The 72,089-nt window shown below is 42.2% G+C and overlaps 3 protein-coding genes and 1 long non-coding RNA gene across 4 annotated transcripts; 3 read left to right on the top strand and 1 right to left on the bottom strand.

The window, feature by feature from the left end:
- Positions 1-17,127: 17,127 nt before the first annotated feature.
- Positions 17,128-18,240, top strand: LOC125540998 (uncharacterized). Its single transcript, XR_007297419.2, has 3 exons — positions 17,128-17,395; positions 17,481-17,617; positions 17,704-18,240. It is a non-coding gene; the product is annotated as an uncharacterized LOC125540998 (long non-coding RNA).
- Positions 18,241-20,785: 2,545 nt separating this feature from the next.
- Positions 20,786-23,384, bottom strand: LOC147983836 (uncharacterized). Its single transcript, XM_087539606.1, has 5 exons — positions 23,126-23,384; positions 21,666-21,792; positions 21,380-21,572; positions 21,002-21,266; positions 20,786-20,898 (listed from the first exon to the last, which is right to left on the bottom strand). Exons 1-5 carry the CDS (start codon positions 23,382-23,384, stop codon positions 20,786-20,788), a joined length of 957 nt encoding a protein of 318 aa, XP_087395732.1.
- A 5,776-nt stretch (positions 23,385-29,160) lies between these two features.
- Positions 29,161-30,185, top strand: LOC147983835 (uncharacterized). The gene has a single exon (XM_087539605.1). The coding sequence runs from the start codon at positions 29,224-29,226 to the stop codon at positions 30,034-30,036; it is 813 nt and encodes a 270-aa protein (XP_087395731.1). The 5' UTR covers positions 29,161-29,223; the 3' UTR covers positions 30,037-30,185.
- An 8,344-nt stretch (positions 30,186-38,529) lies between these two features.
- LOC125540997 (ABC transporter G family member 1-like) lies at positions 38,530-45,874 on the top strand. The gene is made up of 8 exons (XM_048704504.2): positions 38,530-38,916; positions 41,029-41,108; positions 41,220-41,684; positions 44,375-44,458; positions 44,546-44,671; positions 44,776-44,964; positions 45,085-45,171; positions 45,251-45,874. Exons 1-8 carry the CDS (start codon positions 38,535-38,537, stop codon positions 45,872-45,874), a joined length of 2,037 nt encoding a protein of 678 aa, XP_048560461.1. The 5' UTR covers positions 38,530-38,534.
- Positions 45,875-72,089: the final 26,215 nt, after the last annotated feature.

Here is a 72,089-nt window from a genome sequence, read left to right as displayed (position 1 = left end):
ACCATACCCGACCCGCGATCTCTTCTATCCATGCCCCCATTCAACCAGAATGGTAATAATCAATTTCAAACATAAACATTAATATAAATTAACTAAACTGTACTCGATATTGACCTAAAATAAGAAGCCGAAAGATCAAACTTCCTTTTGAACAAGAGCTGTTGTACAAAAGGTTTACCTAGCTAACCATGATTTATAAGAGAGTATGAAATCAGTCAGACAAAAATCCTCAAGAAGCGTCTCCACCCTATCCTTCTCCCTCTTTCTAGCCATATCCTCTTTCACCCCTCTTCTCTCTTCTCGCATCCATCCTCTTCCTTTTCACATCCATCCGCACTCTACAACCTTCTTCCTTGCCTAAAGAAAAATAGATAATAAGATGTTAAGGTAAAAACGCATCAACATGGAGTCCCAAAGCTGAAAAAACGTTATGTAATAAAAATAGATGCATGTAACATTAAAAAATGCAGACACCAATACAGAAAGCCTCTGAGTAACTAATAGGTTGTTGTATCAACTACTTGCATGTATACATGAATTCAACTTATATTTCTAAGAAAGGAATGCAGGTTGTGGGACTTACCGTTATTGCCCTATCAGCAGAACCAAGACAAAACCATATGTTCCCTGGATCAAATGCTACATATCACACCCATCCCAAGTGACCACTAATGACCTGTATTACGGAAATAGAAACTGTATTTTATCGCTTAGTGAAAACTAAGGTGCTCTCATAGACCAATATAATTCCAAGAAAATATGCAAAAGAATCTAGAAGATTTAACTATTTTAACCAGTATATAAAAGCTCGGAGTAGGGTTATTGCAATTGCATGCATGATCAAACTAAATCTTATTTTTCTAATCCAAATATGACATTGGTATTTCAAGAACTTATCTGAGGTGCCAAACCTATCAGTTACAACATAAATTGGAAGGTCGCACTTGAAAATTGTACAACAAACAAAATACTCCGATGACTCATGCCATGGAGGTTTAGGCTATTAGTGCAGATGTCAAGAATTTGAAATACATATGAAGACATGGGCAATTTAAAATACAACCAAAAGTGCGCATTACGTCCTAAAAGTACAATGTCCCAAAGTACAATGATCAGACAACCATAAATAGCCCCACGCCTGCTTGTCCTCTCACATGCCACCGCATCCCTACAAAGAGCAGTGATATACATAAGACATTATGTCGTCTGATACCAGTGACACAAGCATCCATGCCCATGGGCCATGGTTGTCCCAGGAGATGAAAGATCAAGTAAAGAATCAAGTGAATCTGCTAGCCATGTTGAGTTGTACAACCATCAGGGTAAAAGTATAGTACACAAGGCATTACCGAGCATCGAATTGCAAAGGCTATCCAAGAGCTCGCCTAGTCTGAAATCAACTGAGGTGACCTTGTGGTAGCCTGGTAGGCCTAGTCTGAAAGGACAAGCAAGGGTTGGTAGTATATATACTCATCTAAAGCTTGAAAATACATGAACAGATTCATAAACATCATTTTATGTGACAAAAAATTGTCCAGTGACAAAAGAATGCCAATGTAAATACTAAAAAGAATGTGTTAATCATAGTTGTATGTGTTACATTTTCCTATAAAGAGAAATAAATATGCGGCACTTGGTCGTCAGTGGCAGCATTAAGGACCAACAGAATATGCAAGAACATAAATGACAATGCAGCATCTCGCAAAAAAATATATGCTAATGCGGCAATAAAGTCCATAGTAGAATAAAACAGATACCTTGGACGTTCAGAGTCAGTTAAATAAAAAAGTCAACCATCCACTTTTGAAATAAAAATGAATTTTGACCTTTTTTCTAATTCTTCAGATTACATGAGTTGTATCTTCAATCTCTTGCATCAATCAAGGGTTCAAATTGACAAGTTTTAGTTGTGAGTGTAGATCGAGAATTTAAGTCCAGTGACACCCAGACACAAAAGATGGTCTAGATCTCGAAGAAGAGAATACCCGTGGTTGGCTTGACTGCCAACACCTACGGCCGAGAGAAAGAGGCCCCAAAAGATGGGAACAACCACACGGAAGAAACATGTCTAGACTCTATACCCGGGAAAGACACCCCATCAGCGGGAACAAGTTAAGAAGCGGGGGAGGAATAAATCAAAATGCAAAAAGGCGAGGTAAACCTGAAGAACCCAACACAGGACGTTTTCCTTCATCAATCTCACGACGGCGCCACTACAATTCAGCAAAATTCTGTTGTCCTCCTAAAAGAATCACAAACAATTATTCCAAAGAGGAAACAACAATTAAAAATGGCTTGCAAGAACGGAAAGTCAAGGAAAATTACTCACGAACAATAGTAAAATCCAGCACCAAATTATCCACAATGGGGACATTTACGTGAGAAGGATGCATACCGTCGTACGTGCTGCAGATCATCAGACCAATCCGAAGCACGGAGATTCAGACAGCTAGCTGACAACGAACCCTAACGCCCCTCTCGTGCGCACATTAGAACTGGAAGAAATTGTCCTTTGCAAAATAGATGGGCAGCCAGCATCTCCGTACATATGAATATCCACCAAGCAAGAAGAACCCAAAGACGAAATATCTAGCACAGCAGCCAATGGACCAGCAAAGAGAGGGGCCGCAGGAACTGTCGGCGAGACACCAGAATTAGGAAGACCGGCAATGGCCATGTGAAACAGAAGCACCACGCCAGGAAGATACAAGACAAAGGCCCGCGGCAGAGCACCAGCTGAAACACCACTCAGACCAGGAGGCGGCGTGCCCAAAAATAGACCATCCGCAGAAGCCGGGGGAACATACTTCTTCTCTGGAATCTCTCGAAAAGGGTGCTTCCCCTCACAAATATCCCGACGACAGCGGCGCGCCTCAGCAAGATTAATAACTTCATCTGCAAAAACACAATCTTAAACACAAGAAGAACACAACATGGCAACATGATCCATACTCTATGCCAATCATGCATCCTGATTACAGAACATTATTTTGAGATGTGAATAATAAAACATAGATGTACAAAATATTTGAGCATCTATTCAAGAAAATATTTGTATAAATTTGAATGCCTTAAGTCAAGAGCTTTGAGAACTATTATTTGATCCAGGGTGATAAGAAAAGCACATGAATAGCTAGGTTCCGAAAAAGAATAGAAGGCAACATGCCTTGTGTATCCGGGCCTCGATCTGGTAGGTCACATGATTATAGTACCAAAGCATCAGCATACTGATTTATGAAGCGTAAAGCTGAAAATAAATAATTCAAACAAATCAAAGCCATGAATCAAGATCTCTCTTCTTGTAACACTAAATCATCTTTCATTTTCAGCCCGGCAAGTTTTTATAAACTGTACACCACATACTTTTCGACCAGATTTTCCCTTTACTATTGTATATGACAAATGAAAAACAATACCACATGCTGCATTGATTAATAAAATATATGAGCTCCAATAATTATATAATCACATAGAATTATCACTCATAAGAAAATTAAGTGCATCATGCTATTACAATATAATAGGAGATGCACTTGTATAGTGCCAAGAACAAAACTTGGATTGTTCTAATATATTTTTTCAGAAGAAATACCATCCTACCATTTATTAAAAAACTTGGGCTAATTAAAAGGGATCACATGTACTTATGTTTATGATAGAAAGAAGTCTAAAAATATTGCAATAAACTGAAACTAATGCAGAAAATAGAAAGTACGATGGTGTATTATGTCATTTGCGGAAACATCTCAATAATGGCTTGCCCAAACAGTGCCCCCATTTCTTGAATTGATAATGCACAAATTCCACCTCCAGACAAATCAGTAAAACTCAAAATATGTGTTAAAATTGATGGTGTTGTTTTGTTCTCATGAACAACACTGTTAGCATATAAAAATGTAGGATCATCTCTAGAAAAAAAGGATCTATTAATGTATCTTCTGGAAGAACAGAGCAGGAAATTTGGAGGTTCAGAGTACTAACGTGTATGTTATCAATCGGGAGGCTTCAGCTACTGAATATCTGCACACATTTGCCTCAGATCATAGTTCGATCACTACTTCAAATTCAGTAAGCCACATGGAAGATCGAGGACTAACCTGCGGAGCCGATTCCTATAAGAAAGAAGGCGTGTAGATGGAGCAGCACACAACATCAGATCCTTGTATCGCCCAACAGAAGGAGGAGGCTGCGGATCCCGCCGTCGATGTAGGGAACGAGCAACACTGGACCTGATGAAGCCCGTATACAATTTACCAGACTTAAATTCTTGATCTACGTGCCCGGGTATGCTTCATCTAGAAATAGGGTCACCTCCATCATTTCCTCATGAATATATGGGCGGCTCATCCTCTTAAAATGCATAGGAAATCTAGAGAACAAAGTAGGTATATGTACCTGAAGGTGTGTATGAATCTTAGAAACTTATCAAGTTCGTGTCCTTGGAGATGGTTGTTGGTATGGTAGACTGTCAGGCCATCCAAGTATATCAGCTTCAGAACTCCCATTTGATTCACAACTGCAAGTGTTGGATGCCATGATAAAAGCAGTGACATTCGATGGTTCATGCCAGCGAAAAATCATGTCGGACGGTGCTCGTTGAAGATGGCAATGAGGCAGCCGAGCTGCCGACCGTCGATCATCTTCTTGCAGAGTCGCGGACAACCATGACTGCCCATGATGAATAATTGTTTTCTGATGTGAGGTCAACCATGAAAAGTTGGGAGTGCAGGAACCATGCTGAATCTATTTTCAAGTGTCTTACTTCTATAATATACATGCACCAATTTATCTGCAAAGTTTGTAAATAGACATTTACAACAAACATGGTAATATTATTATTAATATATCAAGCTGAAATCAAAACTTCACACGAAACAGACAGTTTCCAGAAAATAGTGATGCATTGACTATTTCGTGAACGTGCATTAAATCATAATGTATATTAAAGTGACGATAACATCAGGACATAAGATTTACTGAAAGCTCAAGGAAAGTGGCACACCTTTAAAAATAAAAATACTAATACCATGCGATTTTAGATGCAGATAGTTTTATGCATCAGTACAAACACTCAAGAACAAAACTCCACACAATCTCTTTTAGAAACAAAACTCGAAAACACCCCATGTAGTAAAATAAGTTGGCTAAGTAAAAAAGAGAGCAAATATTCGACATGCCTGACATTGACAATACTACGAAATATCACGGCACTGTCAACATTGTCAATTCTCTTGCTGGAAACATTACCTTCACTCAGGGATAGTATTAATTTAGTCTACGGACATGGTTACAGGCTTCTAGGTTAGTGCACAGCAGGAGGAAAACAAACATAGACCTGAATGACACAGCAGGAGGAAAACAAACATAGACCTGAATGACACAGCAGGAGGAAAACATAGTTATGAACAAGCAACTGGAGTCTACAGATGTAAATGAACCTGATATTTGTTCCTTGCTCCAGCAGGAATATAGCTACAATTACTAAATTGACATGGGAATCAACACACTTGCAGGGGCATGTAGTCAGCACACATATATGTTTGGTTCATGCAAGTGAAACAAATGAAATCCCATTACAGGTGACATGGTATTTCCCTCTATTGAACTATGATTTAAAGACCTTATTAAAAAAATGAACCTATTCTATTTCAGATCTCTAGCTATTGGTTGATTCGGTCGATCCAAATCCAGATCAGCAAAGAGACGCACAACAAAGAGACGTCGGGGCATCAAACCTAAGAGAGATGAGAGGGTGGAGAGGGAAACGAAACATACTTGACATTGGGGCCGAGACGCCGCACGACCGCCGGCCGCACCGGCCGCTATACATGCATGTGCCCACGAATCCATCAAAACTGGTCGTGTAGGAGGAGCTCACCCATGGCGGCGGCTGCAGCTACAGGCGGCAACGAGGGAGACTTTGAGCCGCCCCCTCCTTCCTCGGTGGAACATGGCGGAGGAAGAGATTCTGGACAAGGTGGGGGATTGGTCTTCTGCGGCGACGGCGGCCACCTCGTGTCCCTTCCGCCACAGCCGCGCAAGCGCAGATCCAGGAGCAGCTTCCTTGACAAGCACGCACGGGTCACGGATGTGGAGCTCCGCTGCCTAATCTTGACGATCTGCAACCGGATCCGGCAATGGGGAGAAGGGTGGGGGTGGTGGACGTGGCTGAGCGGGAGGTAGGGGAAGGCGGGGGGCGGTGGCGGCGGAGCGAGAGATGGGGGCGGCGCCGCATCGCGAGGAGAGGAAAGAGAGCGGTCGCATAGGAGGGGGATCGAGAGGAGAGGTCGCTCGTATGCGCGGGCGATAGGTTTAGCTTTTTTTGTCCTTGGTTAACCTTCGTACGTCTTTTTTCGTTGGTTAACCTTCGTAGGTCTTTTTTTTTATACGTGGATGGGTGCGGATTGGGGTCTGAGGAGGAGGTTTTTTCGGTTTCTGGTGGTAAGTCAGAGGTGGGAGGAGGTACCAAAATAAACCAGAGGAGGTGGGACGAAAATTTACCAGCGGAGACTACCAACTGCTCCATTAGGAGTAGAGATACGTCCCACTCTTTCCTTATCCTTTATGATTTCTTCCTTCCATATTTGATTTTTTCTCCCCTCCATTCAATTGTCTCATGTTTATTAACTTACCAAAACAAACACATATTTTGTTGGAAAATCATTAAATTCTTACCAAATAAGTACTTAACAATAAAATGGCAGATAAATCATGGCAATTGCATATAAATATTTGGTAAGATTTTAGCGTATCAATATAATAATATACGTGGATTCTCCAAAATAATAATACAATAATAGATGTGTAGTCAGGGGCTAATTTATTAGAATATTTATACCCCCGTTGCAACGCATGCAATTGCCTAGTTAATTCAAAGACCAACACCTAAACGATAAGCGGTCTCATGTATTTTGAATTCTTTTGGGCTTATCTTTTTTTTCTTCCATCGGCTTACGTGAATTGAAAGCGGCCTTCTGCGCCCAGGAGCCAACTGGCGTTCACGCACGAATGAGTGGGCCGCGGCCCATCAACGCGCTTCGCTCGAGCTGCACGCCCGCAATGTGTTCGCTCGCTCGACTATGGGCTACTTTTTCGTTATTTTGTGTTGTTGGCCTGGTAGAAAAAAAGACGGGTTTTAATACTTGTTAAAAATTCAAAAAATGTTTAAGAAATTTATAAAAGAAGTTCATCCATTCGGAGAAAAAAGTATCATTGGTTTTGTAGAATTGTTCATCAAATTTGAAAAAGTTCAACAATTAGGAAAAGTTCACTGATTTTGAAAAAAGTTCATCAATATAGATAAAAAATTCCATCAATTTTGTAAAAATCATAAAATTGGAAAAAAGTTCACAAATTTCAGAAAAGTTCATCGTTATTGAAAAATGTTCACAAATTTGAAATAGTTCTTCGGTTTTTGAAAAAAATTCATCCATTTAGAAAAAATTGCCATTGATTTTTTTAAAAAGTTCATCAACTCTAAAAAAGGTTCTCAAAAAAGAAAAATGTTCATATATTTTGAAAAAAGTTCATCTATTTGAAACAAGTTCATAGGTTTTGAAAACAATTCACGAATTTAAGAAAAAAGTAAGCAAAGAGAAAAGAAAAAAAGAAAAAGGAAAAGAAAACTTAGTAATAACAACATGTGTTGTGTCTGCGGTAAGTTACTGCAACTAATCTAAAACTAAGAGGTCGCGACTCCTATTCCCTTAGCTGCCGTCACTATCATGTTTTTTGAATTTTAATAGAAGAAATAAAATGCTAAACGGGCAGGCCCAGTACGAAGGGTGTGTGTGCGTTTGTTTGCAAAATGCACTGTAATGGATGCCTGAACCGCCAAATAGAAAGCTCCAAACCCCACGCAAAACGGGCAAATCAAAGTAAGGTTAAACAGGGCCAGCGGGCGTCCTTTGTAACGTGCAGCTCTTGCACGTGAAAGCGTTCTTCGCGTATCACTGTGCTTGCGACACGGTTGTTTTTTCTTTTGTACACACTTTATCAGGGTTTTTGACTTTTTCTGGGTTTTTTCGGCTTTTGCCTTGCTTTCCGGAGGTTTTGGTGGGATTTTTTTTGTTTTTCCTTTTTGCAGAGCACTAAGTATGCTTCTGAGAAATAGAGAAAATCATAGATTTGCTTTTGCGAGAAGCATAATTTATGTTTCCGCCGGAAGTGTAACCTGTGCTATCACAAGAATCATCGTTATGTTTCTCAAAAAGGGTAAAGCATAGTTATGCTTCCATAAAAAATGAAAAAAAAAAACAGCCTATGCTTCGGCGAGAAGCATAACCTATGCTTCCCCCCCCCCCAAAAGGAAAAGTACATGTTGTGCTTCTACGAGAAGAATGGTTATGGTGGGTAAAGTACATGATGTGCTTTGGCGAGAAGCACAACCTATGCCCCCCGCCCCCCCCCCCCCCCCAAAGGAAGCACAACATCATTTCTGTGAATGGGAAAAGCATAGCATGTGCTTTTGTTTTTTTTTTTGAAAATCGCAACTGTGCTTGTCTTCGGGTTTTTCTTTCTATCTTTTTCGGTATTCATTGTTTTGGTTGCTTTTCATTTTTCTTTGTTTTCTTTGTTTCGGTTTATGTTTTTTCATAAAAGAAAGTTCCTCAAAACCTATCAACATGAGATGTTATTTTGAATAAATCTTTAAATCCAACAGGGAAAATGGACCGGTATTTGACGTACGGTTCAAGAGATAAAACGTCTTGAATAAATAAATCTGCAAAAAAAAAACTCTCATGTTACGACAAGTGACGCATGCAGGGCGCCACTTATCAGATTTTTTTTCAAAACTATGACGCATTTTATAGCAAATTCGGAAACTATAGCAAAGAATGGAGAAAAATCAAAACTAGCCCCCCGTCGGCCACGCGTGGGCCGAAATGGGTGTTTTTGGCCTTCCTTTGGCCGAAATGGACTTTTCGGCCTTGCCTTGGCCGAAAAGGTGCGTACTTGGGCCGAAAAGACCTTTTTGGTCAGGAGTAGGCCGAAAAGTTCCTTGGGCCCACCTTTTCACGTTAATGGTTGACCGAAGTAGCATGGCTCCACTCTTCGGCTTACATTAGGCCGAAGCGATTTTTTTTTAAAAAAATTGGTATATAAATACTATGGAGAAAAGTATATTTTTCGTCCCTCAATTTTTGGCGGAGTCTAGATTTGGTCCCTCAACTTCAAAACCGGACAGCTTGCACCCTTAACTTCTCAAACCGGACAAGATTCATCCCTGGTCATGGTTTTGACCGGTTTTGGTGTTGTCCCACCCCGGTTTTGACCATTCCGACTCAAATTTGCCTACCTTTTCCAAGTCCACGTACTGTTTTCAAATTTGGTTAATTTTTTTAAATACGTGAACCTTTTTAAAATTTGTGTACTGTTTTTAAATCTACGTACTTTTTTCCAAGTTCATGTACTTTTTCAAATATGTGTATTTTTTAAGCTCATTTAGTTCTGTTAAGTTAATTTAATTTTTTAAAATTGATGTACCTTTCATATTCAAGTACATTTTCCTGAAAGAGTTCATGAATTTGAAAATTTTATGCGAACTTGAAAAAAGTACGCGATATGGACCTCTTTTGCGCAAAAATATGTGGATTTCAAAAATTATTTCAACTTGAAACAAGTACGTGAATTTCATACAAAGTTCATGGATTATAAAAGGAACATGGATTTGAAAAAAAAATGTGGACTTTAAAAAGTATGTGGATTTGAAATAAGTATGCGAATTTCAGAAACAGTTCATGGTTTTGAAAGATACTTGGATTTGATAAAATTACACAAACTAGGGAAAAATACGGGGATTTGGAAAAGGTACGTAAATGTTAAAAAGTCATGGATTTGAAAAAAGTACGTGAATTTCAGAATAGTTCGCTGATTTAAAAAAAGTATGTTTATTTTTAAAAAATACGCGACCTTGTAAAAACTACGCGGAGTTGAAAAGTGTATGTGAATTTTAAAAAGTTCACGGATATATATATATATATATATATATATATATATATATATATATATATATATTACAGGAATATGAGTGAGCACCGGTCAAAACCGGGGTGAGTCAACACCAAAAACCGGTCAAAACTGAGTCCAGGGACGAAACTTGTCCGGTTTCGGTAGTTGGAGGTGTAAGTTGTCCGGCTTTGAAGTTAAGGGACCAAATCTAGACTCCACCAAGAGTTGAGGGACGAAAAGTATACTTTTATCAATACTATGCAACCATTGCCCATCTTAGACATTGAAAAAATATATTTTCGCGCAACCCTTTTCCCTCAATATTTTTCCGCCACCCGTTTCCCACCAACCCCTTCCCGTCATATGTTCCTGCCACCCGTTTCCCGCCAACCCCTTCCCGCCATATGTTCCCGCCAACCCCTTCCCGCCATATGTTTCCGCCAACCCCTTCCCGCCATATGTTCCTGCCAACCCTTTCCCGCCATACCACGGTATACCATTAAATAAATTCTTCATATTTTAAAAAAATCATGTTTCTCAAAATCTTTTCCCTTTTTTTAAATGTATATAAAAAATTAATTTATTTTATATAAATACATTAGCCAGATGCTATCCTATTTGGCTGGTAACACATATACCCAGCGTGAGGTCAGATTTTTTACTCCATCGCTTGCGCTTTTATCCCATTTTTTTAAATATGAAGAATTTATTTAATGGTATACTGTGGTATGGCGGGAAAGGGTTGGCGAGAAACGGATGGCAGGAACATATGGTGGGAAGGAGTTTGCGGGAAACGGATGGCGGGAAAGAGTTGACGGGGAAATATTGAGGGGAAAGGGTTGCGCGAAAATATATTTTTTCAGTGTCTAAAATGGACAATGGTTGCACAGTATTTATATACCAAAATTAAAAAAAATCGCTTCGGCCTAACATAAGCCGAAGAGTGGAGCCATGCAACTTCGGTCAACCATTAACGTGAAAAAGTGGGCCCAAGGGACTTTTCAGCCTACTCCTGACCAAAAAGGACTTTTCGGCCTACTCCTGACAAAAAGGTCTTTTCGGCCCAGCTACGCACCTTTTCGGCCAAGGCAAGGCTGAAAAGTCCATTTCGGCCAAAGGGAGGCCGAAAACACCCTTTTCGGCCCACGCGTGGCTGACGGGGTGCTAGTTTTGATTTTTCTCCACTCTTTGCTATAGTTTCCGAATTTGCTATAAAATACGTTATAGTTTTGAAAAAACACTTATCATCACCTGTGAAGCTGTGGAGTGACATTTGCAAGGGATAACCCTTACCTAGTGATTTCGGACCGCTGGGTAGCGAACAAACACACACCCTATTGTCTCTACGACACATACTCGGACGACACATTTAGGTTTTCAGGAAACTCTGTATTTTGGTTTTGGTAAGGTTCTAGAACCTCTCTATACATGTTTTTCTATGTTTTCTTTTTTGTCTTTTTTATTTTTCATGCTACTTTTTTCCATTTGCTGATCATTGTGTGAATTCTCAGACCATTATTATATTCAAGAATATTTTCTAAAATGGCGAACATTTTTGGAATTCGCAAACATTATCTGAAATGATGAACTTTTTGAATATAGTGAACCCTTTTCTAATTCACGAAAATTCTTAGTATTCATGCTTTTTAGAATTCACAAACATTTTCAAATTCAAAAACACTTTTTGAATTCACGATCAAAATTTTATTTAGTAACTATTTTCTAATTCATGAACATTTTTCAAATTCATGAACATTTTCTAAAATTGGAGAATAGGTTTTTAAATTTATTTACATTTTTAGGAATTCTTGAACAATTATCTAAATCTTGAATATTTTATAAAATCAAGAACATTTTTCCAATTTCATTAACATTGTTTTTAAATTTTGCACTTTCCAAATTCATGAACAACCTTTGAAATTCAGAAAAATAAAATAAATCTTGAACACACTTTTTTAAATGAGATTAGTGAACAATTGTTGAGGTAATAAAAATAAAAAGAAACAAAAAAGCAAAGAAGGAAAATTAAAAAAAAACGCAAGGGTGCCTGACCCATAGACGGGCTGGCCCAAACTGAACGCGGGGCGCAGAAGGGTGTGCGAGTGGTGCCTTTTGCCGGCCTACGATTGATCCCTGAAAGAGTCATTGTAGTATGCTGAGAGCGTGCTAAGTGGTGTGTCTAGCCGCCGTCACGTATCGCATGCTAGGTATTCCCTCGGAATTTTATTTTTTATTTATCTATACGCGTTTCTGGGTTTGTTATGTTTTTTTGGATTTTCAGTCTTTGCCCTTTTTTCTAGGTTTTGGAGGAAAAAATAAATTGTTTTTGTGTGAACTATTTTTGTGCTTCCACGAAAAGCACAGATTTGCTTACCGAAGAGGCACATATTTGCTTCCATGAAAAGCAGAAATTTGCTCTTCATGGAGGTATAGATTTGTTTCCACAAGAAGCACAACAGTGCCTCTCAGAAAAAAAAGAAAAACAATATTTTTTCTTTTCATGAGAAGCACGGATTTGCTTCTCGTGGAGGCATAGATTTGTTTCCGCGAGAAGCACAACTGTGCCTATCGAAAAAGGGGGAAAACATGTCTTTTTTTCCTTCACGAAAAGCACATATTTGCTTTTTGTGTAGGCATAAATTTGCTTCCACAAGAAGCATAGTTGTGCCTCTTGGAAAGGTATTTTTTTGTTTTTTAGTTTCCACGAGAAGCAAAATTTGATTCCACGGGAAGCACAATTGTACCTCTCGGGAAGGGAATTTTTTTGCTTCTACGAGAAGCACAAATTTGTTTCACATGGAGGCATAGATTGGCTTACGCGAGAAGACAGATGCGCCTCTCGGAAAGGAAAAAAATAGTTGAAGCAAAAACTGTGCTTCCGGCTCCGGTCTACTTTCTTTCCATCTTTCATGGAAAAAGTTTGCCAAAACCTACTAATATGGAATCCATTTTCTAAGATCTCAACGTGATAGATGCAACGGTGCAAACGGTTCGGGATTTTGATGGTTAGTTCAAGACATAATACATTTTGAATAAAGAATATATGAAAAACAGAAAAAACTACAAGGTTACGACAAGTGACGCAGACGCAGTGCTTCACTTGTCAGCGCATGAAAATGTGGGAGTCACCTTTGCAAGGGATACACCTAGTGACTTCGCTCTTTGCTTCAAATAGTCAACTAAATATACACACAAGCAGTGGCGGAGCCAGGAATGAAGCAAACCCCGGGCCCAAATTTTTTTATGACAACATGGATTTTTTTCGTACTTATAACTATCCAAAATTATCCTGTACCATTTCTGAAAAATACCTCATGCAAAAACATACAAAATAAAGTTCAATTGCTCAATAGATCTAGAATTTCAACTCAATGCTCAAAGATCCAACAAAATAGATAGAAGATGACATAATTATAGATAATACAAAATAAATACCAAATTAATTGATTACTTCATTGGTGCCTCCCATAATTTGATCAACAGTTCAAGAACCAAAACCTTCAAGGCATTATAACTGACATAATTTCATAAGAAAACGCATAGACATCAAGTGAAATAATTATAAATTACTGATACAAATCTAAAAACTTACCACATCAACGAGGTAAAAGCCCTTCATCCTCTATTTGTACAACATGAAATGAAATTGCAAATACATCAATTTATTTCAACAATACCTGCATATATATGACTACGTATGACCAAGTACAGAACACACACACACACACACACACACACACACCTTTTTCAATTAAATTTAGTTCAATGCAGTTCATACACACAGGTCGGTAGGTTAAATTGAAGAACATGGTACAAGTGCAAACTGCAAAGAATCAAAGAAATTAATCAAAGTTTTTTTTTGAAACAAGGCAAAAGGCTTGTCATTTTCATTGAATAAGAAGAAGGTTTAAGAGTTTTGGCCAAAAGACCAGATTACAAGCATCACTCTCGCGGCATTATAGGCAAGACAGGGGAAGAAGGAGGGTGGCGCGCGGTGTGTGTGACTTGAATGATTGATTTGGCACCAGGGGCGGAGCTGGGCCCCGGGCACCCAGGGCCCAGGCCCGGGGCGTGGGATTTTTTCTCAGCTAGGACCTATGCAAAAAATTTCATGGGCCCGGTGTTCAGCTCCGCCCCTACACGTACGCACGAGCCAGGATGCCTAAAAAAACGCACGAGCCAGGAGCCCACGACCGCTGGCCGCATGACCTAACTCGCACTATGCACATGAAACGCTTTCCTAATTCTCAAAAAAAAAAGGAAACACTTGTCTCCAGCACTAGCGTCGCCGCCTCCATGCACGGCCGCCATGGTGCCGCGGTGCCAAATCAATCATTCAAGTCACACACACCGCGCGCTACCCCCCTTCTTCCCCTGTCTTGCCTATAATGCCGCGAGAGTGATGCTTGTAACCTGGTCTTTTGGCCAAAACTCTTAAACCTTCTTCTTATTCAATGAAAATGACAAGCCTTTTGCCTTGTTTCAAAAAAAACTTTGATTAATTTCTTTGATTCTTTGCAGTTTGCACTTGTACCATGTTCTTCAATTTAACCTACCGAACTGTGTGTATGAACTGCATTGAACTAAATTTAATTGAAAAAGGTGTGTGTGTGTGTGTGTGTGTGTGTGTGTGTGTGCGTGTGTGTGTGTGTGTTCTGTACTTGGTCATACGTAGTCATATATATGCAGGTATTGTTGAAATAAATTGATGTATTTGCAATTTTATTTCATGTTGTACAAATAGAGGATGAAGGGCTTTTACCTCGTTGATGTGGTAAGTTTTTAAATTTGTATCAGTAATTTATAATTATTTCACTTGATGTCTATGCATTTTCTTATGAAATTATGTCGGTTATAATGCCTTGAAGGTTTTGGTTCTTGAACTGTTGATCAAATTATGGGAGGCACCAATGAAGTAATCAATTAATTTGGTATTTATTTTGTATTATCTATAATTATGTCATCTTCTATCTATTTTGTTGGATCTTTGAGCATTGAGTTGAAATTCTAGATCTATTGAGCAATTGAACTTTATTTTGTATGTTTTTGCATGAGGTATTTTTCAGAAATGGTACAGGGTAATTTTGGATAGTTATAAGTACAAAAAAAATCCATGTTGTCATAAAAAAATTTAGGCCCGGGGTTTGCTTCATTCCTGGCTCCGCCACTGTTTGGCACCGCGGCACCATGGCGGCCGTGCATGGAGGCAGCGACCCTAGTGCTGGAGACAAGTGTTTCCTTTTTTTTTGAGAATTAGGAAAGTGTTTCCTGTGCGTAGTACGAGTTAGGTCATGCGGCCAGCGGTCGTGGGCTCCTGGCTCGTGCATTTTTTTTGAGGCATCCTGGCTCGTGCGTACGTGTAGGGGCGGAGCTGAACCCCGGGCCCATGAAAAATTCTGCATAGGTCCTAGCTGAGAAAAAATCCCACGCCCCGGGCCTGAGCCCTGGGTGCCCGGGGCCCAGCTCCGCCCCTGCACACAAGTGAGTGAACCGAACGAAATTGGATTTTGGAAACAAAAGATCTCGGTCTGTTCTTATTTTATGGGTTTTCTCGTTTTTTCTTTTTTAAAAAGTTTATATATTTCAAAATTTGCTCGTAAATTAGGGGGAAAAAATCAGAATTTTCCAAAAAAATCCAATCAGGATTTTCAATTTTATGGAAATGAATGTTATTTTTTTTGAAATTTTCGGAAATTTCAAAAAATATTTGGAAATCTCAGGATTTGTTCAGAAATTAGAAAATGTTCGCTCATTTGAAAAAAAAATCAGTTTTTTTCCTGGGTTTTCTATAAACCGATTTGAAAAAACCTGCTATAGTGTCGGTTCACTAAAGTGTCGCACGCTACAGGGTCAGAATTTGCTATGACAATGCCGGCCTCACAAAGTCCCTTCAATGCATTGTTATTGGACCGACCCAGTCGGGGTGGCGCATGTATAATACTGGCATTTTGACGTAAAACACGTCGTATAGAATCTACTTCTCTTCAACTCCGAAGTATTTTGACACAATAAGAAAAGTTTGAAGCTAATTTAACGAAAGAACAAAGGGAAGATTATGCAGGTGTGTGTGACTTGAATGATTGATTTGGCCATGCAGATAAAGAAATGAATCTGCCACACTAGAATTTACAATCGAAGGTGACTCCGCATCCAATCAACACATAAGTCCCCTACCTAGAAAGGATAAGCCGGTTCACTTCAGGAGAATATCTTTTATGATCGCACCCCAACCATGTCATCCATGAACAGACTCCGTAAGATCCCGTAGAGTAATAATGGAATAAGTCATGTGACATGAAGTTTCACGCCCTAGGACAGAAGAAAAAATGTTTCCTACAAGTGTTATGCACAGTAGACACGTGTCTTGATCGGTGGACAAGCTCGGCCCTTAACGCACACGTTTTTGAATGAAAGAGAGGCCACTCCCTCTAATCTACCATTATTAAGAAGTTACTCCCCATTACTTTCTATTCTTTCATCATGCACACTGTCCACATCAGCGAAGTGCCACGTCATAGTACTATATCGCATGTTCTCCGTAGTGACACAAGCCAACTCATCTACTCCTCCTGCCGCTACCTCCGGTCTTGCTCTTCGGCGCTAGAGGCAGAACTTGCTGCATGCCTGGAAGGAATCAACATTGCGAGAGCCTGGAGTACGGCTCCTATGATAGTAGAAACTGACTGCTTGGTAGCTGCCCAGATGTTACTTCAGAGCGATACCAACAGGTCACCATGTGGGGCCCTTGTATGGGAGATTAAGAGAGTGCTAGTGGAGGTAGGAGAACATGCGATCTCACATGTGGTCAGGAGCAGGAACAAAGTCGCCCATGCTCTAGCTCGCATGGGTCAGGTAGAGCAACGGACAGCAGTCTGGCTACGTAGCTCACCGGGAGAAATTGATATCATTTGTAATTCGGACTGTAATGATCCCACTTAATCAATGAAAGTTTTTCATTCGCAAAAAAAAGTACTATATTGAAATAGGAGCTCCCACTACTCCACGTCACCAGTCTACCACATCAGCAGTGCTCTGTGCTCCACCCACCCAGCCAGAAGACATGCATCCTTCCACCTATTGTACGCGTTCAATTTTAGTCTTCGGCAAACTGCCAACCAAATGTGAGCGTACATGCAACCCATTATTGCTCATCAAACCACGAGAAATTACTGCACACGGAAAAAAAGGAAACTGATTGAGGCATACCAGAAGTTCTACTCGAATTTTGCTCCGTGTCGTCTCCCCTTCCAAGTTCAATATCACGCATATCTTTTCCCCTACCTTGCATCTTTTCTTTCCCTTCTCCATCTCAGTCGCCACAATTGGATCGCTCCTCCATACCCACCAGCCATCGCCTCGCCAATCGCCATCTCCACCAGGTGATAATCTCGCCACCACTGCCCGCTCAGCGAAATTCATGGAGCGGTACTATTCAATGAATCCGGTGAGTTAGATGGTTGATTCGCCGCCCCTCCCTTGATTTGGCTTACCCCCTTCCCTGCCCCTCAACTCCCGAGCTGCAAATTCAGGCCGACGCTTTCATGGTCGTATTCATGATCTGTCGTCGCTGCTGCAAAGGGCATGCAATCAAGGATACATGAGGCATTGAGGCCCACGTCAAGGAGGCATATGGTGATGATTTCAACGAATTGGACCTAATCCTTGGGTGAATTCCCACAACCTTTGCTTAGTTATTTATGCCTAGCGTTATGATTTCTGATGTGGCCCTTCGCTTTGGGGTTGAATGTGCAGGGATTTACTGGTCGTGCCTTTGATCGATTGGGTTGGTCTGTTCCTGATATTCTTATCCGCGCCGGTAAACAATCTATTTACTTTGCACTCTTCTCCTGGAGTTGCTTTGTATCAACGTTTCCGCTTATTGCTTTTCAGTTCCTGATATTCTCGGTTCTCATGAAGATTACAGTGAAGCGTATTGTTCATACTTTAGTTTTTGATTGTGTATTTGGCTGAAAAAATTTCTGCCCTGAATGACTAATGAACTTCACGGAAATTGGAAGGTTATAGTTTCATACTAGCTTACCCCGTGTGGCGGCACGTCGCGCCCGTCGATACGGTGTGGTTATATGGATTATGTTTCTTCTTTGTAATAAGTGTTGTTATTTTAGGATGCCAGATGATCGCATGAAAAACTATGGATGTTGGAAAAAAAAGATGAGAGGATGATGCATGTGAACAAACAGGGGAATACACGATGACACATCTCTAGTAGGGATGATTTTTTTTGCCAAACGTGGTGCGAGTCATTGCCAGATTAGATCATCTGGTGTAGCCTCCCATTGGATTAGCTCCTATGATGAAGTAGTAGAGACACAAATAGTCGGAATTATATATACACCGTATGTAGTTAATAATTTTTTTCCTTCTTTCATACACTTTTTTTACTATCACCGAGAAATGACTGAGCCAAGCAGGTGGCCAATCTCGTGCACCGTCGCCAACTACTCTAGGGAAGCGATCGTGTCCAGCGACGTCAGGGACATGTCGCCGGCGGTCACCCATGCCTTTGAGGCGCCCAAGTGGAACCAGCTCGCCGGTGTGTCCGTCGGTCGTCGAACACCTCGCTGTCCCGTGGTGGACGTCCACAACCTCCACATGGTAGCGACAATGATGCAGTTTCTCGCTCAGCGGAGTAGCAGCGACGGAGGCTGGACGCAGCTCCTCCCCGGCAAGCTTGGAGGTGCAGCGTGGGGAGAGCCCGCGGGAAGCCACTCTGAACCTTGGAGCGCGGCTCCACAGCTCGTGATGTCTGAGCTTGTTCCGTACTGCACGTCGAAGAAAGGAGGAGCCTAGGAGGGAGGGGCATGCCCGGCGAGGCGGTAAACGAAGCTCATTTCCATCCCACATGAGAGAAGCGGAGAGAGGCTTGATGTTTTGCGCCGACGCTATTTCTCGGTGTGGTGCTTCGGTTGAGATTCAGGATGTAAATGGTCAGTCCGCTGGATGTTGTGGGACTGCCCGCACTGGCCACAACTTTTTATGTGGGATTACGCGGGAGCCCAGTTAATTTTTATGTGGGGCATGTGGCGTCCACATACTGCCGCATATATTTACAAAGCTTAGACTGGATAAGCTGACATACAAAGGATCATTGGAACTTCCACACTGACATACAAAGCATGTGGCGTCTGGAAGTATATACATATGTACAGGAAGTATGACAAAAACAAATGGCAGTAGATACAAAGTGAAAATGGCAAACAGTGGATAATATTAGCCCACATTGACGTAACGATCGCTACTAATTATCACTAGTGAGTTCGAGCTTCATTCAGTAGTCGCCTCTAGAATAACAAAATCCACAAAGCAGCGGCAACTTAACTAAAAACGCCTATCAAAGCAGCAGAAATATCTCCTGTATGTGAACAAAAAGGAATATGCAACACACTCCTCATCCTCCATATCCCAAAATTAACAGAAAGCACCTAGAGTCCTAGACTCAAAACGGCACCAAATGATAAAACTATCAGCTAAGAGCATCTTCCATTCTTTTGTCAGCTTTGTGTCGGGCGACCTTTGTACACCAAGCTATGCTCACTGGTCTTTCACTTGATTAATCGGAATCAGAATGGTCCCAGGATTGGCCTCATCTTCGGTCCACTCAACTGTTTTTTTCTCCAGACATCTCAACCTGCGGTCATTCAAGTTTATTAATAAATTATATAAGACATACAGTACTATCTACATGAAAAAGAAACAAGGATAAGAAGTAAGGAGGGTTCCTTAAATCATAAGCATACACCAGTGTGTATTTCCCTTCCCTAAAATGATTGTTAATCAACATTGTCGAGGAGGGAAGCAAAACCATCAAGGATAAAAAGTGCACATAGCTAGCACCGCAATCTTTAAAAAATGCAGATAGCTAGCAACAAATTCACAATAGGCAATGATCTTAAATTAATATTCTAACCAATAAGAGTCCTTAATGAGTATTATTGCGACCAGATCTTGATAGCATAATTGCAAGGATGATAAATACATACAAGTTAGCAGCATACACAATTTATACTCAGAGCGCAACTCGAAACTATGGACGTAAAAGAAACCAGATTTAACTCAAATGCTCCCCAAATTTACCCAAAGCTTGCTACAATTGAACAATTGATTAGCAATATTATGTAGTGCACACATACCTCAGTTAATAGTAGTGACCTTGATAAGGAGTATTGGCATGCTTATCATTACATCTAAACCAATCTTGAAGGCAGATTAAGGCTTCCACTGTCTCACTGCACAATCTACTTCTGTAATCGCTAATCAAACGCTTTCCGGAACTGAAAGCCGACTCTGACGATACGACGGAAGCTTGTACAACAAGAACATCACAAGCTGTACAAGAAAGGATGGGATACTTAGACGAGTGAAGATGCCACCATTGAAGAATGTTGAAATCCTCCGTGCGAGTGAATGTGTCTTCTTCTAAGTATCTGGCAAGCTCACTAGCAGTTTGGGGTTGCTTCTTATTCGAGTGTTGGTCCCAATCCGCCAACAGATCATTCTCTTCATTCACAACCTCATCAAATTTTTGTCGGGGTGCTGACTCATCCAATGCATCCGTCATTTGTGAAGAATATTCTTCGAAAAGGTTGTCAAGAACTTCTTTCACTGCAAGCAAGTGTCTTTCTACATCTGGACCAAAAGCTTGTTTTAGTCCAAACTCGATGAAGCAAATTTTAAATCGTGGACCAAGGATCACAGGAATACAGTTTGGCAAATATGATTCCATCCAATACTTATCAAACTTTTTTTTGCATCTCTCCAACCATTGCTCGAACGACTTCATCCTTTGTTGAAGCTTCCTTCTACAGCAATAACCTCACATTCCAGATTTGATGAAAGTACAAGTTTGAGGTAGAATAACTTGAACCAGAAAGTACATTGGTTTGAAATCCCTCCAAACAGCAGAAGTTAGCCTTCTTGTCTTGCGGACTGTTAATTGGCAAGCAAATAAAATGTCAACTCACAAGAACATTTTAAACTTGTAACTACATACAAGTGTAATTACAAAAGAGAAAAAACAAAGCCAACTCACCATGTGGATGATTAATTTTTGAGCCTCCAAATGGAGTAGTCACTGGAGAAGGGGATCCTAAGATAGATGGTGATCTCGCGGACGAATTTGCCCTCTCCTCCAATGGGGAACTTGCAATCCTCGCTGAGGGAGACCTGCCCCTTTTTGAGGCTGCAACTCTTGCTAGAAGACCAAGGGAAGATCTCCACGTGCTCGCCACCGGTGACCTTACCAATGGTGATCTTGTCGCTCTTTGACTATGTGTCATAGGTGGAGAATCTCGTCTCTAGATAACAAAACACAGAAAGTTCAGAACATGCTATCAATTTCAAGAAGGTATAAAAGCAGATTTGTGGTATAGAGTGAGGTTTAATAGAGAAATCTGGCAAGAAAAATGACCTGTAGCTCCTCTGTTGTAGCTCCTTGAACAAATTCAGAACAGTTCATTGAACGAGCATGTTTCCTCTTCCCCTGCAACTCCTCTTGGTTTTTCCTCTTCTTCTCTTGCTTCTTCCTCTTCTCTTCTCTCTTCTCTTTCCTCTTCTCTTCCAGGCTTTTCTTTCTCGTCTTATGCCTTCGTTTTTCCTTCCGCCTTTCTAATCAGTAACGCAAACACAGGGGGTCAAAAAAAAATCAAAGAATACAAGTAATGTCACGGGGAAACACATGAGGGCCAGATACTTACTTCCGTTCCTCATCGATAGCATTCCACACATGTTGTTCCTGCTCCATGGCTTCCCACTTTTCAGCTTGCTTGTCGATCATCAACACCATTTGGTCGTCGACATCACCCATGGTAACTTCCATCAAATCTGCATTGAATGTCCAATGAATGCTAAATTTAACTAGCAATCAGAACAAAATGGACGCAACCGTAGAATTGTTCTATTTGCTTTCTTCAGACACAATACAAGATTTCACCATTAACATACAAATTTAGCATACACTGAACTCCTATAGCGAGTAGTTACAGAGACATTCTAATTCTGACCGCCAGAGCAAGATATACTTTGATATTTTTACAATTAATATCTGGAAATACAAGAACGATTACAATTAATATTCACACGCCAGTGTGATACGTATTGTACAACTTGTTTAGAATTCAGAGAGATGTTTTTACAGGTGCAATGCTCTTGCAACTAGTTTCGTACGAATCACAACGACGTTTTGCTAGCTGCTCCTCTGACTAATTCCTTTTTATAGACCATTCTACCTACTCCAAATAATTTCTCGGTTCATGCATTGATTGTTCTGCAAAAACATGCATCGGGATACATGTGGCAGCGTGAGGAAGCTTTCATTCAAATCATCAAATGATCGCCAGAATCCGCATGCTATATGGAAATACCCTGTAATGTACTTGCCTGTACACTCTTGATAAAGTCAATGGCCACCACACCCCCCTGCCTTGGTCCCCATAATCCAGAAATATATGGACAGCAGTAAGTAACGAACGCTAATCTACTAGAAGATTGTACAGTAGTATCGGGCAAAGATAACCAAGAACCATCTAATTCGTCACCTGGAGTAGTACGCGTATAGTCGTGTTTGCATTGCCCACTCATCACTATACAGCCAAATTAGAGTAGTGCATAGCTTGGCACTGTCCGCATCTGTACTAGGATCTTTTGGTCCTTCGATCTTAAGTAAGTACCACTAAATAGTCTTTAATTGTGCTGTTCCTCTGATATACAGAGAGATTCTAATTCTGACCGCGAGAGCAAGAGATTCGTATGAAACTAGTTGTAAGAGCATTGCACCTGTAAAAACTTCCCTCTGAATTCTAAACAAGTTATACAATACGTATCACACTGGCATGTGGATATTAATTTACAGTTCATAACAATATATCAATTAACAAGGTTGCGGCCACAAGGGAGTGGACCAAGTACTATCTCAAGTACCTAACAAATGCCGGACGGCGGATTCACAATAAATTGCAGAGAAGCTCATCGTCTATAAATTCAGCAAGCTACTCACATCCACACATAATAGTAATATCTAACAGGCTACTCACATTCAGTATAGCTGATGCACAACAAAACATGGATCACAACTGGTGTAGCTGATTCACATCAAGCAATTGAAGAAGACATGCCTGGCCCCTTGGGGTAGAATAGGAGGAGGGGGGATTTTGCATACCTTGGGGTAGAATAGGAGGAGGCGGGGGAGCAGGGGCCGAAGAGGCCATCACCGGGATCGGGGAGGGAGCAGCCACGCAGGGCTCGGCTTGGTCCCCGGCTATCCCCTTTGACGGCGGCGGAGGAGCAGGAGCTGAAGAGGGTGTCGGCAGGATAGGGGAGAGAGCAGAGGAGTCATCCTCGCAAGGCTTGGCTCGGTCGCCGGCGATGTCCTTGGACGACGGCCTCTTCGAGAAACACGAAGGCGACAACGGCTCCATGGGATTGGAAGCGGGAGGTGGTGCCGCACCACTGTTGCGGTGGAGATGGCGGCGACGGCGCCCTAGCCTAGGGCATGGGGTGACTAGGGAAGGACACGAAGGGGGGATTGTGGACTGCCGCTGGCTCGATGGGCTTTTCTGGGCTATCCACTTGCGCCGTTTAATTTTTCTGGGTGTCCACAAATGCCACATAACGTTTTTTTGGTGGATGGCATATGTGGGACTAATGGGACCCAGCGCCACTTACATCCTGAGTTGAGATGCGAAAGCGAGTGATGACCACAGAGAAGAGGAAGGAGCGATTTAGATGCTTATGGCGGTGGACGATTCAACAGAAATCTTCCGGAAAACACCTCGATCATCAAGGGCGGCAAGCCGCAGAGGCATCCAAAAGAAGAAGAGATAAGGACGGAGAAGTAAGCGGTGAGGCAGATAAGAATGTAACGAAAGCGGTGGATTGGACGGGGTGCATGCAGCGCACATGCGAGGGAGACGGAAAGAATGTCCCGTATCTGGCCTAGAATTGCGCCCGAGAGGTGCGGTGGCTGTCTAGGCCATATCCCTTTGTCGTCTTGTAATTGGATATAGTTACCCGTCCCGCTGCCTGTGCATGTGCCTTGTAACTGGACATAGTTGCACATGCCCCGATCACCGCTTCATCAGACTGCTATTGGTCGGCCGCATATCCAAGCAATGTGTTTCGATTGGTCTGCATGCATGCGGTGACTGGTTTGCCCACATTCCTTTGTTGAGCATCGGTTTGCTTGTTTCTTGTCTGTTTCTGACGACGACGAAAGCAAAACTGCAAACCAACACACCGCATGGCCGACTTAGTTACAACATAAACGGCTAGAAGCACACAACAGTGAAGCAAGCACGTTAAAAAAATTTAGCCGATGCATATACGCCCACACATGCATTTGTACACAGCCATATCCCAAAAAAATGCACGCGTCAACAGCCCAAACGCCCATAGGTTGCTTTCAAGATCAAAAATCATCAGAACCAAAATCGCTAAAGACACCCCAAGTGCACACGGGGAAATGCGAATCAGTTAACAAAATTTTCATCGAAGACCTACGGCCACCGCGTGATTCTACACAGTAATCTATCAAAATAATACACATGTCGCCATTCCAGCTGATCAAGAAGTCACTTTCACACAAGTGGGTAAACCTGGAGGCAAAAACTTTTTGAGATATAGTGGTTTTGGTATATGTTTTAGTTATGCGTCTATGTTTGAAAATAAAATGCTCATGATCATTTGGTTATAGAGATCTGTTTTCCTTCTCTGTTGTTTTAATGTTCTGCAATTATTCTTCAACGGTTTCGAGCCTTCAGATTTTCAAATGAAACCTCATTTGTAGTTAAGGTGCTCCAAAGGTGAGATTTTGACGCAAACCTCATTGTTTTTCATCTGTGTTCTTTAAATATTGTAGCCACGAATAAGTAGTTATTTTGGATGAGATGTCTAGGTGCATTTCCAAGCCTGATCTAAAGGTATTCTACAATTTCTAAAATATTGTACTCGGTAGTATCTTGCACTTTCTTTCTCACAGTTGCTTACTGTTTCACCTTCCAAAATTTCTTCTGATCGTTCAGTAAACTTCTCCTAATTCCAAATCTGCAATGAATAGATTCCGAGCAAAAGAGATAGAGAGCGGTGCGAGGTCAATACAATTTTCATGAATAGTTGATGCAAATGTTCCTTGGTGTTAATTTATTCATAGTACACAACAATTAAAGACATCTTCATTCATTATTTTGATAGTAATCTTAGAGTCTTGATTGTTCTTTTCACTAATGGATATCTAGATATTTTGGCAGAGCAGATAAATCCTTCATCCCAGATTCGTGTAGAACATCAAGATAAAGTGATTATGTGTAAGCCTTTAAGACGGGTTCCAAAAATCAATCAAATTATAGGGAAATATTTTCTCACATTCATTCCAGTCCCTAAGCCTACTCACGTAGGTCGATAACATGAGTTCGGAACCCCTCTGTATGGGATGAAATACATGTGTATGGTGTGAATGTTGAATGTGCAATTTATTGTAACATTCCTGATAATGTTGCATTTACCTAACATTTGAGCTCACATTAACCAAGCATATGAGTTATTTGTACTTCAGCCTAGCTAATATGTGATGTTTCTGACATTTTCCATTTTGATTTTCTTCCTTTTCCTTTATTGTGCTCATCTCTATGTAATATCTAATTTTGGATTCATTTTCTAGATAGCTTACCACATATGGTATTTGGTTGCCTAAAATATGATTTCGACTACATGTGCCACAGTAATGCGCGGGGTTTCATCTAGTTTCTGTTAAAGATACCAACTAACAAGAAAAAGCAACATCACAACTCCATCATCTAGCGCCTGAGAGCACATGAGTAGAACCGGGAATATTTAACCAAAAACTACCACAATTCGTGGAACTATGTCCATAAACTACCACTTTACGGTTTTGTCCCGAAAACTAACCATTTTTTTATTAATTTGTGACTAAAAACTACCATGTGAGTAAATCAACTGATTCAGTCATTTTAAACACGAATATGACAGGCCTGGCCCGCATGTAAGTGCTGACATGGTATCGTAAGTCAACACCGTTTGTTTGACCGTTAAATCCGGCCGCCGGAGTGCAGCGCCCCTGCACTCCCCACGCCGCAGGCGGCGCATGCCTCTCTTGCACGCCCCCGTCGACTCCAACGACGGGCAGGGAGCGGGGCACCCGCGGGCGAGCGCGACGGGGCCAGGCGCGCGACCACGGGCGAGCGACCATGGGTGTGGCCATGGGCACGACTAGGGGCGCGGCGGCTAGCGGCGCGACGACGAGCGCGCGGCCACTGGGCTCGGCTACGGGCGCCCGGCCATGGGTGCGGCGGTCAAGCGCGCCACGGGGGCTCGACGAGGGGCGCAGCGGCCAAGCGCGCGCAGCCAGGGGGCTCGGCTAGTCGCGCTGCCATGGGAGCGCGGCCACTGGGCTCGGCCAGGCATGCGGCCGCGGGCAGGGGCGCCGCCACGGGAGCGCGGCCAAGGGCACAGCCACGGGCGTGGCCACGGGTGCAGACTACACGGGCGGGCGGCCACGGTCCTGCAGCCATGGGCACGGCCACGGACGCGTACTCCGGTCACAGCTGTCGAGCTCCTTCTGCGCGGCCGTAGAGATTCTTTCGATGGCAGCAAGCTCCTCCTGGGTGGCCGTCGAGCTCCTGAGCGAGCGTTCGCACGTGCCGGTGCACAACAAGTGTTCGATAAAATGTCTATATGCCACTTAACAGTCAACACAACCGGTCAAACAACCGAATGCCCTGTCAGTCCTGACAAGTGGTCCCATCTTGTCATAATTAGGTTTATTTTTTTCTTAATCAGTCATCAAGTGGATGTGGTAGTTTTTAGTCACGGATTAGCAAAAAAATGGTAGTTTTCAAAATAAAATCATAAAGTGGTAGTTTGTAGGCACGGTTTCACGAATTGTGGTAGTTTTTGGTTAAATATACTCTAGAACAGGAGACACAAGTAGACTCCAACTTTATATTAGAGGACCAAGCACTAGGAAACTTAGGAGGAAACCACAAACCAAACGCTGGACAATAGGAGAACATCAAAAGAGAACTGAGGCATCCATGCGCAAAAAAAGACCCCCCTCCACCCAAGAGTTGATGGTCACTAGGTTGAGTCGCCGATGAAGATCTGCAGCCACTGATCTGAAGAAGGCCAGGACATCACCCTTATGAAGTGCGGAACACCGCACCTGTTGCCTGATCTATGAGCTTTGCTTCCAGCAACAACACCTTTTTGATTTTTCTCCTTTATTTGTAAGATCGACTAACTCAGCATCCAATGTTACCTCGTGATATTTATTGGAATTGTGGATCTTGGAGATATGTAACTATAACCTCACGCAAGCCATTTGTGATGTACAACTAAGGAGAAAACTCCTCTATCACCCCGACATATCCAGCCATCATTGTGTGGGGTTACTTGCACACCTGCTGCATGATCGTACCTCCAAGGGATGAAAAGAAAAAGGAATTTTTTTTGCTTCTCTTTCAACTTTTCGGCCCACACAACACTAGATGTACATACCCACGCGAACGTGTAACTGCTATTGCACTTACCGAAGAGGTATACAACTATAGTTGTGTGCTGGGCAGTGGCGGAGGCAACGTCCAGCGACCCTGGGCACTTGCCCGGGCTCGCTGGCTCCTCGACAGCAGCACTCGATCAATTAACAAAGGCCTAAACTTGTTCGCTAGCTTCCTTTACCTGGACAAAAAAAAATTGGACCTTATTTTCTCAATAGTTCATAGCCCCAACAGGCAACCGTACGACAGTCTGCAGCCCAGCCAACTTCACGACGTGAGGGAATTACACACGTACGTACGGTGGTTGGAACGATCGCTCCAAGCCTGAAACTCCTGCCTCTCAACAGCCGCCGAGCGTAGGGACTGGTCGACCGGGGCGGCGGCTGGCCTAGAGCCCTACTGGCCTAGACGGCGAGACGGGGCTACGCAGGACCGGCGGCAAGCGGATATCGGGCGTCCAGGCAATCCTACTCCTTCCTCTCCTCATGATCGCATCTTTAAATCTGAAAAGTGATTTGGCAATCTGCCATGAACCAATAGATTTAGGGCTTAAATCCAGGTAATGTTTCAATGACGGCTTTAAGGAATTTATGTAGTTGATGTGTAAGTAGTTCTGTACTATTGTTACTTTTTTTCTGAAAGATTGTACTATTGTTTCTTATTGTAGCTCATTTTCTTATTTACTTGTGTGACAACTAACTTCAAATTTTATCATTAAATTTCAGAGATGAGGAGGTTTTTGTTAGTACAACAAGCACTGAAAATGTAATGATGTCTAACCGGAAATAGAAGTTGAGCTGTTGAGGCACAACATGAAATGTGAATGGTGTCCATCTGACCATCTCTATTCTTGCAAGTTTTCAAGATTTAATATATTCACATCTCACAACTTAACTACAAATCCATTTTCTATCTTGTAGTGCCTTCTAGGCTTTGGCAACACGGCGATTTTGCCCCTACGCAGGGCTGATTGTATTTCTTTCTTTTGGCAAAAATAAACAATTGAGATATACTTTTGACCGTGGTGAAAGAAATTGCAATATCACGACATCTAGTCTGGTACGGAAAGCTTTACTTTTGTTGGCTGTGAGTTTACCTCTATGCAAGGCTAGTTATTTATCTTTTGTTGTCAAGTCTCAAATTTATTTGGTCTATGAAATAGATATTGATATGTTATATATTAGTTCACTTTAAATTACATTCTTTGTGACTATTATGTTTTTGGTTTCACTTCATAATTAATATGGATTTGTCATTCAGAATTTTGGTGGTATATTATATGTTGTGTATCTGAATACCTTATTTTTGATTTTTTTTTATTATACAGTTAGACTAAACTTGCCCAGGCTTCACGGAAGTGCTGGCTCCGTCACTGGTGCTGGGCATGTATGTATAATGTACAACTAAGGGGAAACGTTTGCATGAGCACTGCATCTGCCTGCCTGTTGAGGTGGCAGATTTGAGATGGTGTTGTTGCAACTGATTAATGCAATTGAAATTCAAATGGTTCATGTTTGTGCTGGCGGCGTACTTTGCCAGCCTGCCTGCCGTTGCAGATTCAAACATTTTGCGCTCGGCTGGTCTGACCAAATGACCATGCCATGCCAGCTTTAATTTGGTGCAAAAAGTCTACTACTACTAATTGGTTGGCACGTTGTGCTTTATGGCACAATACAATACACACTTGTGAAATGCGTGGAACAGAGAAGTCTGAAGAGTTGCAGCAGAGCAAGTACAGCAGGGCTCGATGGGCGCCTGTGTGAGCAGATGCTATCCCTGCTCTTCTCCCTCTCCCACCGCCGGTGACGATGGCCACTCCTTGTCTTTGTGCGGCGGCGGCTCTCCGTCTCCGACCGCGAGGAGCGCCGCAAAGCACGCCGTCGCCTTGCACCCGCTCCCACTCGCCTCCACTTCTCCTGCCGTCTCCACATCAACCTCCTCCTCCTCCTTGCTGTCGGCCGCAACAAGCTCATCCATCTCCATGGCCACCACCTCCACCTCCTCCTCGGCTGCAACGAGTCATTCCTCCTTTTCCTCCTCCTCGTCGTCAGGTACAGGTCCCTTCTCGGCTGGATACCTCAAGGTCCACGCCTGCAGGGACATGGACAACATGGAGGTCGTCGTGCTCGATCCCGACAGCAACAACCGGAAGAAGAAGAAGCTCCCCCGGCCAGCCTCCGCCGCTCGACGTCCACTGTTGTTGCCAAGAACGCCCCCGTCTCTGTCCGTGGTCATATCTCCGACGAAGAAGAAGCATGGCACCAGCAGCAACAACCGCCGTATAGCTCCGGCGACGACAGCGGCAGCGAGGCGTGTGCGGCCGCTGCCCCCTCGAGCGCCGCCTTCGAGAACAGTGGTAGGAGGCTCGGCGTCTTGCAAGAACAAGAAGAGGCCTTCGTCGTCGCCTTCTTCTTCCTCGTCGTGCCGATCAGCAGCAGATTCAGCCGGGAGGAGGAGGAGCGCCGGGGCAACGGCGGGCCACGCCGGCGGTGGGGGTGGCGAATTGGTGGATGACCTCAACAACCCCCTCATGTCAATGGACTGCTTCATCTTCCTCTGACCTTGTTCTTATCCATTTCTCACCATGCATGCATCTACTGTAATTGTCGTATGAATCGAATCTGTATCTTCTTCTCCCTTCCCCTCGATTGTGTGATTTTTAAGTATGTATGCAGTAGCAGTAACTGGCTGGTTTTGTAATCAGTTTGTTAGTAGAACTTGTCATGAACTACATATATTTGTTGTTCCTATTATCTCGTCATCTTCTTTCCAGTTTCATTCTTCTTTGGTGACGCCTTTTCTCCCTCCCAGGAATTCTTCTCTTCAAGCCTGGCAAGAATAATACTATTAATTGTTTTGACCCTGAACTTGCTACATTCTTCTCAGCATGCTACAGATAGGCAAAAGTGCATAACCCAAGTGGCACACTGCATGTGCATCCAGGGGAGTTTTTTGATTTTTTTCGAAGTTTTTTTTCAAAATGTTTTATCTCTTGAATCATTTTCATCGTTGGATTTCTCGCGTCGAGATCTCGGAAACTAGATCTCATGTTAATAGGTTTCACAAAAAGACCAAAAGAAAAAAACTCAGAGCCGAAAGCAGGGCTTTTCCTCACTTTTTCCCCCTTTCGAGAGGCATAGTTGTGTTCTGGAAGAAAATCTGTGTGTCCACGAGAAGCAAATATGTGCTTCTTGCGGAAGCAAAAAAACATGTTTTGTTTTTGGAAAATGTTTGGAGACGGTGCGCCGGCGGAAGCTTCGGCCGGTCCAGTCCACGCGCGCACGCGCGACCCACTCGCGAGCAACCACATGGCGCGGTGGACCCAAGTTGACTAGTCCTCCTGCGTTATCCCGCGGATCTCGCCTCATCCCCGCCTCGCAGCTCCGCGGATCTCGCCCCCATCCTCGTCTCCTGCCTCCATCACTGTAATGCTTGAGTAGCTCGCCGTCGGCCATGGAAGATCGAATTCCCGCGCGGCCATGGATGTAGATCTCACCCCGCCAAGCTTACAACCCCGTTCACATTGGATGCAGCAAGGCCGTTGACCAATCCCATCCCTGGCGGTTGCAACTCCCACGCGCCTTGTGCTTCTGCCTCGCCGCCGACGAGCCAGGTGGCGATATATGGCGACACCAGAGGCTTCTGCAGAAACCGTCGCACCCCCTCATGTTGCAACCGTTTACAAAAAAGCTTCATCCCCTTTGATGGAAAGCTTCAACTGAATGTTGAGAAAGCTACAAAGCTGTCAGCGCCATCGCCGGAAAGCTACAACCGTTGACATGAAATGATACAACCTTCAATGAAAAAAGCTTCAACCGAAACGACACAAAAAGCCTTGACCAAGTGCTGCTAAAAAGAAAATAGCTACAACCATTGATAGAAAAGCTTCAACTGTAGTTGGAAAAAGCTCCAATCATGAGAGAGAAAGCTACAACTAGACACTATGCAAATAAAAAAAAGTTGCAGCTGCTTAGAAATGCTTCACTTGTATGTGTGAAAAGCTTCAACCGGCGACCGGCGAGGGGGAAAGCCACGAGCGGTGCCAGGTGTGGGCATGTTGGATATGCTACATTTTTTGTGTGTTGGAACCGGCATTTTCTTTTGCTACGACAGTGTGACATTTTTGCTTCAACCACGTGGATTTTTGCTATTACCGTCCATAGTTTTTGCTACATCCATTTTTTCACGACGGCGAGATGCCGATGGTGGGTTTCCGTGAATTCCGGCGGCGAGATCCAGCACGGGGGCAGGGGCGGATGCTGCAAACCGATCGACAGCGAGCTGCATTGGGCTCGTGGCGAGCTGCAACCTCGACCGGCGAGGCATGGCGGCGACCACGCGGGGCTACACCCCAATGCCGGATGTGCTACAGATGCGCCTCGTTTTTTAGCCGGAGCCGACGCCCGCGGGGTGCTTTATGGCCACCACGACGAGCAGGGATGAGGGTGCGGCGAGCGGGGATGAGGGCGCGGGCGTGCTCGCTGCGGGGGAGAGAGAGAATCGGGGGGATTTGACCCATGCGGGAGAAAGGAGAAGGAACAGATCTGATGGCCCACCTCGCGCAGATCGGATGGCTGCTAGCTGATCGGACGAAAGTTTCGGCTGGTGTGCCGGCGTAGAGTGCTGCCCTTTGTTTTTATTTTTCAAGAAGAAAGTAAATCTGTTCTTCTCATGAAATAATTAAATCAAATGTCTTTTTTCCTTTTTGGAGAGGCATAGCTGTGTCTCTCACGGAAATAAATTTGTGCCTTCATGAAAAGCAAATATGTGACTCTCGTGAAAGAATGACATGTGTTTTCCCTTTTCGTGAGGCATAACTATGCCTCCTGTGGAAGCAATTTTTTTCCTTTTTTCTTTCCAAGAGTCACATCACGGAAGCAAATATCTACCTCCACAAAAAGAAAAAAAACATTTTTCTCTCCAAACCCTATGAAAAACCGGGCAAAAATGAAAATGCTGAAAAACAAGACAAAAAACTATCTAAAAGCTGAAAACGCATATAGAAAAATAAAAACCAAAATCCCGAGGGAGCATCCAGCATGTGACATGTGTCAGCGTGGCTAAGAGCATGTCACTTGACGCGCTCTCAGCCCACCAAAGTAAACCCTTGCGGGGCTCCCACAAAGTGCTTTTGCTATTTGCCGCATGTTGCAGCAATGTCGCCGCAACGCATAGGCACCGCTCGATATCGAGCACACTGGACCGGCCCATTTTGTAGCTATACGGGAAGCTTTCAGTTTCTGGTTTTGGGAACATTCTGGAGGTTTCCAGCAAGGTTTTCCCGGTTTTGGGAAGGTTACTGAACAAATTCTTATGTTTTCCTTTCTATTTTATTTCCTTTTTCTTTTACTGTTTCATTTTCCTTTTTTTCTTTTCCAAGTTTAAATTTTTCCCAACAAATGTGCAGAAAGTTTAATAACGTTTGCATTTTCCAAAATTTATTCATTTTTACGAGAAATGTTCCTGCTCTTAAATTTTGCTCAGAAATTCCAAAAAGTTTAGAATTTAAAATTGGTTTTCTTCAAAAATGTTTGAAAATTCAGAAAATTTAGAATTTCAAAATTTCCAAAAATGTTCACATATTTTCATTTTGTCCAGAAATTGAAAAAAAATGTGAATTTTGGAATACATTTCGCGATTTGTTCAAAAAAGTCTATGATTTGTTCTCTAAAATAACTGGACGATCGAAGACATGACTTCTTTGTGGGATTGATCCCTCCGGTTCACATACTTTTTTGTGGGATGTTTTTCTTTTGGAAATTAGTGTTTAAGTTTTGTCGCTGACGTTTGTTTCTTTAGTATCAGGCTGCAAATCTTTCAGTAGAGTGAATTGGTTCTGATGGCAGCAGCGCGGGCGGATGTGCCGCTGGTCGTGGGTTCGACGCTCACCTCGTGCGTTCACTTCTTGTTGATTTTTCACTGCACCCTACTGCAAATGGGCCGGCCCCGGTCAGCTATCCCCTGTGCGAATCCAAGACTCTTTGCGGGTTTGCGGGCCCAACGCACATATACCGCTGGATGCGTGCGGCTGAAACGATGGAGGCTGGAGCTAACTAATTAAACACCCCCCCCCCCCCCCCCGACGCTCACCTCGTGCGTTCACTTCTTGTTGATTTTTCACAGCACCCTACTGCAAATGGGCCGGCCCCGGTCAGCTATCCCCTGTGCGAATCCAAGACTCTTTGCGGGTTTGCGGGCCCAACGCACATATACCGCTGGATGCGTGCGGCTGAAACGATGGAGGCTGGAGCTAACTAATTAAACACCCCCCCCCCCCCCCCAAAGTCCATATTTTTATTTGGAGAGCTCTATACGGAATTGTGCCCTGTTACTGTAATTTAGCGAATAGACACATTAAAACTCCAATGACTTGTCCGGTGTGCAAGGTAGATCCTGAAGACCTTAAGCACATGTTATTTATATGTGGCAGAGCTAGAGAGGTATGGGAGGAACTCGGCCTAGGTGCGAATGTGGCCGCAATTGCTGAGCAGCATATGTCTGGTTCATTGATACTTGATGAGATAATATGTTCCAATTTACCTGGTGGTGTCTCGTTCCAGGGCCCAACGCACATATACCGCTGGATGCGTGCAGCTGAAACGGATGGAGGCTGGAGCTAACTAATTAACCCCCCCCCCCCCCAAAGTCCATATTTTTATTTGGAGAGCTCTATACGGAATTGTGCCCTGTTACTGTAATTTAGCGAATAGACACATTAAAACTCCAATGAATTGTCCGGTGTGCAAGGTTGATCCTGAAGACCTTAAGCACATATTATTTATATGTGGCAGAGCTAGAGAGGTATGGGAGGAACTCGGCCTAGGTGCGAATGTGGCCGCAATTGCTGAGCAGCATATGTCTGGTTCATTGATACTTGATGAGATAATATGTTCCAATTTACCTGGTGGTGTCTCGTTCCAGGGCCCAACGCACATATACCGCTGGATGCGTGCAGCTGAAACGGATGGAGGCTGGAGCTAACTAATTAAACCCCCCCCCCCCCCCCCCAAAGTCCATATTTTTATTTGGAAAGCTCTATACGAAATTGTGCCCTGTTACTGTAATTTAGCGAATAGACACATTAAAACTCCAATGACTTGTCCGGTGTGCAAGGTAGATCCTGAAGACCTTAAGCACATGTTATTTATATGTGGCAGAGCTAGAGGTATGGGAGGAACTTGGCCTAGGTGCGAATGTGGCCGCAATTGCTGAGTAGCATATGTCTGGTTCATTGATACTTGATGAGATAATATGCTCCAATTTACCTGGTGGTGTCTCGTTCCAGGGAGAAAATACAGTGGAATTGGCTATGGTTGTGTGTTGGTATATCTGATGGGAATGACGTCAAGTGTCCCATGATAAAGAGATTGGTATGTCAGCACGATCGTCTCTACAGATTAGGGGTATCGTTGCTAACTGGGTAGCAGAAAAGAAGCTAGTTCCTCCACGACAGACTAGATGGTCTAGACCAGCATCAGGCTGTATAAAGTTTAATGTTGATGCTTCATATCATGTTGACTCAGGTGCAGGGCTAAGTGGTGCTATTTTACGAGATTCGAAGGGAGGTTTTGTTGCAGCGGCCATAGAATATAAACCGAATGCAATGGACGCTCCAACGATGGAGGCGTTTGCGCTATTATTGGGACTACGACTTGCTGAGGAGATGGGCATTTTTTTTTGTCCATTAAGAGTGATTCTATGGAGATTGTTCAAACTATCCAGAATCCGGATGACTACCGGGCGTCAGGTGCGATAATTACCGACGATTGTCGAAGGTTGATGAGTTCTTTCGGCAAGGCGACAATAAATCATTGTGTGCGTGATGTAAACGAGTGCGCTCATACTATTGCTCGTTTTAGTTTCTTGGGTCAGGAGTCAAGGGTGTGGCTTGATAAACCTTCCGATTTCCTGATTCCGCTTATTGTAAAGGATATGATTATGAATTAAATATAGTTGCCGAAAAAAATTAAACAGTGTGCCAATGTTGGGTATGTAATATGGTGACAAAGGAAGGAGGCGGTGAAGGGCGAATCTGTGGCGGATCCTCGGCCTTTGTGATTCAGGCACTAATTTCAAATTTTGGAGCTGTTTCCTATTCCAGCAAACCACATGAAATATTGTGAGAAAAGCCAAGCCGAGGATGCTATAAACTAAATGTTGATGCTACTTTCAATCAAGATGGTACGGGTGATGTTGGCGCCGTTATATGTAATAGCGCATGTGAGGCTGTTGCAGGAGCGGCCAGCCCTGTTCAGATGATCTTAAATGCTGCCTCGGCGGAGGTCCTCGCCCTGCTAAAAGGTCTAGAGCTAGTTGAGTAATTGGGCTGCACTCATATCACATGTGAGTCTGATTGTTTGGAGTTAATCAACGCGTGCAATGGAGAGCTGGAGATCTTTGATCCTTATACTGCAACCTTAGCTGACTGTTTTGTAAGAGCTAGGATGATCAATGAAGTTATTTTCAAACACAACCCGAAGGAAGCTAATCGAGTTGCTCACAATCTGGCTAAGCATTCTTATGGTACTCAATCTTCTTTTAAATGGGATGGAGATCCACCAGTTTCATTCTTTCTTATGTAATAAATGATGTAACTCTTTTAGCTGAGAAATGAAATACCGAGAGGCTTTCCCTTCAAAAAAAAATTCAAACCGTGCGCCAGACTGATTCACTAGGCATGCGTCAGATTACAGTGCCATATCATCACAGAAAAAGGGAAAAAGATTACAGTATCATAGGAGAAAAAAGGGCCCGTGCTATATTCCAGGGAGCACATGGATCGCATGATAACGGCGGGTCCCTAGCCTCACCGGCTGCGTACGCAGGCAGGAGGAGGCGGCCGCCGGGCGCGAGGACGACGCACGGGCGATTTGTTAATGGACGATTTGTTACGGGATGCAAACCTGTAGTACTCCTTTTTGATCATTTTTAGTTGGGAGTATTTAGAACTCATCTAGATAAGATATAATTTGGTTTCATTCATTTTGAAAACAAGAACAGATACAATCCACATCAGCACACACGCATCTTTTAGCATCACATCCAATGGCTATAAAAGGTGAATGAGACCAAATTATATCTCATCTAGATGAGTTCTAGCAAAACTGTTTTTAGTTTGCATATACGATTTGTCTGAAGTCAAACCTCATAATTTTTGACCAAATTTATAGAAAAAATTATCAACATTCAGAATGTGAAATTAACAACATCAGATGCGTCATGACTTTAGTTTTTATATTGTATAAATTTAGCATTGTAGTCCCTCCGTTCCTAAATATAAGTCTTTGTAGAGATTTCACTATAAACCACATATAGATGTACTCATGTACATAGATGCATTTTAAAGTGTAAATTCACTTATTTTGCTTCGTATGTGGTCCATAATGAAATGTCTCCAAAGACTTATATTTAGGAACAGAGAAAGTAGATGTTAATATTTTTTCATATAAATATGGTCAAAGTTTAGAAAGTTTGACTTCAGATAATTCTTATATGCATATGTTTAGTTTAGCATCATTAATATGGCGGAGCCGTCGAGGCAGGAAGACCAAATGGACTTTTTTTTTTCTCCGAAGCAAAGATCAAATGATGGGTAGCCTTGTACCACGATACATATATACTCCTACTACGAAAATGATACACTTACGGACACATCTCACGGAAAGAGATCTACGGGAGTACGTGTTGGCTCTTAATTCGGACGAGACTTGCCTGCTCCCCACGTGTGCGCTCATCTGTACTCCCGCGTACGTGGCTTGATTTGATTGAAACAAAATAAGGCCTGACCCTATCCTCTTAAAATCAGGAGGGAGATAATTAGATTAGAAAGGAAAAAAAAACAACCATAGAATGAAGTGGGAGCACGGATGAAAGCATGAAGAAGGAGCAGACAAGGCGGATCCCCCTAATTCATCCCCTCCCTCCTGTTTTTTAGGGTGGGGCCTTTCTCTTCCCAACCAATTGAGGACAACTATGTCCGTAGCATCCAATCTGTGGAAAAATGGCCGTAGCTGTAGCATTGTTGCTCCTACCAGCAACGTCCCAACCAGATAATCTGCGCGAGAGCGAGACACGCTAGAATGACAGTGCCACCGATCTGCCAACTGCCAACGATATATATCGATCTCGCATCTTTTCTCGATATAACAGGGGGCACACGTACGGCTTCCATTTTCATTACGTCTTTTACAGGAAGAGACCAACGACAACTTGCATGTTTGAACGTTATTGTTGGATCGTCAAAGTTGTCTCGGCCTGAAACCACCTAGCGTTTCTCATTAGAAAAATCAAGCAGACACCCATATCGTGCTATCACGTCATGTCGTCAGTCAACCCTGACCCTCAATCAGATCCAGACTTAATAAAGGAGTTTGTCCTAAGCTATTTGCCAAAACAGCGTTTCTCATTAGAAAACCAAGATACCCATATCGTGCTATCACGTCACTACGTTTGTCAACACAGACCCTCAATCAGGCCCAAACTTAATAAAGGAGTTTGTCCTAATTAAGCTGTCTGCCAAAGCGAAAAGAAAATCTAGTTTAGTTAATAAATTATGGACGATTTCTAGATTTTTTTGAGGTGTTTTGAAATGTGAGAGCATAGAAACAAGTGGTTTTCAGTCCAAAATTTGCATTTAGCTGGTGTGGTAGAGACAATAGAGAAGGTGGCGTTGTGGTATGTCAAAGTCAGGTTCAAAGCTAGTCTTGTTTTTTCGCGGGGTATATTCTCCTTTTCAAAAAAAAAAAATTCAGGTTCAAAGCTAGTCTTATTTTTTCACGTGGTTCAAAGCTATTAGTGTCACTATGAAACATCCAATCCTTTCTTTAGACGATCCTTAGTAGTGCAAGATCACCATCACACTTTATTTCTTGATTAATTAAACCAAAAGTTGCTCATTATTGCAGCTGTACCAGAAGGAAGAGTCTCTGGCTTTTAACAAGACACATCGCATGTAATATGACCAGCCAGTTAACATCCACACGACTTTGGACCTATATAAGGCGCTGGTAGACACATGGAAACCTCAAACAACACAAAAAGCACACACCGTATATATATATGGCAGGGTCACCACTGCCAAGATGGGCCCCGACGCCGAGTCCCACCAGGCCACTACAGTCGACGACGTCGTCGAGCACTGCTATGGTTTCATGGCGCGGCTGGTCGGCGTGGCCGTCAAGTCCCATCTCCTTCCCACGTTGTTTCTCTAACTCGGAGCCATGGGAGGCTTCGCCGGCCGATGGGGTAGTGAACAATGTGGAGTCCGGCGTTGCCGGGGTATTTCTGAAGTGGCAGGATCTATCGGTGACGGCCATAAACGGGAGAAAGAGCCGTGCTGTGATCCTTGATGGGCTTAGCGGGTACGCGCGCCCCGGCGAAGTGCTGGCTCTCATGGGTCCTTCGGGCTGTGGCAAAACTACTCTGCTTGATACCTTGGCTGGTATAACTTTCCTACCTTACAAAAAAGCTGATAACTTGAAACGTTCATCTTCTGTAAACTTACACTCTATCTTTTGATCAAAAAAACTTCCAATCTATTTCTAAGATATGAATATTATTTTTGTATTCCAACTGTAATTTCTTTTCTGATTTTGCTAATGTTCTTTGTTCATAAATAAGTTTGGGTTGCTTAACACATATAACACGTGGTAATTTTGCTAATGTCCTAGTTAGCTATTTTAAACGTGTTGCTATCTTTAGTTTTGTTTCGTTTTGCTACTAGGAACTTTGTAAGTTGTTTGGCGGTTTCTTCAATGAAAATAGACGAGGGCTCATTTCTTTAAAAGATATCCACTAACATTACATGTGTGTGTGACACAAAAATACATTAAAAAATCACTAGAAATTTGTACAATAAAATAAATATCAGTAAATAGTTCTGCTCTTATCATGTGTTTCTATTAAGTGCATGGCTAATTTTGTCAGAAAAAAAGTGCATGGCTAACACGCTCCTACTTGGACGGCTGTGCCCCTTGTGTCAACGTCAAAAAAAGTGCCAATGTGAAAAAGGGTAATTGATATGGGCAACCATAATTTACAGTGTGATCGGTTAATTGGTGCAATATGATGCAAACATAAGCTCACCGATGTGAAAAGGAGTAATTGATATGTTGCATCCAAGGTGATGCCACATAGCTCATGGCTCATGCACCAATGTTTCTTTAGACAGAGTAATCGCACCATCTTCCCGTCTCTGCATCTATATGATATGGACAACCATAATTTCCAGGGTTTAGAAAAAGACATATTGTACGAGAGCGGTTAATTAATTATCCGCCAATTTCTTGGTCTATGGGTATATATGAGTAATGCTACACCTACATAAACAGTTTTACTTAACTTACGTAATGACTCGCGTGGCATTTTTCTGTTGGATAAAATTAAGGGAGCGGGCCCTACCCACTTGAAATCAGGGGAGTGGAGAGGTTTGTTAGGAAGGTTACGTAGAGGGAGTACATAGGATTACCTAGGTCTAGCACTTTTTTTTGAAACGAGGCAAAAGACTTGCCATTTTCATTGATTAAGAAGAAGTGAGAATTGCCTGGTTAATTGACGGAAAACCGGGCTAAAACCGATACAACCCAATCCATATAACATGGACACCACCGGCCAACCTGGCCACCGACATGAAACATGAGCTGCAAAGAAGAAAAGACATCCGCTGGGGAGTCGCAAGCGTCATCGTCATCACCGGTTACCTCTGAACGGACGACTCCGACTTCACCATAGAGCTCCCCCAACGAAGCCGCCCCCACAAACAGCTACACAGAGCAATGACGACACATGCCAACAGATGGCCACATGCGCCAACTACCGACAACTCCGACTTTGACGACGAGCCTCACAAGGGAAATATGCAGGATTTGCGCCGACTGTGCCCTAAAAAGCACCTCGGGCACGCTGGGAAGATCCGACTACCAAAGCCCGAGCTGCGACCCAAACTCCTCTTGACGCCATCATCGTTGCCAAACAGTTATCGGCGCCCCCGAAACGGCCGCCTCAGCAAACCACGCGGCCGTCTAGCACTTTTGGGTATATATACCCTTGCATTTTGTGATATTACCTGAAAAATAACATGCCTGCAGATAGATCGCAAAATACATCAAATGAATTTTTAACCTTTAGTTTGGTTAGTTCAAATCTAAAGTTACACACAAGTTTTTTCTTTTGCACACAAGGTTTTAATATATGCAAGCATTTTCTGTAAATATAGAAAGATGATCAGATAGCCAATGTAGAAATAAAGATGTCATAGTCCACTTTGAAAAAAAGAAATAACCGCTTCCACATTTCTATGCATAAATAGTCTTGAATAAAATTCAGATGTGCGAACCAACCCGGCCTCATGATTGTCGAACGAGAAACACGCTTTCTGGTACTCCTGCTTGGATTTCGCTATCTGTCATCTTCTTCCCATAATATTGTGGGCGGCACTTGTTACTTCATCTAAACCATACTGATTTTGGACAACGTTAATGTTTGGTTTGTCAATACATTTCTCCTTTACTTATGATCTGTACTTACATATACATATATGTATATGCTTAAACAGGACGACTCAGACCTAACATGAAAGGGACGGGAGACATCTTGATCAATGGTTGCCGTCAGAAGGTTGCATCCGCAACCTCCGTAAGTTCCACATATATATTTTCGCATGCCCGACATTGATAGATGTGTAATTAAACTTCGACGTTTGCGTGTAATTCCCTAACAACCTCCGATCACGTGCATGAAATGAAGGCGTATGTGACCCAAGAAAATGTGCTGATGGCGACGTTGACGGTGGCGGAGGCGGTGCACTACTCGGCACAGCTTCAGCTGCCGGACTCCTTGACGCCGGCTGAGAAGCGGTCGTGGGCCGACGATGTTATCCGGCAGATGGGGCTCGCCACGGTGGCCGGAACTCGGATCGGCGGGCGCGTTTGCAAGGGCATCAGCGGTGGCCAGCGGAAGCGAGTGAGCATCTGCATTGAGCTGCTGGCGTCGCCGGCGCTCATCTTCCTTGACGAGCCAACAAGTGGGCTTGATAGTGCCGCGTCGTACCACGTAATGAGCCGCATCGCCGGGATCGCCAGAAGGAATGGGACGACGGTCGTCGCAGCCATCCACCAGCCAAGCACAGAGGTGTTCGAGCTCTTCCATGGCCTCTGCCTGTTGGCCAATGGGAGGGCGGTTTATTTTGGGCCAGCTTCCAAGGCAATAGAGGTACGTGTACGTTACTCAGTTAATGTTTTTAATGGTTGGTGGCCCTGCTATTAGTGTTAGTATTACTTTATGATTTATGAAAACATATCTAGTTCAATGTTGTGAAAACATATCTAGTTCAGTGTTGTGAAAGCATATCTAGAAAACATTGGTCCTGGTATTAGTGTTAGTTTTACTTATGGTTTGTGAAAGCATATCTAGTGCAATATTGTGGCCTGAATTGCAACATAACCAATGTCCTCAAATGTTTCTGAGCGAGTGATAGGCACATGGCGCAGTGTTTATATATCCAGTATTACTCAGGATAGAGAAACCAAACCGCAAATACAGGGGCTTATAGGCTCTGTTTGGATAAATTCAGCCGTCAGTGGATTGCCCAAAAATTGGTTACTTAATAGGGAGGAGCCACAGGGTATAGGGCGAGCCAAAAATCAGACCCCATCCAACCAGATGCCTTCGCTGCTGTCAACGCCAAAAAATTTAGCCAAGCGGAACCGGGTGCGATCCAAACAGATCAATAGTAATTTGACCCGAAATATCGAGCAAATGTCAGATTTTTAGGCCTGGCAAATCAAACAATTTTCATAGCAAATTATGTTCGCGGAGAATGACAAGTTTAGCTGACGAGCATGATAAATCCATCTTAGCTCATTTTTTTGCCAGGAAATTGCCGTGCTTACAAACTAAATTTACCATATTCACGCCAATATAAATTGCCATGAAAAACGTTCGATTTACAATGCCTGAAAATCAGATGTCAGATTTTTAGCATTTTTGTAGTAATTTGATCGCCCCTCCCCCTCAGTGCGAAAAAAGTAACAAAATTTGGCCTAGAATTTAGGAAAAAAGACATCTCCACTTTTAACCTCTACGACTGTTGTGTGCTTAGCTATTCAGCATAGCCGCACCACCATCATCATAATCTGAAATTTGATTACATGCATTTGAAAAACATCGGGTGGTAAAATCTCGAGATATTTTGGTGGCCATGTACCTTATACGGGTTCTTTCTTTGTCCAAATGCCATCCAAATCCTCTATCTTACAAAAATATTGCTTAGCTAGCGTGCTAATGTACATTTTCTATATGCTGCTCCTTGAACAATACTTTGACCTTAAAGACCTCATTACAACTAGTAAAATGTCATATCTATTACATAAACACATTTAATGGAAAGAAGAAATGATAACTATCTATATCCCAATTAATGACATGAAACTAACAGTAGAGGTTTTTAGAACCATTATATTTCCTTTGTGGTCCATTTTATAAAGGCTAAAGCTGCAGAATTTCATGAGGGTGATAGAAAATCCAGCATTTAGTACGGGTTTCACATCGCTCATTACTATTGCCGAGAACGTCAATATTCTCGAGTATGTATTCTCTAAATTGCACATCACCATGTTTGAGAGTTGTCCCCAACTCCACTTACACGACTACAATATTTGGAAGTTTCATATGGGAAAAAATTTGTATATAATAGGGCAGTAATATAATTGCATTAAATCACTGCACGAAAATTGAAACATAGTTAAATCACTGCAGAAAGAAATAACAGCTTGGGGGCATGAGAGACCAATTGACACTTTAACTAAGATAAACTGGCAAGCTAAAACAATTTATACTCCAACAAGATAGCGATGGCAGGATGCTCTTGATTTGCTAAACATGTGCATTCTAATCATTTCTACATAGAGAAGGTGTGTATCAGATTGAACATTATGATTTTTATGACGGAAAGTATAGACCTGCCAACGTCAAATTTGACACCTACATGTCTAACAAACTAATTAACACCGAGCAGATACAATTATTAAGAAAGTTGCTTTAGCACACAGGACAAGTGTGCATACAAAACTATGAGCTTACGACTTAAAAAACTAATGAGCTTCATACCAGTCGATTGTTAAATGCAAGTGCAACTTAAATGTCTCTTTGTACAATAAATAGCAAACACTTGAAATATTTACTTCTGACTTGAAAGCACGTACAATATTGACTAATGTAATTCAGTACCACAAAATACCACATCAAGAGCATTGGGAACTCCTATCACATACAGTTTGCTAAACCGTTTGGGACAGAAGCTAGTGGTAACAAAAATATCATCAGAGGTTTTATAACTGCCTATGACACCCGAATACCACAAACAGCTATAGTTCCAATCCATCCGTGACTCACTTTTCGGCTGTAGCAAGAATTTCTTGGATACTCTTGCAACCCATAGCTACTGGCAAGTACATCCTGGCATCGAGTTTCGGGTCCACACCTGGATCTCCTTGTCAGTCTCGCCATGATGTCATGCTTAAAGGGGTGGACAAAGAATCCACCCAGTAACTAAATAAACACTTCTTATGAATATTTCAAACATAATGAAAGGCCGAGTCTTTCAATTACTTATAGCCTAGACTTTCTAAGTAATTCCAATGTCTGTAGGAGTTCAAACGTGTGTAAAATATATTCACACAGTCTTACAAGTCACGTATCTTTCTCTATTTTAGCGGTTAATGCAATTATTCTAGTCTTCTTTTGTTATTTATATTCTCTATGTTTATGAGGTAGAAAGTCAGTACACACCAGATACCTTCACATGGATATGTGTGAGGTATCGCTAGGTTATATATTTTTTCATGAAAGATTATTTCTACAGTGTGTACATAATCATCCATGCTCATTTGGGTAACTTGTAGTTCTTTGATGCTAATGGCTTCCCATGCCCATTGAGGAGGAATCCTTCTGATCACTTCTTAAGGATGATAAACACAGACTTTGAGGTATGAAGGTGCTCTCTCAAGGCTTTGTTTTTTATGGCAAATTTAACTCGAGTGAAACTGAAAGGCGTATACATCATGTTCGTGTAGGAAGCTCAGGAAGAATCAGCTATAAATTTGGCACATGCTGCAAAAGTAATCCAGACTCTAGTAGCTTCTTTTGGCTCTCTTGCTATTTTAGGAACTGAAATGGAAGCAAGCAAAACAATTAAGCAGGTCTCTTCTTTATATGGACTAAGTTGATGCATTGGGTTGAGTATGTGAGATTATATATGTCTCACTTATATGCTTTTGCATCTCCATTGTTTTTGTTTTAGGAGAGTGACCATGTACTTCAACGAAGGCAAGCAACCTTTTGGACCAAATCAATTGTCCTAACTAAAAGATCAATGGTTAACATGCACAGAGACATAGGCTATTATTGGTTACGTTTTGTTATCAATATCGCACTTTTTCTAACCATTGGGACCATTTTCTTCAATGTTGGTGACAATTATGCATCAATCCAAGTGAGTAGTCAATTTCTAATCTATAGAATAAAAAGTAAAATTCTAATCTATAAAATAAAAAGTGAAAATAGTAAGTATCAGTAGGTTGACTTACTACTCCTTGTATGTCAACCATTTTAGGCACGAGCATCTATGCTTATGTTCACATCAACCTTCATGACAATGATGGCAATCGGAGGTTTTCCATCATTTGTAGAGGATATGAAGGTGGGTATCATTATTCTTTCCAAAACAAGTCTAATTTGTTTTTGTTGATTTCTATTACATGATAATTTGGAAAATGCAGATATTTGAGAAAGAGCAGCGGAGTGGACACTATGGGGCCATTGAATTTGTAATAGCCAACACACTTTCATCAACTCTATACTTGGGCCTCATCTCTATACTACCTGCCGCAATTGCTTATTACCTAACTGGACTTCAAAGAGGAATAGAACACTTCTTCTTCTTTGTTGCCACTCTATGGACATGCACAATGTTGGTTGAGGGTTTGATGATGATTGTTGCAGCAATTGTGCCTGATTTTCTCCTAGGTATAATTATGGGTTCTGGAGTACAAGGGTTACTAATGCTAAACGCTGGTTTCTTCAGGCTTCCAAATGACCTCCCAAAACCAATATGGAAGTACCCAACTTACTACATATCTTACCAAAAGTATACAACTCAAGGATTGTACAAAAATGAATTCTTGGGCTTGGTCTTCCAAGATTTCGGTGTTGTCGGGGGCATTGACATTAGTGGCCAATATATCCTAAAGAACAACTTACAAGTGGAGTTAGGTTACTCAAAGTGGGTCGATCTTGCGATATTACTTGGAATGGTCATTATATATAGGGTTCTTTTCTTGGTCATTATAAAGGTTTCAAAAATGGCAAAACCATTCATAAAATGTCTAATAGCAAAAGTGTAATGATACCTTGTGTATGAAGGGTAAAATAGGTGTTTGTTATCCTATCATACATGTATGTTGTTTGCCATATTTGTATGAGACCATTGAGATAATTGTACTCTTATAATTTTATGAGATCTCGAGTAATTTACCATTCTACACCTCGAATAATCTATTAGATCGATTACAACTCACTGGGTTTGAAACTCTTGTTGAAATATGCCCTAGAGGCAATTACAAAGTTGTTATTATTCTACTTCCATATGGATAATTAAGCTAGAATTGCAATGGTTCTTGAATGTGAGATTTGCAGTAAAACCTAGTTGCATTCGTTGAAACATAAACGACAAGCATATCCCTAGTCGGGCCTCTCGACCAACTAATGTATTATTGATGGTTCTGTTTTCTTGACCATGGGCATTATTAATGTAACAAGGGTGCTCGCAGTAACGAGAACACATTGTTGTTGTAACAGTGTGAAGGAAATATGCCCTAGAGGCAATAATAAAGTTGTTATTTTATATTTCCTTATTCACGACAAATGTTTATTATTCATGCTAGAATTGTATTAACCGGAAACTTGATACATGTGTGGATACATAGACAAAATACCGTGCCTCTAGTAAGCCTCTACTGGACTAGCTCGTTAATCAAAGATGGTTAAGTTTCCTAACCATAGACATGTGTTGGCATTTGATGAATGGGATCACATCATTAGGAGAATGATGTGATGGACATGACCTATCCGTTAGCTTAGCATATTGATCGTTCAGTTTTATTGCTATTGCTTTCTTCTTGTCAAATACATATTCATTCGACTATGAGATTATGCAACTCCCGGATACTGGAGGAATACCTTGTGTGCTATCAAACGTCACAACGTAACTGGGTGATTATAGAGATGCTCTACACGTATCTCTGAAGGTGTTTGTTGGGTTGGCATAGATCGAGATTAGGACTTGTCACTCCGAGTATTGGAGAGGTATCTCTGGGCCCTATCGGTAATACACATCATAAGAAGCCTTGCAAGCAAAGTGACTAATGAGTTAGTTGCGGGATGATGTATTACGGAACGAGTAAAGAGACTTGCCGGTAACGAGATTGAACTAGGTATGAAGATACGGATGATCGAATTTCGAGCAAATAACATACTGATGGACAAAGGGAATAACGTATGTTGTTATAACGGTTCGACCGATAAAGATCTTCATAGAATATGTAGGAGCCAATATGAGCATCCAGGTTCCGCTATTGGTCATTGATCGGAGTGGTGTCTCGGCCATGTCACATAGTTCTCAAACCCGTAGGGTCCGCACGCTTAATGTTCGATGACGATTTTGTATTATACGAGTTATGTGATTTGGTGACCGAATGTTGTTCGAAGTCCCTGATCAGATTACGGACATGACGAGGAGTCTTGAAATGGTCGAGAGGTAAATATTGATATTTAGGACGATAGTATTCGGACACTGGAAGTGTTCCGAGGGTACCAGCTACATATCGGGTCACCGGAAGGGGTTTCGGGCACCCCCGGCAAAAGATATGTGCCTTATGGGCCAAGAGGGGAAACACACCAGCCACAAGGGGCTGGTGTGCCCATATATGGGCCGACCTAAGTGGAGAAGGAAAAGGGGAGGAGGAAAGGAAAGAGAGGGAATAGGATTTCCCCTTCCTTCCCCCTCTCCCCTCTTTCCTCCCCTTCCGGAAATAAGGAAGGGGGGAGGCCGAATTGGAATAGGGCCCCCAAGTAGGATTCCTCCTACTTGGGGCACCCAAGGATGTTCCCCTCCCCCTCCCACCAATATATATGTGGGGAGGGGGCGCCTAGAACACACACCAACAATTGTTAGCCGTGTGCGGCGCCGCCCTCCACAGTTTACGCCTCCAGTCATATCTTCATAGTGCTTAGGCAGAGCCCTACACAGATCACTTCACCATCACCGTCACCATGTCGTCGTGCTGACAGAACTTATCTACTTCCTCGGCACTTTGCTAGATCAAGAGTTCTAGGGACGTCATTGAGCTGAACATGTGCAGAACTCGAAGGTACCGTACGTTCGGTACTTGATCGGTCGGAACGAGAAGAAGTTCGACTACATCAACCGCGCTGTCAAATGCTTCCACTTTCGGTCTACGAGGGTACATAGATACACTCTCCCCCCCTCGTTGCTATGCATTTCCAAGATAGATCTTGTGAGATCGTAGGAAATTTGTTGAAATTGCATGCTACGTTTCCTAACAGTGGCATCCAAGCCAGGTCTATGTGTAGATGATATGCACGAGTAGAACACAAAGAGTTGTGGGCAGTGATCGTCATACTTCTTACCACCAATGTCTTATTTTGATTCGGCGGTATTGTTGGATGAAGCGGCCCGGACCAACCTTACATGACCATGTTCATGAGACCGGCTCCGCCGATAGACATGCAACTAGTTTTGCATAAAGGTGGCTGGCGGGTGTATGTTTCTCCAACTTTAGTTGAATCGAATTTGACTGCGGTCGGTCCTTGTTGAAGGTTAAAACAGCAAACTTGATAAATCACCGTTGTGGTTTTGATTCGTTGGTAAGAACAATTCTTGCTAGAAGTCTGTAGCAGCCACGTAAAACTTGCAACAACAAAGTAGAGGACGTCTAACTTGTTTTTGCAGGGCATGTCGTGATGTGATATGGTCAATACATGACTTGATATACGTTATTGTATGATATGATCATTTTTAAAGGTTATCAGCAACTGGCAGGAGCCTTATGGTTGTCGCTTTATTGTATGAAATGCAAACGACATGTAATTGCTTTACTTTATCACTATGCGTTAGCGATAGTTGTAGAAGCAATAGTTGGCGAGACAACCACGACGCTACGATGAAGATCAAGGTGTCAAGCCGGTGACGATGGAGATCATGACAGTGCTTTGCAGATGGAGATCAAAGGCACAAGATGATGGCCATATCATGTCACATATTTTGATTGCAGGTGATGTTTATCTTTTATGCATCTTATTTTGCTTAGTACGGCGGTAGCATTATAAGATGATCCTGAAGGAAATATGCCCTAGAGGCAATAATAAAGTTGTTGTTTATATTTCCTTATATCATGATAAATGTTTATTATTCATGCTAGAATTGTATTAACCAGAAACTTAGTACATGTGCGAATACATAGACAAACAGAGTGTCACAAGTATGCCTCTACTTGATTAGCTCATTAATCAAAGATGGTTAAGTTTCCTAGCCATGGACAAAGAGTTGTCATTTGATGAACGGGATCACATCATTAGAGAATGATGTGATTGACTTGACCCATCCGTTAGCTTAGCACTTTGATTGTTTAATTTACTCCTATTGCTTTCTCCATAACTTATAGATGTTCCTATGACTATGAGATTATACAACTCCCGAATACCAGAGGAACACATAGTGTGCTATCAAACGTCACAACGTAACTGGGTGACTATAAAGATGCTCTACAGGTGTCACCGATGGTGTTTTTTGAGTTGGCATAGATCGAGATTAGGATTTGTCACTCCGTGTATCGGAGAGGTATCTCTGGGCCCTCTCGGTAATGCACATCACTATAAGCCTTGCAAGCAATGTGACTAATGAGTTAGTTACGAGATGTTGCATTACGGAATGAGTAAAGAGACTTGCCAGTAACGAGATTGAACTAGGTATTGGGATACCGGCGATCGAATCTCGGGCAAGTAACATACCGATGACAAAGGGAACAACGTATGTTGTTATGCAGTTTGACCGATAAAGATCTTCGTAGAATATGTAGGAACCAATATGAGCATCCAGGTTCCACTATTGGTTATTGACCGGAGATGAGTCTCGGTCATGTCTACATAGTTCTCGAACCCGTAGGGTCCGCACGCTTAACGTTTGGTGATGATCGGTATTATGAGTTTATGTGTTTCGATGTACCAAAGGTTGTTCGAAGTCCCGGATATAATCACGGGCATGACGAGGAGTCTTGAAATGGTCGAGACATAAAGATTGATATATTGGAAGCCTATGTTTGGACATCGGAATGGTTCCATATGAGTTCGGGCATTTACCGGAACCCACTGGGGAGTATATGGGCCTTATTGGGCCTTAGTGGAAAGAGAGAGGGGAAGCCAGGGCAGGCCGCGCGCCCCCTCCCCCTTGGGTCCGAATTGGACTAGGGAAGGGGTGCGGCGCCCCCCTTTCCTTCTCCCTCTTTCCTCCTTCCTTCCTCTCCTACTCTGTAACATCCCAAATTTTCAATTTGGAATGTTATACATAGATCATCCATGCATATTATGATTTATTGCATTTCCGTTCCGCAATCCTCGAAATCCTAAGCAACTCTAGTTGGGGATTTTTCCGGTTTTCATATTTGATTTCTATCAAATAATGAAACAAGGATTTTGATTTTAATAATTTTTCTCTCCAAAAAATATTTCATATTAAATCAAATGAGTGGAGATAATATGACTTCTCCAAAATAATTGAAATATTGGAGGAAAAATATTAAAATCATTTATTGGATTTTATTTGGATTTTATTTGCATTAGAAAAATTGCACGTTTTCAAAATTGCATTTTAGAGCCAAGAAAATGTTCACCTCGTCCTAAATATTTTATTTAGACGGTGAAAATTGTTTTGGCATTTTTAGATTTTTATTGATTTTTCTAGGATTTTATTTATGTCGGCGGAATTATTTTTTTTTAAAACTGCGCGCCGACTGGACTGAAGCCCAGCCCAGCCAGGCCGGCCCGCCCGCTCCACCGCCTCCCCAGCCGGATCGGGACCTGAGTCCCGATCGGAGCCGCCGCCGCCGTGTCCGGGGCAGACACGCCTCCCGAGGCCGCCCCTTCCCCAAGTTGGCCGCCCCCTCTTTATAACCCCGCCGGAGCCCCCCCTGGAGCCCCAGCCACCGCCGCCTGCAGCCGCCGCGCCGCCGCCGCTTGCCGCCGCTCGCGCCGCGCCGGAGCCGCCGCCGCCCGCCGCCGCAGCCCCGCACCCCACGCCGCCCCTCCGCAGCGCCGGAGTCCCGCCGGAGCCGAGCCGAGGTAGCTGCCCCGCCGCCCCGGTTTTCCAAAGAAAACCGTTCGGTTTTTTTAGAAAACCCTAGTTTTCGTTTTTTTAAATAGATCGGTTTTTCTCCGGTTTATTTAATTAGCGAGCGTTCGCTCGTTCGTTCGTTTTTAGGAACGTGTTCTTCGTCTAGATCCAGATAACGAACGTTCATTCGTTAATCTGTTTTTCGTTTTTCTTTTTCTCGGATTTATTCCGTGATTTTTCTGATCGCGATTTCTGATCCGATCTTAGTTTCTGTTTATCTTTTCGCTCGTTTATCGGAATCAGGCGATTCAAGCGCCTGGAGTTTCGTCTCGAAACCCTCTTTCCGGTTAATAAACTCAAACAAGTTTTTGCTACTGTAAAAATTTGACCTAAGTTCAGATTAGTAAACGAAGTTTCTTTCGTTCGCCGGTTGAGTTTTGTTGCTTTGTTCGATTTGATTCTTTTTGCAAACCAGAGTTCTTAAGTTGAACTTTCTGGTCAACCTCTCTTATTTGAGTTTTGCTTGTGCATTGTTGCTTGTTACTTATGTATGTTATTGTTTGCTTGTGATAGAATTCCCGGAGTGCGAAGCGTGTTACTACGAGTCTCTAGGATTCGCGGATCATCAGCAAGGCAAGTAACACATTGATCATACTCTTTCCAAACCCAGTTTTTGTGCATTAGTTCCAATCCTCAAACATTGCATGATTAGTATGTCATTAACTTGTGGGTTGGGAAGTAGTTGCTGAGGTAGAACCTATTGCCCTGTTATATTCAAACCCTTGGGAGTTACTTATACGTATTGCTTATATTGCCATGCTATGCTCGTAGACGTGGTTCGGGTTTGAGTGAAATCCACGACAGATGTGAGATTCTTAATTAATGGTTCAACTTAAGGTGGCAAATTAATCAAACAACTGGGTGGATTGAGGCACCTGGGGAACCCAGTGTTGTCTGTTTTTATTTTTGGAAATCCCGGGGTACCCGTGTGATCTTCCTATGGACCGCCACCCAGGCTCAAAGGGAACTGAGATGATTCATGCTAGAAACTTCTGTGTGCAGCCACAAGCTATTATGGGCTCTAGCATAGTTGAGTAAGTTACGTGAAGCTCTTGAAGAGGTGGATCAGCAGGTAGTGGGTTTTGTAGGTTTGGTATGGTCTGCCCGGAGTAGAGAGTTAATGTTTCTAAAAGATTGTGTCTCGGTCATCCGTTTCTCAAACACCATGTAGTGCGAGAAATCCAACGGAGGCGATCGAGTCTTGTGGGGAAAAGTGCGCAAACCTCTGCAGAGTGTACAATCTAATCATGGTTAGCCGTGTCCCCGGTTATGGACAATTCTTGAGTATCTAGTACTTGAGTTATCGCATGTATCTCACCATGTTTAATTAATATTGTTGGGTTGTTAATCACTTTAATTGGGATTGAGTTGGGGGTACCTTCTCAATGATGTTTCAACCACCATGATAGTTAAATTAAAATCTATTCCTTTGTTGTAGGGAAAAATTGGCTTTTCGCAAAAAACTATAACCATACAGCTCTCCACCAGCCATATATGCATGTAGTGATAGAATTATTCTGTTCTTGCTCTACTGTGTTATATTGCCAGCATATTCCATGTGCTGACCCGTTTTTGGGCTGCAACGTATTATGTTGCAGACTTTTCAGACGAGGAGTAAGGTTCGTTAGGTCGTTGCCATGCAGCTCAGCTATGCCGTTGGAGTTGATGGACTCACTTTATCTTCCAAGCCTTCCGCTGTTATCGCATTAGATGGCCTTAAGCCATATTATTGTAGTAAGTTCTCTTTTGAGACATTCGATGTATTAAGTGTGTGATTGCTACTCTGTTATAAATCCTTCAAGTACTGTGTGGTGTCAGCATTACTGATCCAGGGATGACACCTGAGCATAGAGATTGGACCGTCTGAGGTCTGGTCGCTACATACTCCAACTAGGGAAAGGGGGAATCCTACTCCCGGTGGGAGTAGGACTCCCCCTAGGGCGCGCCATAGAGAGGGCCGGCCCTCCCCTCCTCCACTCCTTTATATACAGGGGAGGGGGCACCCCATAGACACACAAGTTGATCTCTTAACCGTGTGCGGTGCCCCCCTCCACAGATTTCCACCTCGGTCATATCGTTGTAGTGCTTAGGCGAAGCCCTACGTCAGTAACTCATCATGACCGTCATCACGCCGTCGTGCTAACGAAGCTCTCCCTCGACACTCAGCTGGATCTAGAGTTCGTGGGACGTCACCGAGTTGAACGTGTGCAAATCGCGGAGGTGTCGTACCTTCGGTGCTAGGATCGGTCGGATCGTGAAGACGTACGACTGCATCAACCGCGTTGTCATAACGCTTCTGCTCACGGTCTACGAGGGTACGTGGACAACACTCTCCGCTGTCGTTGCTATGCATCACCTAGATGGATCTTGCATGTGCGTAGGATTTTTTTTTGAAATTACTGTGTTCCTCAACAGTGGCATCAGAGCCAGGTCTATGCGTAGATGTTATATGCACGAGTAGAACACAAAGAAGTTGTGGGCGTGGGTATATACATATTTCTTGCCGTCACTAGTTGATTCTTGATTCAGCGGTATTGTTGGATGAAGCGCCTCAGACCGACATTACGAGTATGCTTATGCGAGACTGGTTCTACCGACGTGCTTCGCACACATGTAGCTAGTGGGTGTCAGTTTCTCCAACTTTAGTTGAATCGGATTCAATGAACAAGGTTCTTTCTGAAGATCAAAAAGCAATCACTATACCGCGTTGTAGTTTTTGATGCGTAGGTAAGAACGGTTCTTACTCAGCCCGTAGAAGCCACGTAAAACTTGCAACAACAAAGTAGAGGACGTCTAACCTGTTTTTGCAGGGCATGTTGTGATGTGATATGGTCAAGACATGATGCTAAATTTTATTGTATGAGATGATCATGTTTTGTAACAGGGTTATCCGCAACTGGCAGGAGCCATATGGTTGTCGCTTTATTGTATGAAATGCAATCGCCATGTAATTGCTTTACTTTATCACTAAGCGGTAGCGATAGTCGTAGAAGCAATAGTTGGCGAGATGACAATGATGCTACGATGGAGATCAAGGTGTCAAGCCGGTGACGATGGTGATCATGACGGTGCTTTGGAGATGACGATCAAAGGCACAAGATGATGATGGCCATATCATATCACTTATATTGATTGCATGTGATGTTTATCCTTTATGCATCTTATTTTTCTTAGTTCGGCGGTAGCATTATAAGATGATCTCTCACTAAATTTCAAGGTATAAGTGTTCTCCCTGAGTATGCACCATTGTTACAGTTCGTCGTGCCGAGACACCACGTGATGATCGAGTGTGATAAGCTCTACGTTCACATACAACGGGTGTAGGCCAGTTTTGCACACGCGAAATACTCGGGTTAAACTTGACAAGCCTAGCATATGCAGATATGGCCTCGGAACACTGAGACCGAAAGGTCGAGCATGAATCATATAGTAGATATGATCAACATAGTGATGTTCACCATTGAAAACTACTCCATCTCATGTGATGATCAGACATGGTTTAGTTGATATGGATCACGTGATCACTTAGATGATTAGAGGGATGTCTATCTAAGTGGGAGTTCTTAAGTAATATGATTAATTGAACTTTAATTTATCATGAACTTAGTACCTAATAGTATTTTGCATGTCTATGTTGTTGTAGATAGATGGCCCGTGCTGTTGTTCCGTTGAATGTTAATGCGTTCCTAGAGAAAGCTAAGTTGAAAGATGATGGTAGCAATTACACAGACTGGGTCCATAACTTGAGGATTATCCTCATTGCTGCACAGAAGAATTACGTCCTGGAAGCACCGCTAGGTGACAAACCCGCAGCAGGAGCAACACCAGATGTTATGAACACCTGGCAGAGCAAAGCTGATGAGTACTCGATAGTTCAGTGTGCCATGCTTTACGGCTTAGAACCGGGACTTCAACGACGTTTTGAACGTCATGGAGCATATGAGATGTTCCAGGAGTTGAAGTTAATATTTCAAGCAAATGCCCGGATTGAGAGATATGAAGTCTCCAATAAGTTCTACAGCTTTGAAATGGAGGAGAATAGTTTTGTCAGTGAACATATACTCAGAATGTCTGGGTACCACAACCACTTGACTCAGCTGGGAGTTAATCTTCCTGATGATAGTGTCATTGACAGAGTTCTTCAATCACTGCCACCAAGCTACAAGAGCTTTGTGATGAACTATAATATGCAAGGGATGGATAAGACAATTCGCGAGCTCTTCGCAATGCTAAAGGCTGCGGAGGTAAAATCAAGAAGGAGCATCAAATGTTGATGGTCAACAAGACCACTAGTTTCAAGAAAAAGGGTGAAGGGAAGAAGGGGAACTTCAAGAAGAATGGCAAGCAAGTTGCTACTCAAGTGAAGAAACCCAAGTCTGGACCTAAGCCTGAGACTGAGTGCTTCTACTGTAAAGGGACTGGTCACTGGAAGCGGAACTACCCCAAGTATTTGGCGGAGAAGAAGGATGGCAAAGTGAAAGGTATATTTGATATACATGTTATTGATGTGTACCTTACTAATGCTCGCAGTAGCGCCTGGGTATTTGATACTGTTTCTGTTGCTAATATTTGCAACTTGAAATAGGGGCTACGGATTAAGCGAAGATTGGCTAAGGACGGGGTGACGATGCGCATCGGAAATGGTTCCAAAGTCGATGTGATCGCCGTCAGCACGCTACCTCTACATCTACCTTCGGGATTAGTTTTAGACCTAAATAATTGTTATTTGGTGCCAGCGTTGAGCATGAACATTATATCTAGATCTTGTTTGGTGTGAGATGGTTATTCATTTAAATCCGAGAATAATGGTTGTTCTATTTGTATGAGTAATATCTTTCATGGTCATGCACCCTTGATGAGTGGTCTATTTTTACTAAATCTTGATAGTAGTGATACACATGTTCATAGTATTGAAGCCAAAAGATATAAGTTTAATAATGATGGTGTAACTTATTTGTGGCACTGCCATTTGGGTCATATTGGTGTAAAGCGCATGAAGAAACTCCATGCTGATGGGCTTTTGGAATCACTTGATGCTTGCGAACCATGCCTCATGGGTAAGATGACTAAGACTCCGTTCTCCGGAACAATGGAGCGAGCAACAGACTTGTTGGAAATATTACATACTGATGTATGCGGTCCGATGAGTGTTGATGCTCGTGGCAGGTATCGTTATTTTCTTACCTTCACAGATGATTTGAGCAGATATGGGTATATCTACTTGATGAAACACAAGTCTGAAACATTTGAAAAGTTCAAAGAATTTCAGAGTGAAGTGGAAAATCATTGTAACAAGAAAATAAAGTTTCTACGATCTGATCGTGGAGGAGAATATTTGAGTTATGAGTTTGGTCTTCATTTGAAACAATGCGGAATAGTTTCGCAAACTCACATCACCTGGAACAACAACGTAATGGTGTGTCCGAACGTCGTAACTACACTTTATTAGATATGGTGCGATCTATGATGTCTCTTACTAATTTACCGTTATTGTTTTGGGGTTACGCTTTAGAGACAGCTGCATTCACGTTAGATAGGGCACCATTGAAATCTGTTGAGACGACACCTTATGAACTGTGGTTTGGCAAGAAACCCAAGTTGTCGTTTCTTAAAGTTCGGGGCTGCGATGCTTATGTGAAAAAGCTTCAACCAGATAAGCTCGAACCCAAATCGGAGAAATGTGTCTTCATAGGATACCCAAAGGAGACTGTTGGGTACACCTTCTATCACAGATCCGAAGGCAAGATATTCGTTGCTAAGAAACGATCCTTTCTAGAGAAGGAGTTTCTCTCAAAAGAAGTGAGTGGGAGGAAAGTAGAACTTGACGAGGTAATTGTACCTACTGCCTTATTGGAAAGTAGTTCATCACAGAAATCAGTTCCAATGATTCCTACACTAGTAAGTGAGGAAGCTAATGATGATGATCATGAAACTTCTGATCAAGTTACTACCGAACCTCGTAGGTCAACCAGAGTAAGATCCGCACCAGAGTGGTACGGTAATCCTATTCTGGAGGTCATGTTACTTGACCATGACGAACCTACGAACTATGAGGAAGTGATGATGAGCCCAGATTCCGCAAAATGGCTTGAGGCCATGAAATATGTTATGGGATCCATGTATGAGAACAAAGTGTGGACTTTGGTTGACTTGCCCAATGATCGGCAGGCCATAGAGAATAAATGGGTCTTCAAGTAGAAGACTGACGTTGACGGTAATGTTACTATCTACAAAGCTCGACTTGTTGCAAAAGGTTTTCGACAAGTTCAAGGTGTTGACTATGATGAGACCTTCTCACCCGTAGCTATGCTTAAGTCCATCCGAATCATGTTAGCAATTGCCGCATTTTATGATTATGAAATTTGGAAAATGGATGTCAAAACTGCATTCCTTAATGGATATCTTAAGGAAAAGTTGTATATGATGCAACCAGAAGGTTTTGTCGATCCAAAAGGTGCTAACAAAGTATGCAACCTCCAGTGATCCATTTATGGACTGGTGTAAGCCTCTCGGAGTTGGAATATATGCTTTGATAGTGTGATCAAAGCATATGGTTTTATACAAACTTTTGGAGAAGCCTGTATTTACAAGAAAGTGAGTGGGAGCTATGTAGCATTTCCGATATTATATGTAGATGACATATTGTTGATCGGAAATGATACAGAATTTCTGAATAGCATAAAAGGATACTTGAATAAGAATTTTTCAATGAAAGACCTCGGTGAAGCTGCTTATATATTGGGCATCAAGATCTATAGAGATAGATCAAGACGCTTAGTTGGACTTTCACAAAGCACATACCTTGATAAATTTTGAAGAAGTTCAAAATGGATCAAGCAAAGAAAGGGTTCTTGTCTGTGTTACAAGGTGTGAAGTTGAGTCATACTCAATGCCCAAACACTGCAGAAGATAGAGAGAAAATTAAAGTCATTCCCTATGCTTCAGCCATAGGTTCTATCATGGATGGATGCTGTGTACCAGACCAGATGTGTGCCTTGTTATAAGTTTAGCAGGGAGGTACCAAATTAATCCAGGAGTGGATCACTGCACAGCGGTCAAGAACATCCTGAAATACCTAAAAAGGACTAAGGATATGTTTATCATTTATAGAGGTGACAAAGAGCTCGTCGTAAACGCTTACGTTGATGCAAGATTTTACACTGATCCGGATGACTCTAAGTCACAAACCGGATACGTATTTTTATTGAATGGTGGAGCTGTCAGTTGGTGCATTTCCAAGCAGAGCGTCGTGGCGGGATCTACGTATGAAGCAGAGTACATAGCTGCTTCAGAAGCAGCAAATGAAGGAGTATGGATGAAGGAGTTCATATCCGATCTAGGTGTTATACCTAGTGCATCGGGTCCAATGAAAATCTTTTGTGACAATACTGGTGAAATTGCCTTGGAAAAGGAATCCAGATTTCACAAGAGAACCAAGCACATCAAGAGACGCTTCAATTCCATCCGCGATCAAGTCAAGGAGGGAGACATAGAGATTTGCAAGATACATACTGATGTTTACTACACAAGCTTCTTCTTCTTCTAGACGTTGTTGGGCCTCCAAGTGCAGAGGTTTGTAGGACAGTAGCAAATTTCCCTCAAGTGGATGACCTAAGGTTTATCAATCCGTAGGAGGCGTAGGATGAAGATGGTCTCTCTCAAGCAACCCTGCAACCAAATAACCAAGAGTCTCTTGTGTCCCCAACACACCCAATACAATGGTAAATTGTATAGGTGCACTAGTTCGGCGAAGAGATGGTGATACAAGTGGTATATGGATACTAGATAAAGGTATTTGTAATCTGAAATTATAAAAACAGCAAGGTAACAAGTGATAAAAGTGAGCGTAAACGGCATTGCAATGACAGGAAATAAGGCCTAGGGTTCATACTTTCGCTAGTGCAAGTTCCCTCAACAATAATATCATAATTGGATCACATAACTATCCCTCAACATGCCCCAAAGAGTCACTCCAAAGTCACTAATAGCGGAGAAAGAACTAAGAGATTATGGCAGGGTACGAAATCACCTCAAAGTTATTCTTTCCAAGCAATCCGTTGGGCTATTCCTATAAGTGTCAGAAACAGCCCTAGAGTTCATACTAGAATAACACCTTAAGACACAAATAAACCAAAACCTTATCATACTCTACTGTAGCAATCACTAAAATTATTATTCAACATTGCATACTAAATGCCTCTGCATATTTAATAGTCCTATCCTCAGATAGAATCATTAAAGAAGCAAACATATGCAAACAATGCAAACATAACAGCAATCTGCCTAAACAGGATAGTCTGTAAAGAATGCAGCAACATCCATACTTCCCTAGCTCCAAAAAATATGAAAGAAAATTACCACTGTAGTAAATTTATCAGATCTTAATATGCAAAAGGTTTCAACATTTTATCACATTCTGACTTCTCTAGGGAATTATTGCAACAGCGGTAAACTTTCTGTTTTCAAACAGCAACATGTATACTTGTAACATAGGCATAGTAAAGGCTATCAATGCCACTTTTATTGAAATAAAAGATGCAAAAAATTATTATAAATAACAGCAAGCAAATACTAACAAAATAAATTGACGCTCCAAGCAAAACACATATCATGTGGCGAATAAAAATATAGCTCCAAGTAAAGTTACCGATGAACGAAGACGAAAGAGGGGATGCCTTCCGGGGCATCCCCAAGCTTAGGCTCTTGGCTATCCTTGAATATTACCTTGGGGTGACTTGGGCATCCCCAAGCTTAGGCTCTTGCCACTCCTTATTCCATAGTCCATCGAATCCTTACCCAAAACTTGAAAACTTCACAACACAAAACTTAACAGAAAACTCATAAGCTTCGTTAGTATAAGAAAATAAATCACCACTTCAAGGTACTGTAATGAACTCATTCTTTATTTATATTGGTGTTAAACTTACTGTATTCCAACTTCTATATGGTTTATAAACTATTTTACTAGCCATAGATTCATTAAAATAAGCAAACAACACATAGAAAACAGAATCTGTCAAAAACAGAACAGTCTGTAGTAATATGTCTCAAACATATACTTCTGGAACTCATAAAATTCTCAAATAAATTGCTGGACCTTATTAATTTATCTATTAATCATCTTCAAAAATAATTAGCTAAATATCACTCTCCAAATAAAAATGGCAGCAGTTCTCGTGAGCGCTAAAGTTTCTGTTTTTTACAGCATGATCACAAAGACTTCCCCCAAGTCTTCCCAAAGGTTCTACTTGGCACAAACACTAATTAAACACATAAAACCACATCTAAACAGAGGCTAGATGAATAATTTATTACTAAACAGGAACAAAAAGCAAGGAATAAGAATAAAGTTGGGTTGCCTCTCAACAAGCGCTATCGTTTAATACCCCTAGCTAGGCATGATGATTTCAACGATGCTCACATAAAAGATAAGAATTGAAACATAAAGAGAGCATCATGAAGAATATGACTAGCACATTTAAGTCTAACATACTTCCTATGCATAGGAATTTTGTGAGCAAACAACTTGTGGGAACAAGAATCAACTTCCATAGGACGGTAAAACAAGCATAACTTCAAAACTTTAAGCACATATAGAGGAAACTTGATATTATTGCAATTCCTATAAGCATATATTCCTCTCTCATAATAATTTTCAGTAGCATCATGAATGAATTCAACAATATAACCAGCACCTAAAGCATTCTTTTCATGATCTACAAGCATAGAAATTTTATTACTCTCCACATAAGCAAATTTCTTCTCATGAATAATAGTGGGAGCAAACTCAACAAAATAACTATCATGTGATTGAAAATTAAGATCAAGATGACAAGTTTCATGGTTATCATTATTCTTTAAAGCATACGTGTCATCACAATAATCATCATAGATAGGAGGCATGCTTTCATCATAGTAAATTTTCTCATCAAAGCTTGGGGAACAAAAAATATCATCTTCATCAAACATAGCTTCCCCAAGCTTGTGCGGCTTTGCATATCATTAGCATCATGGATATTCAAGGAATTCATACTAACAATATTGCAATCATGCTCATCATTCAAATATTTAGTGCCAAACATTTTATAGATTTCTTCTTCTAGCACTTGAGCACAATTATCCTTTCCATCATACTCACGAAAGATATTAAAAAGGTGAAGTGTATGAGACAAACTCAATTCCATTTTTTTATTGTTTTCTTTTATAAACTAAACTAGTGATAAAAGAAGAAACTAAAAGACTCGATTGCAAGATCTAAAGATAAACCTTCAAGCACTCACCTCCCCGGCAACGGCGCCAGAAAAGAGCTTGATGTCTACTACACAACCTTCTTCTTGTAGACGTTGTTGGGCCTCCAAGTGCAGAGGTTTGTAGGACAGTAGCAAATTTCCCTCAAGTGGATGACCTAAGGTTTATCAATCCGTAGGAGGCATAGGATGAAGATGGTCTCTCTCAAGCAACCCTGCAACCAAATAACAAAGAGTCTCTTGTGTAACCAACACACCCAATACAATGGTAAATTGTATAGGTGCACTAGTTCGGCGAAGAGATGGTGATACAAGTGGTATATGGATAGTAGATAAAGGTATTTGTAATTTGAAATTATAAAAACAGCAAGGTAACAAGTGATAAAAGTGAGCGTAAACGGTATTGCAATGATAGGAAATAAGGCCTAGGGTTCATACTTTCGCTAGTGCAAGTTCCCTCAACAATAATATCATAATTGGATCACATAACTATCCCTCAACATGCAACAAAGAGTCACTCCAAAGTCACTAATAGCGGAGAACGAACGAAGAGATTATGGTAGGGTACGAAACCACCTCAAAGTTATTCTTTCCAATCAATCCGTTGGGCTATTCCTATAAGTGTCACAAACAACCCTAGAGTTCGTACTAGAATAACACCTTAAGACACAAATAAACCAAAACCCTAATGTCACCTAGATACTCCAATGTCACCTCAAGTATCCGTGGGTATGATTATACGATATGCATCACACAATCTCATATTCATCTATTCAACCAACACAAAGGACCTCAAAGAGTGCCCCAAAGTTCTACCGAAGAATCACGACGAAAACATGTGCCAACCCCTATGCATAGGTTCATGGGCGGAACCCGCAAGTTGATCACCAAAACATACATCAAGTGAATCACGTGATATCCCATTGTCACCACAGATATCCACGGCAAGACATACATCAAGTGTTCTCAAATCTTTAAAGACTCAATCCGATAAGATAACTCCAAAGGGGAAACTCAATTCATTACAATAGAGTAGAGGGGGAGGAGAAACATAAGATCCAACTATAATAGCAAAGCTCGCGATACATCAAGATCGTGCCAAATCAAGAACGCGCGAGAGAGAGAGAGATCAAACACATAGCTACTGGTACATACCCTCAGCCCCGAGGGAGAACTACTCCCTCCTCGTCATGGAGAGCACCGGGATGATGAAGATGGCCACCGGAGAAGGATTGCCCCCTCCGGCAGGTGCCGGAACGGGTCTAGATTGGTTTTCGGTGGCTACGGAGGCTTCTGGCGGCGGAACTCCCGATCTATTCTCTGTTCCGGAAGTTTTAGGGTATATGGAGTTATATAGGCAGAAGAAGCACGTCAGGGGAGCCATGGGGGCCCCACGAGGCAGGGTGGCGTGCCCTAGGGGGGTGGGCGCGCCCCCACCCTCGTGGGCAGCTCCCGTATCTTCTGACGTGGGGTCCAAGTCCATCAGGTGTGTTTCCTTCCAAAATAACTTCTCCAGTTGATTTCGTTCCGTTTCGACTCCGTCTGATATTCCTTTTATTCAAAACACTAAAATAGGCATAAAACAACAAATCCGGGCTAGGCCTCCGGTTAATAGGTTAGTCCTAAAAATAATATAAAATTAAATAATAAAGCCCAATATTGCCCAAAACAGTAGATAATATAGCATGGAGCAATCAAAAATTATAGATACGTTGGAGACGTATCACATACGGATCTGAATGTTGCAGACCCGTTGACTAAGCCTCTCTCATGAGAAAAACATGATCAGCAGCAAGACTCAATGGGTGTTAGAATCATCACAATGTAATCTCGATTATTGACTCTAGTGCAAGTGGGAGACTAAAGGAAATATGCCCTAGAGGAAATAATAAAGTTGTTATTTATATTTCCTTATATCATGATAAATTTTTATTATTCATGCTAGAATTGTAATAACCGGAAACTTAGTACATGTGTGAATACATAGACAAACAGAGTGTCACTAGTATGCCTCTACCTGACTAGCTCATTAATCAAAGATGGCTAAGTTTCCTAGCCATGGACAAAGAGTTGTCATTTGATGAAAAGGGATCACATCATTAGAGAATGATGTGATTGACTTGACCCATCCATTAGCTTAGTGCTTTGATCGTCTAGTTTACTACTATTGCTTTCTCCATAACTTATACATGTTCCTATGACTATGAGATTATGCAACTCCCGAATACCGGAGGAACACTTAGTGTGCTATCAAACGTCAGAACGTAACTGGGTGACTATAAAGATTCTCTAGAGGTGTCTCCGATGGCGTTTGTTGAGTTGGCATAGATCAAGATTAGGATTTGTCACTCCGTGTATCGGAGAGGTATCTCTGAGCCCTCTCGGTAATGCACATCACTATAAGCCTTGCAAGAAATATGACTAATGAATTAGTTAAGGGATGTTGCATTACGGAATGAGTAAAGAGACTTGCCGGTAACGAGATTGAACTAGGTATTGGGATACCAACGATCGAATCTCGGGCAAGCAACATACCGATGACAAAGGGAACAACGTATGTTGTTATGCGGTTTGACCATTAAAGATCTTCATAGAATATGTAGGAACCAATATGAGCATCCATTTTCCGCTATTGGTTATTGACCGGAGATGAGTCTCGGTCATGTCTACATAGTTCTCGAACCCGTAGGGTCCGCACGCTTAACGTTCGATGACAATCGATATTATGAGTTTATGTGTTTTGATGTATCGAAGGTTGTTCGGAGTCCCGGATATGATCACGGGCATGACGAGGAGTCTCGGAATGGTTGAGACATAAAGATTGATATATTGGAAGCCTATGTTTGGACATTGGAATGGTTCCGGTGAGTTCGGGCATTTACCGGAGTACCGGGGGGTTATCGGAACCCCTGGGGGAGTATATGGGCCTTATTGAGCCTTAGTGGAAGGAGAGAGGGGAAGACAGGGCAGGCCGCGTGCCCCCTCCCCCTGGGTCCGAATTGGACTAGGGAAGGGGGTGGCGCCTCCTTTCCTTCTCCCTCTTTCCTCCTTCCTTCCTCTCCTACTCCAACTAGGGAAAGGGGGGAATCCTACTCCCGATGGGAGTAGGACTCCCCCTAGGGCGCGCCATAGAGGGGGCCGGCCCTCCCCTCCTCTACTCCTTTATATACCGGGGAGGGGGCACCCCATAGACACACAAGGTGATCTCTTAACCATGTGCGGTGCCCCCCTCCACCGATTTCCACCTCGGTCATATCATTGTAGTGCTTGGGCGAAGCCCTGCGTCGGTAACTTCATCATCACCGTCATCACGCCGTCGTGCTGATGAAGCTCTCCCTCGACACTCAGTTGGATCTAGAGTTCGTGGGACGTCACCGAGCTGAACATGTGCAGATCGCGGAGGTGTCGTACCTTCGGTGCTAGGATCGGTCGGATCGTGAAGACATACGACTACATCAACCGCGTTGTCATGACGCTTGATGTCTACTACACAACCTTCTTCTTGTAGATGTTGTTGGGCCTCCAAGTGTAGAGGTTTGTAGGACAGTAGCAAATTTCCCTCAAGTGCCTGACCTAAGGTTTATCAATCCATGGGAGGCGTAGGATGAAGATGGTCTCTCTCAAACAACCCTCCAACCAAATAGCAAAGAGTCTCTTGTGTCCCCAACACACCCAATACAATGGTAAATTATATAGGTGCACTAGTTCGGCGAAGAGATGGTGATACAAGTGCAATATGGTTGGTAGATAAAGGTTTTTGTAATCTGAAAATATAAAACCAGCAAGGTAGCAAGTGGTAAAAGTGAGCGTAAACGGTATTGTAATGCTAGGAAATAAGGCCTAGGGTTCATACTTTCACTAGTGCAAGTTCTCTCAACAATAATAACATAATTGGATCATATAACTATCCCTCAACATGCAACAAAGGTCACTCCAAAGTCACTAATAGCAGAGAACAAACGAAGAGATTATTGTAAGGTACGAAACCACCTCAAAGTTATCCTTTATGATCGATCTATTCAAGAGTCCATAGTAAAATAACACAAAGCTATTCTTTCCGTTCAATCTATCCTAGAGTTCGTACTAGAATAACACCTTAAGACACAAATCAACCAAAACCTTAATGTCACCTAGATACTCCAATGTCACCTCAAGTATCTGTGGGTATGATTATACAATATGCATCACACAATCTCAGATTCATCTATTCAACTAACACAAAGAACTTCAAAGAGTGCCCCAAAGTTTCTACCGGAGAGTCAAGACGAAAACGTGTGCCAACCCCTATGCATAAGTTCACGAGGTCACGAAACTCGCAAGTTGATCACCAGAACATACATCAAGTGGATCACGTGAATATCCCATTGTCACCAGAGATTAGCACATGCAAGACATACATCAAGTGTTCTCAAATCCTTAAAGACTCAATCCGATAAGATAACTTCAAAGGGAAAACTCAATTCATCAGAAGAGAGTAGAGGGGGAGAAACATCATAAGATCCAACTATAATAGAAAAGCCCGCGATACATCAAGATCGTTCCGAATCAAGAACACGAGAGAGAGAGAGAGATCAAACACATAGCTACTAGTACATACCCTCAGCCCCGAGGGTGAACTACTCCGTCCTCGTCATGGAGAGCGCCGGGATGATGAAGATGGCCATCGAAGAGGGATTCCCCCCTCCGGCAGGGTGCCGGAACGGGTCTAGATTGGTTTTCAGTGGCTACGGAGGCTTCTGGCAGCGGAACTCCCGATCTAGGTTATTTTCTGGTGGTTTCGGTATTTATAAGAGGTTTTGGCGTCGAGAACAAGTCAGGGGGGGTCTCCGGGCTGTCCACGAGGTAGGGAGGCGTGCCTAGGGGGTGGGCGCGCACCCCACCCTCGTGGGCAGCCCGGGACTCTTCTAGCCAACTCTTTTACTCCATGTCCTTCTTCTGGTCCAAAAATAAGTTCCGTGAAGTTTCAGGTCAATTGGACTCCGTTTTGTTTTCCTTTTCTGCGAAACTCAAAAACAAGGAAAAAACAGAAACTAGCATTTGGCTCTAGGTTAATAGGTTAGTCCCAAAAATCATATAAAATAGCATATAAAACATCCAAGGTTGATAATGTAATAGCATGGAACAATAAAAAATTATAGATACGTTGGAGACGTATCAAGCATCCGCAAGCTTAATTCCTGCTCGTCCTCGAGTAGGTAAATCACTACAAGAAATATGTCAACTAGTGACCTTCTGTCAGTGACCCTAGAAGAATTGGTTATAGATCTATGACCATTTCAGACCAATTGGTCAAAAGCTGTTCGGGGGGCTCCAAACCCTAAACTATAACGACCATTTTGGTCAGAAAGGTCGTAATTTCCTTACACGAAATGGTCATAAAGCAGATAGCACTGGTCTACTGCCTTATTTCTAGCTGATCATGACCAATATAGATGGTTATAACCTTGTAAATTGTGGTGGGTTGCTATGACTAAGCGCCACCTCATCAGTTTTGCCTATGTGTCATGTCCATGTGGCAGTTTTTGCCCTAGGTTGTGAAGCAACCTATATTTCTGTCATTCCCAAAATTCCCAAAAAATCTCATAAATTCTTTGGGTCATATCTTCATCAAATATGTAAAAATCCTTCCTTGCCTAGTTCAAAACTAATTCAACAATATTCATTTTCCTATTCTGTTCACAATAGCACTTTATGAAGGAAGTGCTATTTATATATTCTTGATTGCCCTCGGAATTTTGGGCACTCTTTCCTATCCAAATCATTACCGCATGACAAAATTCAGCTCCATTTGCCTATCAAATCTTCCTCGGCAAATTTCCGAAGTTTTTGTCCACCTAGAAGCATTGTGAAGGAAGTACCCTTTTTATATATTGAAATGACATGAAATTTATACAGTTCCTTCATATGCCCAAATTATCACCATCCTCCGAGTTGAAGCTCAGTCAAATCATCTATGTGAGCCCAGGTTCAATTTATATTTTATGGCCAAATTGGCACGTTGCAAAGCAAGTGTTATATAGACCCCTCCTATTACCCTCAAACTTTTTGGGCACTCTTCCATACCCAAATCATTGCCACATGATAATATTCAGCTCAATTTTCCTAGTAAATCTTTCTCAGGAAATTTCCAAAGTTTCTACCTCGAGAGAAGCTTTGTGAAGTAAGTACCATCTAGGCTTACCCAAATGATCTGAAAATTTACCAGCGCATGACCATACCTATGTAACTTACCTACACCAATTTTTAGCTCATTTCATTCATCCAATCTCTCTCACTAGTTTTCCCAAGTTTCTGTCCATAGAAGAGCATTGTGAAGGAAGTACTACTTTGGCATGTCCAAATGGTATCAATTTTCTACAATGCTTTCCTATGCCCAAATAACCATCCTCCACCAAATTTCAGCTCAATCCATTCATTATTTTGAGCCCAGCTTCAACATTCATATTTTTGTCTAGCGTGGTACTTTGCAAAGCAAGTACCACCTAGGATCCTCCTTTTGAGCTAAAAATTTGTGAAGACATTCTCCTTAGTAGATGATCATCCTCAGCCAAAACTCACGCCCATTGGCCATGTGCATTTCCCGTACCGCTAATCAAACACTTGGCTGCTAATTCATCTTCGAGCATAGGTCAGTCTCCTCGTGAGATTCTTCTGTTGTAATTTTCTTCCTAGCACCTACCTGGGGAGTGCCCAACCCACTAGACATGCCTATGCCTCCCAGAAAGCATGTCAATGCCAAGGTCACGCGGTGACCACGCGACGGGCATGCGAGTTTACGTGCTTTGGAGTTGGGGCCCTGGGCCACATCCAAACCTCGACGTATCGTCACCAAACCATGTATTTATGATTAAGTAGATACTTATGTAACTAGAAATGATTTTTGGAAAAAAATAAAGAGCAAACAATAAGGTAGATGTAGTTCAAAATTGACCCGCTTCCTGCTGAATCGGTAGATATTTGTCTTTTTCACAAGTGGTGGATCAAAACTTTTGACACCAAAGCATTTTGTCAATTATGCATTAAATATGGCCTAATATTTTATAAAAATGATTTGGTCCAATTTTGCAACAAATATATGGTAGGTCCTTCACAAAAAGAACTCAATTCGGGCACTCGGAAAATGGAAAATGAATTCTCCGTGCAAAGAAAATAAAAAGTCCCTTAGGTAACATTGTTTGCCATTCCAATATGCAGCCTTGTGCATAATATGAGATCATTTTAGCAAACTATGCCATGAATGTTGCCATAAGATTGATCATTTGGCTTGAAAGCCATGAATCTTCACACATGATAGCTCATTTCTGAGAACACTTTTTTAAAATAATTTTCGTATTACAATTTTATTATTTTTCTTGGAAACTTGGTCACATATAATGACACAATGCGAAGGTTTTCCAATTTTTTGATTTTTTTGAATTTTTTATGCCTGTTTCAAAATGCGGTCAAAACGGCGGGTTTGACCGTTCCTAGCTAGTGGTTGAATCTTGGAAAACTTTCGATGTTTCTCCGATTAAATAGATACTTATGTATCTAGAAATAAATTTTTGAAAAAAATAAAGAGCAAACTATGAGGCAGCTGCAGTTCAAATTTGACCCGCTTCCTTCTGAATCGGCGGGAATTTGTCTTTTTCACCAGAGGTGGATCAAGGATTTTGACACCCAACCATTTGGTCAATTGTGAATAAAATATAGCCTAGTATTTTAGAAAATTTATTTGGTCCAATTTTGCAACAAATATATTGTAGGTCCTTCACAAAAAAGACTCATTTCGGGCACTCAGAAAATGGAAAATGAATTTTCCGTGCAAAGAAAATGAAAACTCCCTTAGGCAACATTGTTTGGAATTCCAATATGCACCCTTGTGCACACTATGAGATCATTTGAACAAACTATGCCATGAATGTGGCCATAAGATTGATCATTTGGCTTGAAAGCCATGAATCTTCACGCATGATAGCTCATTTCTGAGAACACTTTTTTTAAAATAATTGCCGTATTACAAGTTTATTATTTTTCCTTGTAACTTGGTCACATATAATGACACAATGCAAAGGTTTTCCAATTTTTTGATTTTTTTTAATTTTTTATGCCCGTTTCAAAATGCGGTCAAAACGGCGGGCTTGACCGTTCCTAGCTAGTGGTTGAATCTTGGAAAACTTTCGATGTTTCTCTGATTAAATAGATACTTATATACCTAGAAATGATTTTTGGAAAAAATGAAGATCAAACTATGAGGCAGCTGCAGTTCAAATTTGACCCGCTTCCTAGCTAGTAGGCGGGAATTTGTCGTTTTCACCAGAGGTGGATCAAAACTTTTGACACCCAACCATTTTGTCAATTGTGCATTAGATATGGACTAGTATTTTAGAAAATTGATTTGGTCCAATTTTGCAACAAATATATGGTAGGTCCTTCACAAAAAATACTCATTTCGGGCACTCGGAAAATGGAAAATGAATTTTCCGTGCAAAGAAAATGAAAACTTCCTTAGGAAACATTGTTTGAAATTCCAAGATGCACCCTTGTGCACAATATGAGATCATTTGAACAAACTATGCCATGAATGTGGCCATAAGATTGATCATTTGGCTTGAAGCCATGAATCTTCACGCATGATAGCTCATTTCTGAGAACACCTTTTTAAAATAATTTCCATAGTACAAGTTTATTATTTTTCCTCGTAACTTGGTCACATATAATGACACAATGCGAAGGTTTTTCAATTTTTTTGATTTTTTTGAATTTTTTATGCCTGTTTGAAAATGTGGTCAAAACGGCGGGCTTGACCGTTCCTTGCTAGTGGTTGAATCTTGGAAAACTTTTGATATTTCTCTGATTAAATAGATACTTATGTACCTAGAAATGATTCTTGCAAAAAATAAAGAGCAAACTACAAGGAAGCTACAGTTCAAATTTGACCCGCTTCCATCTGAATTGGCGAAAATTTGTCTTTTTCACGAGAGGTGGATCAAAACTTTTACACCCAACCATTTGGTCAATTGTGCATTAAATATGTCCTAGTATTTTAGAAAATTGATTTGGTCCAATTTTGCAACAAATATATGGTAGGTCCTTCACAAAAAAAACTCATTTTGGGCACTCGGAAAATGGAAAATGAATTTTTCGTCCAAGTCAACATTGTTTGTCATCCCAAGATATACACATGTGCACACTATTGATTCATTTTAGCAAACTATAAGTGGTTAATATGTTGAATGTGTACCCTGAATTAGAGGGTGAAAATTATAAGAGAAACAAAAGAAAAAACTACCTAAGCTTAATTCTGATTGGTGGAATCACTAGTGGCTTGGATGGATGACCTGGCAAACATCAGTCCATCCATCCGTCCATCGGTCCATCCCATCCGACGGCAGCAAACCCCCCCTCTCTCACGAACCCCACCCAACCCTTCTCTCTCGCGCGATCCCCACCCACGGCAGCAAGCCCTCCTCTCTCTTGCGCTAACCCTAGCACTGCACTCCTCCCTTGCCGCCGCCACCTCCTGCGCCAGATCCTGGCTGCCGCGTCTCCTTCCGACCTCGCCGCCGGCGCTCCCGCCCTCTCCCCCCTCCCTCACCTCCCCTCACCTCATCAGAAGAGAAGAGGGAGATCGTGCGCACGAGCAGGTCAGGCGGCGGCGCCGGCTCCCAGATCCGCAAGGGCTTGGACCTGGAGCTCCAACCCCATGGCAGCGGCGGCGGCTGCGGTTGACAGGTCCGCCATGGGCCTGGACCTGGAGTTCCGTATCCTCCATGGGGTCGGCTTCCAGATCCACGCCCCCATGGGTTGGACCTGGTGCTCCATCTCCATGGCGTTGTCTGCTTCCGCTCAGCCGTCTGCGTCCTTCTGCTGCTCGTCGAGGTAAGATATTCTCCCGATTTGCTCTTCCTTTATCTTCCATTCCCTTACCTGACGCGCTGTGGCTTCCCTCCCTCCTCACGCAGAGCGCCGTGGTCATCATCACGGAGACCTCCCGGCCCCGGCTCCGCTGCCTGGCGCGTTTTCAGGTCGTCGGTCATCCACCTCCCTTTCTCTCTTTTTGCCCCCCGCTCGATCCCATCTGCCTAGGTGGTAGCTCTGCGTAGCATCTAGTACTTGCCATGCTCTGTGTGTCTGTCTTTAGAGATGCTATGTGTGTCCATCTTTAGATGATTTGATTTGCATCCTAGAATCAATTCATTTGTAATCCATTTGATGTTTTGAATTCATTTGCACAATTAGATCAAGAACAATTGCCACCAAAAAAACCTTGAGTGTTGCCTATGAATTTCCTCCTATGAAGAGGATGTAGCATCTCCACTTAATTCCCCCCCTGCTGCTCAATTTTTCTAACTGTGTATATGTGTTGTGTGTACCCCTAGCCATTAAAAACTAGTTGTTAATTTGATTCGCTGAAGTCTGTCTTAAGTTAGCTCCTAGCTCTCACTTTTGTTTACTTGAATGTTTAGGGTGGTGGATGAACGAGACGAATGCATTGCGCTCCTAAGAAGATTCTGAACTGCCGAGGCTACCCAACTAGCTGCGAGTAGACAAGCGAGGCATGGCTTGGTTACTGACTGTGGTTACTGGTAAGAACCTTTTACATCCTGGTATAGCTCTAGGTGTACATTCACCACGGTTACTGCCTGTGTATAAACCAGTTTTCAATGTACTAGTGACATGTTTTAGCAATTAAAGTTGCAGTTTCTATAACTGAAATGCTACAAAAATAGGGGCCAAAGTGGCAGATTGTTTCTTTTTGAGGGGCAAAGTGGCAGATTGTTTCTTTTTGAGGGGCAAAGTGGCAGATTAGTTGGTACTATTGTAAGTTGCTTATGTTGGTGTGGTGCACTCAGTCATGTTTCTTTGCACTAGAACTTTCAAAAAACACATGATTTTTTTAGGGGTGGTTGTCTGAACTGAATT

This window comes from Triticum urartu, chromosome 2A (genome assembly GCF_056163025.1).
Source record: "Triticum urartu cultivar PI428250 chromosome 2A, HENAU_Tu73, whole genome shotgun sequence".
Lineage (NCBI taxonomy): Eukaryota > Viridiplantae > Streptophyta > Magnoliopsida > Poales > Poaceae > Triticum > Triticum urartu.
The sequence above is the reverse complement of the archived record's forward strand: the minus strand, read 5'-3'. Positions and strand labels throughout refer to the sequence as shown.

Coding starts and splice junctions, on each gene's coding strand:
- LOC147983836 (XM_087539606.1), bottom strand. CDS start 23,384: ATGGAGCCGTTGTCGCCTTCGTGTTTCTCGAAGAGGCCGTCGTCCAAG. Junction 21,573..21,665: donor GCTATCGATGAGGAACGGAA/GTAAGTATCTGG, acceptor CTGATTAGAAAG/GCGGAAGGAAAAACGAAGGC. Junction 21,267..21,379: donor CTACAACAGAGGAGCTACAG/GTCATTTTTCTT, acceptor TTTGTTATCTAG/AGACGAGATTCTCCACCTAT.
- LOC147983835 (XM_087539605.1), top strand. CDS start 29,224: ATGGGCGCCTGTGTGAGCAGATGCTATCCCTGCTCTTCTCCCTCTCCC.
- LOC125540997 (XM_048704504.2), top strand. CDS start 38,535: ATGGCAGGGTCACCACTGCCAAGATGGGCCCCGACGCCGAGTCCCACC. Junction 38,917..41,028: donor TCTGCTTGATACCTTGGCTG/GTATAACTTTCC, acceptor ATGCTTAAACAG/GACGACTCAGACCTAACATG. Junction 44,459..44,545: donor TGATAAACACAGACTTTGAG/GTATGAAGGTGC, acceptor ATGTTCGTGTAG/GAAGCTCAGGAAGAATCAGC.